General features: G+C 33.7%; 1 protein-coding gene across 1 annotated transcript; it reads right to left on the bottom strand.

The window, feature by feature from the left end:
- Nucleotides 1-24,442: 24,442 nt before the first annotated feature.
- Nucleotides 24,443-29,199, bottom strand: LOC125921532 (28S ribosomal protein S15, mitochondrial-like). The gene is given in 3 exon segments (XM_049629158.1): nt 24,443-24,619; nt 27,691-27,766; nt 28,486-29,199. Coding segments are annotated over 3 exon segments (915 nt in total). The 5' UTR covers nt 29,148-29,199.
- Between the last annotated feature and the right edge of the window lie 33,234 nt (nt 29,200-62,433).

The raw sequence follows: 62,433 nt of genomic DNA, 5'->3' as shown, positions 1-62,433 counted from the left end.
TATATATATATATACATATGTATATATATATATATAAAACATTGCTGCTATAAACATTGGGGTGCATATACCCATTTGAATCCATATTTTCATATCCTTTGGGAAAATACCTAATAGTGCAATTGCTAGGTCATAGAATAGTATTATTTTTAACTTTTTGAGGAACCTCCATACTGTTTTCCAGAGTGGCTGCACCAGTTTGCATTCCCACCAACAGTGCAAGAGGGGATCCCCTTTCTCTGCATCCTCGCCAACATCTGTTGTTCCTGTGTTGTTAATTTTAGTAATTCTAATAGGTGTGAGGTGGTACCTCATCATAGTTTTGATTTGTATTTCCATGATGATGATGAGCAATATTGAGTATCTTTGGATGAGTCTGTTAGCCATCTATATGCCTTCTTTAGAAAAATATCTATTCATTTCTTCTGCCCATTTCTTAACTTAATTATTTGTGTTTTGGGTGTTGAGTTTGATGAGCTCTTTATAAATTTTGTATACTAACTCTTTATTAGATGTGCCATTTGCAAATATCTTTTCCCATTCATAAGATTGCCTTTTAGTTTTGCTGATTATTTCCTTCGCTGTGCAGAAATTTTTATTTTGATGAAGTCCCAATAGTTCATTTCTGGTTTTGTTTCCCTTGCCTCCAGAGATGTGTCTAGGAAGAAGTTGCTATTATCCAGATCAAAGAGTTTGCTTCCTGTGTTCTATAGAATTTTGATGGTTTCCTGTTTCACATTTAGGTCTTTCATCCATTTTGAATTTCTGTTTGTGAATGGTGTAAGAAAGTGGCCCAGTTTGATTCTTCTGCATGTTGCTGTCCCAACCCTATTTATTGAAGACACTGTCTTTTTCCCATTTCATGAATGGTAAAATTAATCTAAAGGAAATAAGGTGATATTGCTCCTGAAACTATGATATTTGTGAAGTGACTTGTCCTCTCCGTACCACAAGATCCTTCTCTATGAATGAGGGAAATGAGTGAAGTAACAGGTTTACTCTCTTATGGATCAGGTTTACTGTCTTATGAATTACTACCAGCACTTATTATTTTTTTTTTCCAAATTTCATTTCCATTTAAATAGCATATGGCTTAAAGAATAAAATAGTTATAATTAACAAATTTCAAGAGAGTTTTCGTTTTATGACATTTTATGTTGTCTTAATTTCTATTTTGTTTGTGCAATTTAGTGTAATAAGTGGGGTTCTCCAGAGAAACAGAACCAATAGGAGATACATAGACATTGATACAGATTAGATGTAAATATATATTTTTTGTTTTTTGTTTTGTTTTGTTTTGTTTTGTTTTGGTAAGGAATTGGCTCACATGAATATGAAGGTTGAGAGATCCCAAGATCTGTAGTCAGGAATCCAGAGACACAGGACTGGTGATGGTTTGATTCCAGTCTAAATGCCAGCCACCTCAAGGCCCAAGAAAAACTAATGTTTTAGCTGGAGTCCTAAGGCAAAAAAAAAAAAAAAAAAAAATCTATGTGCCAGTACAACCAGTCAGGCAGAGGGAGTTCCCTCTTACTCAACCTTTTTATTGCATTCAGGTCTTTAACTGATTGGATGAAGCCCACCCATATTGCAAGGAGTGTCTGCTTTACCCATCTAGCAATTCAAATATTAATCACCTCCACAAACACCCTCATAGGTGCACCCAGAATAATATTTGACCAAATGTCTGGACACTGTATCCCAGTGAAGTTGATACTCTGAAATTAACTTTCACATATAGAAATATTTATGAATATGGTGTAAATGTAAAGAAAAATGTATGTCAAAGCAAGTAGATACATACTGAAGAGAAAAATATTGCTTGCAATGTTAATTTTTTATTGGTGGCATCAATTTAATTTTTAAGGTTTATTTATTTGTTTTTGAGAGAGAGAGAGAGTCAGAGGGAGAAAGAGGTTTAGAGAGGAGAGAGAATCCCAAGCAGGCTCTGTGGTGTCACCGCCATCTGATCACAGGGCTCAATCTCACGAACCATGAGATCATGACCTGAGCTGAAATCAAGAGTCCAAAAGTTGGCTGCTTAATAGACTGAGCCACCAGGGGTGCCTGGTGTTGTGTTCATTTTATGGCTGAGGAAAAACCTGTGAAGGTCTCACACTATTGGAAAGTTGCAGAGGTAGTGATTGATTGCAGATCTCTTTCTGATTCCTAATGTTATTCTCAGTATGGTGTAGTTCTGCAGCTGGTATTGTATTTAGATGGTTATTTGAAAAAATCATATACAATTACTCAAAACTCTAAAAAGAAAATATATCTAAGAAATCCTTACCAGAAGGGACAGACTTTAAGTTAGGCACATGGGAGCAGATTGCTTAAATTGAAAAAAAAAAATCAAAACAGACTGATTTTATAAAATAAAGTATAAACTTCAAGTGCTCTCTAGCACCATAATGGTGATCCCTAACTTCCCTGTGATCTTTATATTTATAAATCCTGTATTCATCACCAATACTGTTCACCAATGTTCAATTTCTCTTGCTTCTGGACACGTGGTTGGACTGCCCTTCTCAATTCCCTTGAAGTCAGAAAGACTTTCTAAAGTCCAGGAAACACATGAGACAGAGCAGGTCCTGTTCATTAGTATACCCAAAATGTTTACCTAACTCTCTGGATCAGCACTACTACTTGTTTGTTTCAAAGATTATCCATATCCATAGATTTTTATAGTCATTTTAGGCTGAATATCAATAACGACCTCAAAAGCAACATATAGATATAGGATGCCAATACCAATGATTATTTGTAGATTGTTCTTTATTTTTAAAATTTTTTAAATATTTATTTATTTTTGAGACAGAAAGAAAGAGCATGAGCAGGGGAGGGGCAGAAAGAGGGAGGGAGACACAGAATCCTAAGCAGGCTCCAGGCTCTGAGCTGTCAGCCAGAGCCCAAAGTGGGGCTCAAACTCAGAAACTGTGAGATCATGACCTGTGCCAAAATTGACTCTTAACGGACTGAGCCACCCAGGTGCCCCTTTGATCATTCTTATGGGAATATTCCTATATACTTCCATCAATATAGAATGACCAAGAACTGACTGCACGGCTAAATATCCTGTTGGATGAGTTTCGTTATCTGCAGTGAGTTCTAAAACTAGAAATAAATTTCACTTGAAAGAGCCACAGACAAAATAAGGTATGTTAGAAAGAGAATATACAGAGCTAGTAGATAAGATCTGATATAGGGAAAGTAAATAACATTCTAATGGATTAGGTTTGTGAATTTATCTTTAAGCTCAAGGATAATGTAGACGCTTCCCTCCCACCCACCCCACAATACCACATCTGCCTCTGTGTACAGCTAAAAAGTACTGCCTTCTCAGATAGGTTTCATTGTCACAAGCACCTAAATGAAAGGCTTTTCAGAACAGCCTGTTAGTGCCCTCTATTGATGTTTTCAGTTGTTCAGATCATTTCAGAAAAAGAAACCAAAATGATTTTTTAAATGTCTCTGAAAGAATTTTCTGCAGAGGAGATGGCAATAAATTTACTATTTTCATGATATACATTTTCAACCATTAAAATGTGTTTGATACATTACTATAACACCAGCTTTCCCTTCTTTGGCTGGATGCACATTAAAAAAAAAAACACAGGAAGTTAACATGATTGAAAAATGCAAACTCATTATGAAATTTCATAGATTAGTGCACAAACAATAGATTGTCTGAACAAATAGCGGGGGAAATTTCTAGTCAGTGTTTGCAGCCTGCAGCACAATCAGATGCTAACTAAATCTTTCACAGTGTTGCTTTGAAATTATTTTATGGTATGTAACAAAACCCTGGAAAAAAGGTATGCCTGTACACTTTACTCAGATCCCACATTGATCACTAGTAACCCTTAGTTTTAGTTTTTGTTTTTGTTTTTGTTTTCCTCAAGGGTTGCATGCTTCAAAAAAAATTTAAGTTTGAGGGCTGCCTGGGTGACTCAGTCAGTTAAACATCTGCCTTTGGCTCATGTCAAACATCTGGGTGGCTCATGTCATGATCTTGGATTCGTGAATTTGAGCCCTGCATCAGGCTCTGTGTTGACATGTCAGAGCCTGGAGCCTGCTTTGGATTCTGTGTATGTATGTGTGTGTCTCTCTCTATTTGCCCCTCCCCACTCATGCTCACTTTCTCTCTCTCTCTCCCTCTCTCAAAATAAATAAATATTAAAAATATTTAAATTTGAAATTTTTATTTCACTTATACCACATTTCACTGATTGTTTAATATATGTGGGCTGTCTCTGTAATCTAAAAACAACTGAATTACAGACTGCAAAATTTCTTATTTTACTTTATTTTATTTTTATTTTATTTTATAACCCTCCCCCCCCCCATTTTTTAACCTCTCTGCCTTTATCCCAGTTGGAAACTCGTAAGATTTTAAATAATAGTTTGGAGAAAATGCAGTTTAACTGTATTAAGAATTTTGGGTAGGAAATGAGCAATCTTCCTCATGATGTAATTAGGCAAATAGAGATGACAAATGGGAGTGAGGATGGAATGGATACATTTCTAATGTCTACTGAGTCATCATTTCCCTTTGGTCCATCTTTCTTACCCTTAAAGGGACTATACAGACACCAGAAATATTCATTTGAAATGAACCAAGACAAACACATGAACAAAATACACCAAGAGCCAAATACAAATCATCTGAAGAATTCTTTTTGTTGCTTATGAGGTTAAAAAACAAAACAAAACAAAACAGGGGCGCCTGGGCAGCGCAGTCGGTTAAGCGTCCGACTTCAGCCAGGTCACGATCTCACGGTCCGTGAGTTCGAGCCCCGCGTCAGGCTCTGGGCTGATGGCTCAGAGCCTGGAGCCTGTTTCCGATTCTGTGTCTCCCTCTCTCTCTGCCCCTCCCCTGTTCATGCTCTGTCTCTCTCTGTCCCAAAAATAAATAAACGTTGAAAAAAAAATTAAAAAAAAAAAAAACACAAAAAAAAAAAAAAACAAAAAAACACCATTTCTCTGATCATATTTGCTAATATAACCATCTAAAATTTTAATTTTAGCTTTTCTGGATGATTCCACAGGTACTCATAGATTCAGTCATTCTTAAGGACAAAATTCCCAAGGTTTACTCTCTACACTTTCTACAATTTCTGTTCCTCAGTGATTTTTTATTATAGTTGTTTTTTTTTTTTTTTTTTTTTTTTAATAATGAGTACTAGCTACTAATTTAACTCCAAACTCTATGCAAATTCTATAACTCTAGATGTTTTGGCCAAAGAAGCTTGCTCAACTTTTTTTTTTTTTAATCTTTATTTATTTTTGAGAGACAGAGAAAAAGACAGAGTGTGAGTGGAGGAGGGGCAAAGAGAGAGGGAGACAGAATCTGCAGCAGGTTCCAGGCTTTGAGTTGTCAGCACAGAGCCCAACACAGGCCTCAAACTCAGGAGCCGTGAGGTCATGACCTGAGCTGAAGTCGGACACTTAACCAACTGAGCCACCAAGGCACCCTGAAATTTGTTCAACTATTATATTTTATTTATAACCCTTCCCTGTGTCTTTGAAAAAACTAATTCTGGAATAGAAAAATACCTATGAGAGGAATATAAGTATTTATTTCTCTTTTACCACTTTGTACTAAGAATAAATCTGTTTGAATTAATTTTTTTTAACATTTATTTGAGAGACAGGCGAGACAGAGCCTGAGGGGAGGAGGCACAGGCACAAAATCTGAAGCAGGCTCCACGCTCCAGGACCCAGGAGTTGTGAGATCATGACTTGAGCCAAAGTCAGATGCTTAACCAACTGAGCCATCCAGGTGCCAACTCTGTTTGAATTTTAAAAGCTCTATTCTTATGTGCATCTGGATGGCTCAGTCCCTTAAGCATTCTTGGCTAGGAATGATCTCCCGGTTTGTGAGTTCCAGCCCCATATCAGCTCCATGCTGAAGTGCGAAGCCTCCTTGGGAACTCTCTCTCCCTCCCTCTCTCTCTCCCCATCACCCACTAGCTCGCTGTCTCTCTAGAAATAAATATGTAAACTTAAATAATAATAAAAACATAAAAGCTCTATTCTAATTATATCAAAAACTCAATAACATCTGACCTAGTGGGAAGATAGTCAATTTTAAGTGGATCACATGAATGGAAAGCAAAATGTTGTCTCTTACAAGGTTCTGATGTCTTTTTCAAATGTAGTTGTAGAGAAAAGAAATGGCCTCTGAAAACTCTTGAATATGCCGTTATGTAAATTTACCTCACCTTCACCATGGATGAATTACTAACCATGACTAAAAGAAACAAATCTACAAATGAGTACGAGTATTTGGAACATATTTAGTACAATGTTAGATGGAAGGGTGAGACGTTTAAGAAGTTTTATTAGAGTTCATTCAAGAAAAGTAATACATATGCACACACACACATACACATGCAGAGAAATCTTTTTCTAATCCATTTGCATTTTTCAGCTTCAGTATCCCACTTTCATAATTGTGAAGAAAAGAGGAAAGATGAGAAAATTATATATAAATTAAATCTTTGTTGTTGTATTCCATTTATGAATTCAAAAATGTCTTAAATTATCACTATAAATCAAAATCTATTATAGGTACAGGAATAAATGCTAACAAAGATAGAATAATCTATAAATGAAAAAAACTATATATTCTTATATAGTTGAAACTGCAAATAGAGTTGAAATTTCAAAAGGATCAGAAAAGAATAACATACTTTTGGATTGAAAAGAATTGTTGAATTTGAGATTTTTAGATAAAAATAAAATGAAGTCCTAATTTAAAAAATATCAAAATAAATTCTATAAGGATTCACATTTTGTTATACAAAATTGTGAAGTTACTCAGAAACTTTTGAATGATTACTTACATAACTCTGGAAAATGAAAGTTTTTTCAAGCATGATTCCATGTGTTAACACCATAAAAAAAAAACATTTTGGTATATTTGACTACATGAATTTTAAAATGTTGTAGACCAGAAAAAAGAAAATGAAGAGAAATACAATCTGAAATTATTTTTTTAAATATATATGATGTTTCATATGGAAAGAGCTTTTATGAGTAAATGAAATAAAATGAATACTCCAAGATAAAGTTGTACAAAATTATACAATAAATAATAGAAGAAAATGAATAATCTCATCAGTTATTGAACATTAAAAAAAGAAAAAAATAACAATGCTTAGCAGTCTTATCATTGGGAAAAAAAAGAATGTCTTACATTAGAAGAAATATAAAGAAATGGAATGTTCTAAACATACATTTTTGTTTAAAATATAATAAATACATATATTCTGGTTGGTGATATATTAACAAAAATGTAGTCTTTATCTTTCAATTCACAAAGTCCCCATTAGGCTTTCTCTAAGGGAATAGTAAAAGACTTATAAGAAATTATCCCAAATATTATTGCTTACATATTATTGTAAGATTGATTAATATGAAATACCTTAAATATTTACTATAAAGATTTAAAATATAAATCTATAAAATATAAATATATATTAATTAGATGCATACCAATAATCATATATTACAATACTAGCTAATCTGCAAAGATGTTTAGAAAAGTTAGTTACAGAGTACAACGTACACTTAATTACTGTGATTTCAACATATGTATGTGTGTTTGTGTATCCACAAATAATACACATGCATGGGAAATATTAGAAGGAAACTGATTGAAATATTAACAGTATTTATCTTTGGATGGCTAATGGATTTTAGATGATCCATTTAAACGTTTTCTTTTACTTTATTGGTTATTTCTAAATTTTCTGAAATGAATGTATTTTTGAAAAAAAAAATGTTCCTAAAAATATTTGGAATTCATCTTTTTTCACTCTTGCTATCCAACAATAGGTTTACCTTTAGTACCTTTCTAAGGTAATTCATTTTTCATCTGCTGACAAGAAGAATAATTCCAAACAGGAAAAAAATGGCCAAAAAAATGATATTTTACTTTTTTATTTCACTTTTATAAAGTGAGCTATAAGGCATATTAAGTTGAAAAGCACCAGGAACTTTACAATGTGATACTTTGGGCTGTGGAATTTAGAGGTTTATATACTACAACATAACATCAGTAGGACTTCTCAATATAACTTCTTGGAGCAGGACTTCTTTCTAAAGAAAACTGGGGTAAAAAAAAATTTTTATAAACCTTCTAAATAAGCAGTCACAACTGGGATGACACAAACGTACCTTAAGGAAGAGGTTGTTTTTCTTTTTCAGAGTTTGTTTGACAAAGTATTAAAATTCGTAAGATATCCCTTATGCTTTTGATAGGCCATCTTGTGGTAATGAAGCTACTTTGTATATGAATGTATATGTATACGTATATATATGTATATGTATATGAATGTATATGAATATAGGGCAACTGAAAAAATGTAGATTTTTTTTTTTGAATACATATACTTTGTATGGGAATCTAGAAGATGGTAAAAATGGGCTTATATAGTAAAAAGAGCAGTGGTCCAAGTATGGGCTACTTTCTTCTTGCCTATTCTTTCACCATTATTTTTTTCCTCTTATTTTAAATTCTTATTAGTGAATCTATTTACCCAAGGTTTTCTTTTTGAGCCAAATCATAAGTTACTAGCTAGCCTGTAAATAAACCAATTTTAGTTTATCAGCCAGGGCTTTCGGAGTTGAGTATAATTTAGTGCTAGAAGGTTGAATTTCCCACATAGAAGGAGTTTGGGGTGTAAATTCTCCCAGAAAGAAGTATAGAGAAAAGGACACTTGAAACATTTCTAACGTGATTTGTTGTATTATTTGTTTATTATGACAGTGCTTATAAATATCTTTCATTTTAGTATGAATCCACCACATTTAATACAGTAAATGAGAAATATATCTTCCCATTAATGGATTTCAGTCATTTCTTATAGGCTTAACCATATTTGACAATATTTTTTCATCTACAAAAATGGCAATTTCATATGACTCAGCCTACTACTAAGAACTAATGCAATCCTTTATTGCAGAGATTGTTCTATTGCTGCTGTTCTTTATTTTTTTCTGAGATAAAAGGAATTTTATAAAATGAGTTGATCTATTAAAAACTCTTTTTGGAAAAGAAAACAGTGAATAATTGATCCTTCTTAATACCCAATCTCCCTGCTATTTCTCCACTTTTAAGGAACTTATTCAGTTTCCAAATCTCTTAAATCATGTAAAATTATTTCTATTACTACCAGTAACTGAAAGTGGAACTGATTCATCTGTTTTGTTCTTTTTACCCTGATGTCAAAGGCTAAGACATATTCATAAAAATTGAGAGTAAGTAAACAATTTAAAAATATCAACATTTAAACATTTAATTTTTTTCCTTACTATCATATTCCCTCTAGACTCCTAATCAAAATAGATGTTGGTGTTCATCAAGTGGTGAATGGATAGATAAAGTATGCTATATCCATACAAAGGAATATTATTTGGTAGTAAAAATATATGAAGTACTGATACATTCTACAACATATTTAAACCTTATAAACCATTATGCCAGGTCAAAGAAGCCAGTCACAAAGGACCACATAGTGTGGAAATGCATTCATATGAATTGTCTAGAATATGCAAATCTAATATAGATAGAAGGTCAGTAATTGTTCATGGCTGGGGAGGATGGTAAACTAGAAAGTAATATGTTCTTCCAAAAGACTAATATGTAAAATATTCTAGGGTCAAGAACGATTAAAGAAAGACATTCATTTTTTAATATATTGTAATCCACTGAATGACAAATTGCTTCATTTCTAAGTTAAAGTTGCATGGGGATACACAGGAAAGACATTGTATGAATGGTTAAGAATTAGTGATTGGTAGATGGGATGGTCAACAAAGAGACACAAAGTTAAGTGATCTGGAGATTTCAATCCTTATGACAAAAAGGATAGTGGGTCTGTTTATCAACAGATGCAGATTTGGTGATGGTAGTGGTGTGTGTGTTTGTGTGTGTGAGAGAGAGAGAGAGAGAGAGGGTAGGGGGTACATAATGAGGACATAGTGAGACAGAATAACTTTTCAGAATATTTGTACTGGATATTTCAATGGGAAATGCAGGGTAGCATAGGAAAATGGAAAGCAAAACATAGAGAAATGGAAATAATTCACAAAAATGGGACAGTCTAAGTTTGGCTATTAGAAGAACAGCCAGGCACAAAGAAGACACAAAGAAGAAAAGCAAGCTGAGAATTCATTCCTTGGGAATTCTATTATTGACTATATATAAAAAAGGGGGGGGGGGAAGAGATGACCCAGTACATAATTTTGAGGGAACAGTAAAAACTGTAGAAGACATTTTACGAGAGTATAGCTTTGTGGATATCAAGTAGATAATGGAAGGAGGTTCAAGGACTGGAAGGGCCAGAGTTATGAGACCTAGCCATGGATCTTTATATACATAAGATCTAATAACTCAATGAATGAATCCTTACACATTGTATTTTCTTCTCTTTCTTGATGAGACCATCTGATAAAAATATACCCGTGCTTCTAGTCATTTTCTCAACTAAGAGAACTTTTGTTCTCTAATGAATTTAATGATGGTGACAGAAGGTGGTGCCAAAGTGTGGGAGGTATGGAATGGCACAAAGAATCCATGGGGAAACTATAAACAGCACAAGATAAGAAAAAGAACATTTGCCATTTGTCCCAGCTCTGCTGGGAACTAGATATGTGTCCATAAGCAAGCCCTTTAGCTGATCTCTACCTCCTTTTCCTTAGCCACAAAAACATGCCATTTGAACTTGTCTTGAAGGATTCAGCTGAAGACTTACAATCTTTTAATCTTAAACATAAGAGTTTCCAGACTAGAAAGACAAACTTTAAAATACTTCTGAGACCTAAAAATATAGAAGTTATTTAGTACCTCAAGACCAGGAGAATAAAATTTCATCTTCCTGTAAAATATATAAAATGACAAAGACAAGCCAATTGAGGCAATTTTTTTTTTCTCAAATTAACCTTTATAATAACTACACAGGGCAGAGGCCAGATAAATGTATTAATGGCATGGATGCATGTCAGTTTTCCTTGTAATTCACTTTTACAGTTTCTAAACTGTAGATAGTTTACCATGGAAAGTGTAAAATATTGGAAAACATGACTTGAATGTATGTATATTGAAGGTAAGTTATATTAAGAAACTGGTAGATAAATAAAGCCATGATGTACATTCTTAAGTACTACCATTAACATTTATATGAAAACACGTGTAAATTTTCTTCTACATATAGAAAATAGTTAGAAATTTTGCATTCAAAACAATATTTAGAAACAAATATATGGTTTTCAATATGAAATACTTGTTCATGACATAAAAAATTTTCATCAAATAATAACATATAAGTTTGAAAGGTTTTTCCTCACATTTATAAGCTTTATAAATGGCCACTTAGTTATATATGATGGTGACTTAACAAAACCTTATATAGGGGGAAAAATAGTTACAAACAGAGATGGAGGAAGGCAAACCATAAAAGACTATTAAATACAGAGAACAAACTGAGGGTTGATGGAGGGTGGGGGAGAGGGGAGGGCACTTGTTGGGATGAGCACTGGGTGTTGTATGGAAGCCAATTTGACAACAAATTATATTAAAAGAAACTTATATAATACTTGCATTATACTAAGAGCATAGATTGGAATTTAATTTTCTACAAACAAGAAGTTTATCTACACATAAAAGTGAATTTTTATGTAAGACATGTCAAGATGGTTTTTATTACTAGGTGGTGGTTTAATAACAGAGACTTAAGTGCTAACTAACCTGAAGTTTTATGTCAAGAGCAAAAATTTCTGAAATTCTCATTTATTTTTCAAATATTATCTCTCCTGAAAATAGACGGAAATTTCAGGAAAAAAAGTCACAAGTATATATGATATGGGGTACCTAATACCAGAAACAAAATATATACTGTATATATTCTATTATCTAAAAAGTTGTTCATTCCCTATTACCACTATCCCACTCCTGACACAAAACAAATTCAATGACAACACCACCAAAACCTCAATGGCAACCCTGGAGAGTAATATGGCAATAAGTTAACTCAAGATTAGAGGGGTAAGTCCTTGGGTGATCTCAAGATGCTTTCTTAAGGTACAGTATGCCCACTGCACAGTGGAACCTCTCTCTGCTAGGAAGAGGACAACATCACTTTCTGCTTCTATGATAAAAGCAATCTAATCAGTAAGCCGTATGCTTATTATTATTTAAGACTTAGAATTATTAGAGGTGTTCATTACCAAAGCCAACAATTCATGTGCTGATGGATGTCATTGTACTGTATAGGGTACAGAATGAAGCCTCTGCTGAACATAGGCAGTGGTCTCTATGCACTGGACAAAGAACTATGTAACAAAGACTTAAAGAGGCCAAAATGAACATTATACCAATGGGTCCCAGAAAACCTTCAGATTTCCATTTATCTATAGCCTGAAATGCTGCCTGTATCCAGTCTTATGGTCTTATAAAATTATGATGCTTTTCTATGATGAGTCACCTACAGTATGATTAGATTAATGTTCAGAAAATAACCTTTCCCTCTCTCACCTCTCATCTTTCCTTCTTCTCCATAGGGGAAGAATAGTATGCAGTCTTTCTGATAATATTTTGTCATGTGTCATGATTTGGTCAATGGAAAGGACAATCAATATATGCCAGCTATTAGCTCAAGCATTAGGATGTATCATGTATTTCATCTACCTGTGCTTTGTTTCCAGTCTTTGCAAAGAATAGATATCCCAAGTAACTTCCATCCATTAAGTATGGGCCCCAGAAAGAAACATTTGGAGGAGACTTACAGCCTTAAGCACAGCTATTCCAGGCAACCACATAATTGTTATCGTTTATGTTGTTGAGATTTTACCTGCATTTGTTGTTTTTGCTACATGGTAATAGTTAACCAAAGCACCCAGATGTATTAACCTTATTGTATTTTTTTGTTTGACCAAAGACTAAGGAATGTTGTGAGAAGCCAAAGAATACCATTAAGCTCTAGAACATCTTTTATAATGTACTACTGTAGACTGATGATTTCTGGTGCCAGGCTCAGGGCTTCTTGCTTATCTCGGTGCTCACTCTACAAACAACACCTCATTTTATGTTTCTGATATCATGATTGCTTCAGCAGAACTTTCTCAACCTAGGATTTAAATTTAGTAATGAGATTTCCCAGAGCCTGCCTAAAGAGAGGAAATTCCAGAAAGGAAATCACCATTCTTTCTGAACATGATGTGATATTTTGATTGAGAATTATTTCAGGGAAGAGAGTCAAATTTCCCCTAACAGCCAGAGCAGAGAATTTAATTTCCATGTAATAATCCAAGTTAGTGTTAACTCCAAAGTACCTCCTATACCTGACAGAGTCAAATGCACACCTATGGAACAGTCTTAAAAATTGGCCTATGAGGATTTTACTTAAGTCATGATACTCTCCTAATTAAAAGCTTTAAATGGTTTTCAATTGTGTTAAAAAAAAAATGTAAGCCCCTTTCCTGCACAAACGGGGCCCAACAACATCCGGCCCCTGCTAGCCTTTCCTATTCATCACTAACCATTTGTCCCATTTCTTGTTAATTATGCCTCAACCTAACTGGGTTTTTTTTTTTTTTTTTGTGTGTGTGTGTGTGTGTGTGTGTGTGTGTGTGTGTGTGTTTTGTTTTTTTTTTTACTTCTTAAATATTACCAACTTTTTCTCTTTCTGGGATGTTATTCTTATTGCTCTGTTTGCCTCCCTGGATCTTTCCCCAAATCTTCATATGATTAGCTCATTGTTATTCTTTAAACCCAGTATAAATATCATCTCTCCAGAGATGTCTCTCTTGCTTACACCAACCAATGAGACTATCTCCAACTGCTCCATCTTTTATCCTGTTTGTTCTCTCCTTGTGTATAAAGAGCCTGTAATTATTGTGTTCATTTTAAAATTTTCTTACTATCTGATTCTCCTATTAGAATATGATCTCTACAATTCCAGAAAAATTATCTGTTTGGGTTATTGGTTTACCAGTATTTAAGAACCAGTAGGTGGAAATTGTAAGGTGATATAGTTCAACTTAAGAAATTTCCTAATGAGGATTTCCCATGTCCATGGATTCCCTTTTGATAGATATGTTAAATCGTAGACTAGATGCTTATTCCCAAGGTATTAGTGATATATTGATGCATTAAAAATCATCCCAAAATTCAGTGATTGACAACAGGCATTTATTATGTCATGGTTTCTGTGGGCCAGACATTTTAGATCACCTTGCGTGGTTCCAACTCTGTCTCTCACTTACAGCCAAACTTTCAGCTGGGGCTATATCATTTCAAGATTGGAAAGAGCCTTAGCCTCTTAGGTGGCTCACACATGGCAGATTGTTTCTCCTATTCTGAGTGTTTTGGAGAGAGAGAGACAGAGAGATTGAGAGAGAGAGATTGAGATTTTTTTTTATATAACCTAACTCTAACTGACATTCCATTACTTTTGCCAAATTAGAAGCTAGTGTTAGGTTCATGGCACACTCAAGAAGATATTACATAGGAACATCAATACCAAGAGACTGGGATTGTCTTAGAATCCATCTACTATCATCAGAGCTATTGTAGAGTATTCTAGAATTGGTTAGCAGTTTATACTGGCTTAGTACTAAACTTTCACTGCCAGTACTTTTTATTAAATTTGTCATTGAAATACTTGGAACACCAAAAAGCTTTTTAATTATTTACAAGACACATTTCTAAAGTAATTCCTGTCCTAGTAGGGTTGTTTGCACCCCGAAAGCCTCTACAATTTGAATACGTCAGTTATATTCCTTCCTTCCTTCATTCATTCAACAAATACTTGTTGAATACTCAAAGCTGACTATCTGCCATGACAAGAAGATGTTAAGTAATGAAAATATACTGAAGAAGAAAAAAAGTGTTTGCATTCATAGAACTTAATAATAGTGGGAGAGTACCACATTAATCAAATGTTTAATTGCATTTAGACTTTCCTGGATAAATCCCTTAGAGCTCTTCCTTTCTCCTGTTACAACTGCATCTGCTGCTGCGGCTTCTTCACTAATTCCATAGATTCAGATACACCACGGGGGTTAAATTATGTCTTTAAAACTTATTGATAATGCATAGTGAAGTTACACCTAATCTTGGCTAGTTTATGAGTTAGTGTTTAATGATTTTCTTCAACATTTACATTATTAAGATGTTACATTGCTTCATAGTATGTGTTTACTGCACTGGTTAACCAACAACAAAACAAGCTATGATAGATACCACTTACTCCATATTGAGTTGTGACTAAAGGTTTTTTGATGGGCCAACAGTCTTAGCTCATGGATTAAAAGTATAGCAACATCAAATAGCTTTGAGGCTCATATAAAGCATCATCAAAATTCATGGTAAACATATCAGGAGAGACTGCAGATAATGTTTAAACTCATTGTCAAGACAGTATTGCCATCTTGCCTGAAATTGATAAGGTTCATCTAAGCAGATCAAGGGAAAGCTCTTTCCATTTCTTTTATTTATTTAGTTAGTTACATTTTTTTTTTACAAGCTTGCAACATAGGTGGGGGGAAAACCTTCAGACACAAAGAAGAATGAATCGCTGATAGTTATTCACCAGACATCCTACATATTCTGTTGACTTATAACTTTGTAAATTTCGGAGTATGTTATTTCTTACCATCATTGCTTTTGTTGTCTTTTCTCTTGGCCAATTTTCTGGGCGTATTCCCCACAGAATAGATGAAACTAGCCTGCTGGAACTTTTTCTATGATGTGTTTGACAGAAACTTTTGTCTTTCAAAGAAAAGTAAACAATCGCTGAGGGATTGAATCTCTTTCCAGCCTCTTTAGTATGCATATTATGGACTGAAGGAATGACCTAAGAGGTCTTTCAATTGCTTATATTTTTAATAAAAGGGGCCTTCATTTTTTAAAAAGTTTAATGACTTGGGATTTCATTTACACCAAATAATGAGAGCCTGTGCAAGACTGCAAATTGTACTTTGGGTGTTGTCACGCACTGCTGCACTTGATAGATAATTTATTCAGAGGCCTAGGAGAGAGCTTCGTAAAAATAAGTGGCTTTGAGGGTGCCAATAAACATTGATACCATGCACGTGCCAGCTGTGAAGTCATTAGTAGGTGAAACACCCTACTGTGCAAACTGCTTCAAACTGACTCGAGGAGGGAGGTATTTTAGCCAAAAGCAGAAATGAATTCATAAATGTGTCCTACTTTCAGTTCTCTGTCTCAGTTCTGTTTTAAAAATTTCATTTATTCCTTTTTTTGGTTGGTGTAGGTTGCTGGATATAGCCTTTGAAAAGGCAGAGTGCTCTATTTTTTCAGATTCTTAACAGATAATTTTAGTGCAGTCTATCACTGAACGATTAGCATTACAAATCTGCCTAACTAGGTAGTAAAGGAGATGACCAGTTGAGATTGTGCTTAGAACTTCTTGTTAAGAGTAGATGAGGTTATAGGAAAGCATGCTTACACACTGGTACTAGTTTATATTTTGAGAAACATATACATACATATTATTTCATTTCTGCTATAAGTAACTGTGAAGCAGAAAGAGAATTAACTTGTTCTATCTGCAAGGATAGAAATAAGAACTATGTATGCAGAGTAAAATAACTCAGATTTTGACTAACAGAATTTTCTAGAACTTTATCTGACCAAGGGGAGGTTAGTCGTTTTCCATAGCCAGTGAATTTTTCGTCCCTGAAATACTCCAATATATGCTGGATAGCCACTTGGTAGCAATGCTGTACTGAGAATGTAGGTTTCCAATAGCAAGGATATTCTGCCAGATGACTTTAGCATACTTTCTTCCAAAGATTGGTTTCTATCATATTTTTGCAAAGAAAATTTCCTCCAGGCTAATTTTAGCTCTATAGTATCAGGCAAAGTAAAATAAAACATTATGGCAGGGAAAAATGCAAAATAGAATTCTCTACCTTGTAATTGGGAATACTTAGTTTCCTTTCTTTATATTCTGTAACAAAATCTTCTGGGAGAAAAAAAAAAGTACTGAAAAAGCAGCTATGAATATGGGTCCTCTGGATTATTCTTGCAGCATAGAAGAGTGCCCATTCAACATGTTCTTTATTTTTACTTAATTATGATTCCTGTTACTTCTTTCATTGTCCATTTCTTTTCAGAAGTACCCAAATAAGCAAATGATAATTTTTAGATTTATGTTTGTGTAACCACACTATTATCAGCTAAATGCAACCAATTTCACAGTTAATACTATACTAATTAGCTTTTCATTATATTAAACATTTTAAAACATTTCTTAATACTGCAAGTGAGGCCAGGAAACATAGAGGAGTATTTGGGTCTTGCTCAGCGAGCTGTGAATACATCTCCTGAAAGTACACAGATAACTGAGAAATGAAGCCTGAAGTACTATATGTAAAAATGTCTGCAGATGAAATACTGTTTCTTTAAGTTGAAGGGCCAATATAATTATGATGGAGGTAAAGCATCCATTTAAAAATACAGTCCAAATTTACAGAAAATACACTTGGCATAATATAAAATATATTAGATTTATTACTAACATTCTGTTTTGATTTGACATTGCAGAAATTACTCTCCAAAATGAGACTTGGGGTGCCTTGGTGGCTCTGCTCGTTGAGCATCTAACTCTTGGTTTTGGCTCAGGTCATGATCTCATCATTCAAGGGTTCAAGCCCCGCATCTGGCTCTGTACTGAGAGCATGGATCCTGCTTGGGATTCTCTTTCTCTCCCTTTCTCTCTGCCCCTCCTCTGCACACTTTCCTTCCCTCTCTCTCCCTCTCTCTCTCTCTCTCTCTCTCTGAAAATAAATCAATAAACATTAAAAAAAGACAGTGAATCTTGAGCATTTTTCAGTTTTAGTATTTGTTAAAAAATAATGATAATTAGCATTTCAATTATGAAAATATAATTTATCATAAAAATATAAATATTGTGAATATATAATGATTCTAAATAAAATGAATTTTAGGAATGATATTTTTATAATATGTATTTGCTCTATTATAATCAGAGCAAAAATGATATCAAGTTAGGAACAAAGCTTGTGAAACTGGAGAGAAAGTTGTGGTAGGAAACATTAGACTAAAAATCAATGCTTTATATGACAGATAACTTCCAAGAGTTCAGAGTCTAAACACGTATGTGGTTTTAAAATCCCAAAGTAATCATTTCCATTTGAAATACTCTAAATTTAGTACTAGAATAGATAACTATTTTTATTAAGGTTGTGATAATCCTTTAGAAAGAATTCTAGATCTATGGTTTTAAAAGATCACAAGAAAACAAGGCCATTAAAACTATCTAAGGAATAGGACATTCAGATATTGCTTTTATTTCATGGAAAAATCAAAGTATTTATATCAAACATTGGACCTTGGAGAGAAACGGTGGCAATCCAGTTTCATTCTATATTTAGACAGGTGAATTAAAAGTAAATGATCTTTAGAGAAGCAATAGAGAATATTGTATCATCAAATATAATGCATAACTGAGCATTTCTATATCTCTAGTAACTGAAATTTTTAAAATATTTTACCTGATGAAAAAATGTCATTTGTTTAAAACAGAAATTAAGTAAAAAAAGGCAGAATTATTTGTAAGTAAATATTCCCCAAAAGTATAAAACATTTCTTAAACAATGTTATTATATATACAAATAGTTCTCTAAGTTTCTTCAGGGAAAAGTTTTTCACATAGCTAGACACAGACATATGTGTGCCTTACATACAATTTATTTTTAAGGGCTCTTTTGAATTATAAAGAATATCATCTATTGGTAGTTTGGATCAATTTTGAAATATTGGATTTTTGCATCTCAAAGAATGTGTGACTGCCAGTGTAAATGAAAAGTGTTTTTTAACTGTGCCTTGATTACATTGGAGAATATATTTCCCATAATCCCCTCTCTTACATAGTTCTGAGTTAGACTTGGCTGTGATAGCAACCTGTGAGGGAGTATAAATTTAGTGCTGTAGTCTAGTACAGTTTCTTGCCCAAGTTGTACCTATTTGCAATAATTTCCAAGGGTATTTGATACTTATAAAGACTCTGGTAGATGGACTCTGAAGTTACAGTCTATGCAGTTGAATCCAGACTCTACTACCTGTCTGTGGTAACCAGAATAATGACTTCCAAAAAAGTTCCCAGAGTTTGTGAATAAATTATATGGCAAAATGAACTTTGCAGATGTAATTCAGTTAAGGATCTTGAGAAAGGAAGGTTATCCTGGTTTCTTCAGGTAAGCCCGATATAATCAAATGGATCTTATAAGAAAAAGAGGGAGGCAGGAGTCAGAAAAGGTGTTGTGATGCAGGTTATGTCACAATGATGCTTGAAATTATCCAATGGCTTCTCATCATGCTAAAATAACCCCCCAGCCCTGTATCTTGATATAGTTGGGTTTAGTCTAACTCTCTTAGCCCTTTTAACACCATTCCATTGTGAAGAATCACACTGTAGATGCATTTGTTTTCTTTATGCTCCTGAACCTACTGCATTTATTCCTACTTAAGTTCTTTGTATTTCTCTTTCTTTATTGAATGGTCTTTTCTCATTTTCTAAAGGTATAGCTTCTTCTTTTTAGTCATTCATTTCTCAGCTTAAATATTCCTCTTTCATATATCTGAATATTTGCAATCTCACTTAAGTTCATTGGCTATCTGAGGGCTATGCTCTTTGCTGGCAATTTCCCCTTTATTTCTTGAGACAAACATTTTCTCCATTCCTGTGGCCTGAGGATCCTCAAATTCTGGCACTGTTACTGTTTTTTTTCCCCCTACCAACAAACAGCCCTTCCTTGTCTTCTCTGAGTTATGCTTTGTTTCTCCATGTGGAATATGTCCCGAGGGTTGAACATGTCTGGAAATGGCCTTTCCTTTACAGATAGGGCAGAGAAATATTATATTTTTTAAACCATAGTATGCACACTGTCTCTCTCAAAGATATTCTACTTTCTTGTGTCTCTTTTTTCTTTTTTTTTAATGTTTTTAAATGCGTATTTATTTTTGAGAGAGAGAGAGAGAGAGAGAGAGAGAGAGAGAGAGAATAGGGAGGGGCAGAGAGAGAGGGAGACACAGAATCCAAAACAGGCCCCAGGCTCTGAGCTGTCAGCACAGAGCCTGATGAGGGGCTTGAACCCTCGAGCTGTAAGATTTTGAACTGAGTTGACCTGAGCCAAAGTCGAGGCTTAACCAACTTAGTCACTCAGGCCTCCCTCTTGTTTCCCCTTTTTGGATATTGATCAGTATCTCATATTTTGTTTGTATATTAATTTAACTATCACCCTTACTCTGTCACAATAATGTAAGCTCCAGGAAGCAAAGATGTTGTCTTTATTCTTTACTGTGGTGTTATGTGTGCTTAATACAAGGCATAGCACATTAAATGTTTGTTAAATAAATGTATTTGTCGGTTTAGATGGTGATTAGACTTCTTATGAATCAAACTGCATCCGATTTTTATAGCCGAGAGAGGATGAGGAGGTTGTTTAGTCTGAAGACAAAACACACACACACACAAACAAACTTGCATAGAAAGGGTCCAACAGTTTTCCTCAGTAATTAATTCCCCAGCCAAGCTTTGTAGAACTTGTATACAATCCCTAGAGAAGAAGCTGCTTGAGGAAAACAAATACACTGTTGGGGGGGGGGGGGTCATTTGTAATCTATAAGTATGGAGGCAAAACAATGTGAATTTGGTGCACAGTTCCACATAAAATTAGGAATAGATGTTCTCCTTGGATATAAAGTTGAACAACTTTAATGGCTGCTCTGTTAGTAAAATCTGGAGAGATCACATTTTCAGTGAATGCCAGTATTGTCACTAATGAGCATTTATCGTGGCAAAATGATGCTCTGTATTTAAGGTCATGTTGTGAGGAGCATGGAAATACCGGTAAAAAGTGAGTAAGAGGGCCACGCAACATTGCATGTAAAAATAATGCTGAACAGTTAGCTGAAATGCACTGATGTGGCCATCTTTTTTAAATCTATATTTAACTCTGATTTCTGCTCTTGCTTTCAGTACATTTGAAAGAGAATAATGGTCTTCTTCTTTGATGCCATCACTCTAATTTTCAGATGATATTGTGTAGTGTGATAACATATTTCAATATCTAAGATCTTTGAATAGATAAAATAAAGTTAATTGTTGATTCTTATTAATTTTCTGTCACTGTAGGATGCTTTTATGCCTCTTCATGTAAATGATTGACTTGCATAATTGCTTGTATGTCCAAGTACTGCTTTTTGAGAGATGACATCAGTGAATTTAAAGATTTTATTTTAGATTGCCTTTCAAAATTATTTCAGATACCTTCTTATATATAATTATTCTGCTTAGGCGGAACAAAAGTGGGCCAAATTTATGCTAGAATTATGGTACTCTTTTTTTCTGACAATATATACTTAGCTATCAAGCATTTTTATGTCTGGCATCTAGTTTTCTAGCCTAATTTTCTGTTGGGGGATTAAATGCATTATTCTATTCACTTACCAATCTATCCTTCCACCAACCCACCCACTTATTAATTCAGCCATAATTTTTGGAGAATTATCTTTGTATCAGACACTGAGGTTTCCCATGGTGATACCAATTAGGAAAAACATATGGTCTCTTCTTTGGAGAGGTCAGAGGTAGTGAAGGTGTGAGACACAAATAAATAATTTGAAAACAGTCCTTTGGCCACTTCTCTTGTTTTTCTTAATGCTTGTAAAGCTTTATGCACAATAAGGTGCCCTTGATGTTGGACATTAATTGGACACTCTGGAAGACTAGGGGATATTAAATAATTAAAAGTAAATAAAACACAGTGTTTGGTTTGTGTTTGTTAAAAAGGGTATTAACATTTGGGATAAAAAATCTTGAAGTTTATTATCATGCTCACAACTCTTATAAAGGTTCATAAAATGTGCTCTACTCTCTAAGACCATTATAATGAGAGAGAAAGTTTAAAGGAGGGGAAGAAATTTGATAGCAAAATGTATATTAAAAAGAAAATGCAACTGAATATAGATGAACTCTATCAGTAACAAGAAAATGATAGTTTTCCAGCTTAATTTACTCTGGCAAACACTTGCAAGTATGCAATGGGAATATAATCTAAACACCTTATTAGAATATGTATCTCTTTGCTGCAGCTTGCTTTATCATACGAATAGATATATAATGCTTCCAGGAATAATTTGTGAGTAAATGTGTTTTGTTAGCTGTTACCAAGAAAACTGAAGGGAGAAATACATTTACCGAAGTACTCAGAATATGATTGCTTTAAAAAAATGCTCATATTTAGGAGACCCACATTGATAATTTACATTACTAATTTTCTATCAGCATCATATGTGATGAAAGCAAATTAAATAGCTTCTACAACACAAAAGATAGATAATATCTTTAGTCAAAATGTTTTTGTCAAATACATTATGTCCCATTAGAAAGTAGTTAATAACGAACTTAAGCAAATTGAGGAATTGTGTGATTATGATGCTTAGTCATGTACATAATATAGTTAAATTTATATTAGGGTCTTGATATCATTTAAGATGGAAAAGAAATTGGTGAAAACAATTCTACTTCATTACTCATTAGGACGATACATTCTAGTAAAATAATTCAAAGATAATTGCTTTTCTATAAAAGTTCTAGATTTTTGGACTTCCCAATGTTTTAAAAATACACTGTTTCTTTCACATAAATATTCATGTGAAATTCAATGACACAGAGATATTAATTCCCTTCTAGGATAGAAGCAGCCTTTAAGATTAACACGTTACATTTCTTTCGCTGTTTCTCTGCCATCCTCTTCTTGTCAGAGTGATCAGACATCTATCGATCTCTAGTTACTTTTGCACTGATGTAGAGTCACTGCTTTATGGACCACATTCTTTAACTCAGCTTTTTTCCAGTCAATTTACATGCATTTTATGTGTTAATAAATATCTGTCTTCAGCAATTACCTTCAGCAAGGTCCTCCAGTCAGTGACTGGAGGAAAAAAAAAAAAGAAATACTCTGTCCAGAATGTAGAGTTCACCACCTGGAAACATTTCAGTGTTCATGTTGATTTATAATTAGCATTATAAAACTTAGATTCTGCTTATTTGGAAAATGTCACATAATAACAATAATGTCATTTTGTAAATCAACTAAAGTAATTGAAACAGAGTTTCTCAAGCTAGAGCCCACAAACCGTTTGGAAACTTGTTTTTTTTTTTTTAATATTTATTTATTTATTTTGAGAGAGAGAGGGAGAGGGAAAGAGAGTGTGTGGAGAAGGGGCAGACAGAGAGGGAGGGAGGGAGGGAGAGAGAGAGAGAGAGAGAGAGAGAGATATTCCCAAGCAGGCTCCATACTGTCATTATAGAGCCCAACACGAAGCTCAATCCCACAAACCATGAGATCATGACCTTGAGCTGAAATCAAGAGTCAGACACTTAACCAACTGAGCCACCCAGATGCCCCTGGAAACTATGCTATTAATATTACTTGAAATGGTCTATGTTTTATAGGTTTATATGATAATGATTTATATATTTGACTTAGCTTACTAATTGTGTAACAGTAAATATATCTATATTATATATACTAGTTATATTTAGTTTCATGAATCTAGATATTTGCATTACACTGTTATAGGAATAAAATAATTCTAGGTGTTCAAGGTAATCTATGCATTTCAGATTTTGAATTAAAAATATGCTTCAAATACTCAAATGTTTCATTTATATCAAAAATCAATTATCATTTTTTAATGTATTTTTTACTGCTTGTTTATTTGCTTTGAGAGAGAAAGAGTGTGCAAGAGGGAGATGGGCAGAGAGAGAGGGAGAGAGCTTGATGCAGGGCTGGATTTCACTAAGCATAAGATCATGACCTGAGCTGCAACTAAGAATTAGACACTGAAAAAACTGACCTGCCCACGTGTCCCCCAATTATTTTTTTTATTTTCAAAATTTAACACCTTAATATGTATTAACAAGAATAGGCTATCTTAAAATCAAGCAGTCTTAGAAATTGGTTTCATAATCCCAATTTTTTTTAATACTTTGATTTTTTTTAGAGCAGCTTCAGGTTCATAGAAAAATTGAGAGGAAGTTACATATACACTTTATATAAACCCACATATATTCTGCCTCCGTGCATACATACCCTCCTCCCTTATTTAACATCACTCACTAGAGAAGTATACTTGTTAGAGTTGCTGAACCTATATTGACAAGTTAGGATCACTCAAAGTCCTTGGTTCACGTCACAGTTCAGTCTTGGTGGTGTACATTCTTTGGGTTTAGACAAACTTGCTCACAATTATTTTGAATCAGGAATTCAGATAAGTCTTGGCTGGATGAGTTGTGTTTAATTTATGTGTCATAACCATGAGTACCTAAAAGCAAAATGTCCACTTACATTATGGTTTCCTCCTTCGCATATCAAGTGCTTAGGTGGACATGGCTGGAAGGCTGGACTGAGCTGGACAACTTTCCTTGTCAATGGCATCTCCAGGTTTCTCCATATTGTCTCTTACATGGTAGATTAGGTCTCCAAGATCCCAGTGCTGAAGCTGCCAGGTCTTTAAAACACTAGCCTGAATTGACATGGGGTCTGTTTCACCAAACTATTGAACATAACAGTTAAAGGAAAATCACTTTTATTCATAGAAGTAGTGGCAAAGAATTCACGGCTCTCTTTATATTACTAAGAAATCTCTAAAGATTTTTATTTCAAGTTATAAAATTTGGTACACACTGTGTTGAATAAAATAAGATGAAATGTTTATAATATTTAAATATAGTTAAAAGAATTTATCATGTTCTAGGACTACAGATAACTTTATTATCCAGAAAAGTTAAACTCCTTTATTAATTTTTTTGTCTCTTTTATTTTAACTTAATAATGTCATTGGAAAGATTTATTTCATGGTGTTTATTAGAGAGTGCATTCACTTACCTATGGTTTTGTCATAGTCACTTATAAATGCTTATCAATAGTCACACAGACTGGCAGAGTATACAGGTAATTTGCATCATTATAGATATATGTAAAAAAAACCAAAACAACTATTAAAAATATCTCAGGAGCACCTGAGTGGCTTGGTCGTTGAGTCTCCGACTTTGATTTCAGCTCAGGTCATAATCCCAGGGTTGTGGGATCTAGCCCCACATTGTGCTTTGCTCTGAATGCGGAGCCTGTTTAGGGTTCTCTCTCTCTCTCTGCCCCCTCCCCTCTTCACATACATACTCTGTCTCTAAAAAAGAAAATAAATAAATAAAATCTCAGAATATGTTAAAGTCTTGGTGTCAAAACGACTATAGAATTATAAATTTTGAAGTTTAAAGGAAACTTAGAATTATTTTAGTAAAAGATAGATTGTCCCATTATCTTTAAATAATTTAGGCATTGTTTTATAAGTAAATAATAATACATTAAAATTTGGACTGCTATTTTCCAAAGACTTAGATATGAAATATGGTGCATTTTGTTAATCACCAATGACGATTAATTGATTATTGTAAAATTGTCAAAGTAATTCATGTATAGGAACAATTAATTGAGCAGTATTATGTACCAGGAACTCAAGTGTGTTCTTTTTTTTTTTTTTTTTTTTAATGTTTATTTATTTTTGAAAGAGATGGAGACAGAATGCAAGTGGGTTAGGGGCAGAGAGAGAGGGAGACACAGAATCCTAAACAGGCTCCAGGCTCGGAGCAGTCAGCCCAGACCCTGATGCAGGGCTTGAACTCACGAGCTGTGAGATAATGACCCGAGCTGAAGTCAGAGGCTCAACCGATTGAGACACCCAGGCTCCCCTCAAGTGTGTTTTCTACATACATTATCTTATTTAATCCTGTTACTCTAAAAGATATGTATCATTTTCTTCTTTATTAATAACATTTTGAAACCACTAAAATTAGTTTAAAGTTGCTGCTGGGAAACAATTCCTCTATTTAGACAAGGGACTATACAATTCTTAACCATGAAGAAAAATGAATTACATTTGTACTGGAGGGAAATGTAAAAAATGAAAACCTGATAGTGCTTTGCAACTATTTCTTTTTCTATTTTTCAATCTGGAGGGACCTTCTTAAAACAACAAATAACAATAAAAAAAAGGTAAAGGCTAAATCATAAAGGAAAATATGGGTAGAATCTGCTATCATATAATGAAAATCTTCCACACAACAGAGATCAGAACAAATGTAAACAAAACAAAACAAAACAATCAAAACAACTTTAAGGAAACCCAATAAATGCAAAGAACAGTAAAAAAAACAAAACCAAAAAGTCGAATATACAATCCTCACCTCCCCCCAGGCCTCCCCTCCCACCCCAAACAAATGTTAAAGCTTAGAGACATAGTGATCCTTAACAACAAGAACTTGAGACAGTTAAGCAGAGCAACAATATATTTTGAACCCAGGTTCAAATGACATCATATCCATTGTTCTTTCTAATTAAAACAGTGGTTCTCTAATATACAGCTCTTCTTTATGTCTAGTCCATCCATTTGAGTTAATAAGTATTGATTCAATAATGGTAAATGGCTGGGCATCTGGGTGGCTCAGCTGGCTAAGCCCTGGACTTCTGGTCAGATCATGACCTCATGGGTCATAGGTTGGAGCCCCAAATGGGGCTCTCTGCTCTCAGCACAGAGCCCCGCTTTGAATCCTCTGTCTCCCTCTCTGTCTACCTCTCACCTTCTCTCTCTCTCTTTAAAAAATAGATACACATTTAAAAAAAATACTGATAAATGGCTACATTTTGAAAGTCTTTTATTATTCAATTACTTTTCTTTCCTAAAGTTTACATTTTCTTTCTTTTTTTTTTCTCCTAGTAAAGGAAAATGAACTGAGAGAGGAGGGGGAGAAAGAAAGGGACAATAAAGATAAATATAATGACGACAACAATGATGATGATAACAATGCAAAACAGTAACAACTTTAAGATTAAGATTACTCACCCAGTCTTGGGGCGGCTGGGTGGCTGGGTTGGTTAAGCAACTGACTTGAGTTCAGGTCATGATCTCACAGTTCGTGGGTTCATGGGTTCCAGCCCTGCATCAGGTTCTGTGCTGACAGCTCAGAACCTGGAGCCTGCTTTGGAGTCTGTGTCTCTCTCTCTCTCTTTCTGCCCCTCCCCCACTTGCACTCTGTCTCTCTCAAAAATAATTAAAACATAAAAAAGACTAAAAAAAAAAAAGATTACTCACCCAGTCTTAACATTTGATCTTTTCAGGGATTATTATGAACGTATATATGTGTGTGATGCTGTTACATACTGCTTAACAATCTCTTTTTTTACTTTGACAGTTTATCATAAATGCGTTTACACATTTTAATTGTTTTCTATACCTATCTTTATCTATTAATCATGAAGAAATGCCTCTGCCTACCCTTTCCTTTGTTTCTTTTGTCTTATTGAATTGGAAATGTTATTTATATATGAAACCTTTATCATGTTATCTGTCATATCTTTTTCAATTACCTTTACTTAGTTTGTGATTTTCATTTTTAATTTTATTTTATGGTATTTAAAATTTTGTGAACAAAAAGTTTCAATTTTTGTAAAGTATATCAACTTTTTCCTTTATGATATATACCTTTGGTACCATATCTCCAGCTATTCAATGTGTAATAAAGGTGCTGGTTCTGAAATGAAATTGGATGCACACGAATGCATTAAACGTACAGATTTAGTGCTTCTAGTCACATGTAAACTCAGGGAGCCATTCTTAATTGCACCTATTCTGGTTTGTGCATTGATCCTGAATTGGCAGTGATAAACTTGCAATTTGACCTTTCTTTTATTTTCCCTCCCCTTCCTTCCTTCCACAAATATTTATTGATTACTTTCTGCATAAACATTTATAACATCAGATGATAAATGGGACATATACCCTAACTTTAATGCACATAAAATATTAAGTTGGTATTACATCATCACTCTTCCTGTTGATGTCAGAGAGCGATGGCAGTGAATGGCAGTTTTAAACTCTATGCTTCTGCTGTATATATTGAATTCCAGGTGACTATTCTGGAACAAATTATAGGTGACATTGGCTTTTTTTTTTTTCAGTCTATCCCGGCCCCTGATTGGGTATTTGACTCTTGACCAGGCTTTCAACCTCTGTGTATCTATAGACTTGGAAAATAAGGGGATTCTTTATATCTTAGGTCACTATAACCAAAGCTTATAATGTTGAAACTAGTATGAGGGACCCATGTAGGGCCAGGATATACATTATCAGACTAAAATAGAATTTTACCTCTTTTATGTTTCCTAGTAATCACTCAGTCCTCATTATACTACATATTTTTTCCCTCATCATATCATCTTATTAGAAGTCCTCACAATTCAAATTTATCTAAAAAAATTATCTAAATTATCTAAAAAAATTATCTAAAATTAAATTATATGTATATGTGTGTGTGTCTATATATGTGTATATATATATATATATATATATATATATATATGCCGCACATATGTACCTCCTGGAAAACCCGAATGCACAGCGCCTTCTTGGTCGCCCAGCGGTGGTGGGCTTTCCGGTGGTATGGAGGAGGGAAGGTGTACTCAATCCCCAGCTCCTTGCAGATCTTCTCAAAGACACTATAGTTGGTCTTACGGAGGTTTTTGAGCATATTGTTCCTCTGGTCGATGCTCATCAGCAGATAGCACTTATGGGTTTTGTCCTTTCGGTGTTTCTGCCTGTGTTCTTCATAATTGCGAATCTTGACGGTCAAAGCAACAATTCGAGCCTCCAGGGATCTGGTGTCCTCAGGGTTTGCCACAATCTTCTTCATCAACTGCTCTTGCTTGACTTTTGGCTTCTCCTTCTGGCTGGCCATTTCCAAAGACAAGAGTCTTCTTACAACATCGTCAAACTTCTCAATTCCGGGAATGTTCTGGTAGTCTTTGAGCAGCGTGGAAGGGGGCGGGTCATCTTCTTGGCTGCGCTGGACTGGTTTCTGGATGGCATATCCGCGAACGGCTGGAAGGATAACACCTCCAGGAGGGGAGGGAAGGCCCCACTGGCGGAAGGGAGGCCTGGCTCACGCTCCGCCCGGCAGCCCTCGGACTGGAGCCTGGGCCACTGCCTGGGTCGGAATCGACCTCAGCGCCCTCCACGCTGTTCTCAGCATGCCGACTTGTGACCCCGCGGGGCCGGCGCCACGGCCGCCGCCGTCCCTTTTGCGGCACCTATCTATCTATCTATCTATAGATAGATAGATAGATATCACCTATAGATATATATATATGTGTGTGTGTGTGTATATATATATAGATAGATATATAGATATATAGATATATAGATATATCCTGAAAATACCAGAACTTACTTTGACAATAGTGTTAGTCCAGTACCTAATTTCCAGATGTGGAGAGTAAAGTTTTACCAGTGTATTTGGTCCTGGTTTTTAGGTGCTTTTTTATTTATGGTGCTGTCATTTTCTGCTATTGAAAACTTGTTACTTACAACCTCTGACTCATCCACTGTTCTTTTTCCTCCTCATTCGTCCTCAGGTTTAGGGATCCCAAGGTTGAACTCTTCTTAATTTACACTCTCATGTACAGCATGTATTCCCAAACCTCGAAATCAGTGACAATATATCCGGTTGTTGAAGGTTTTCTACGTCAACCACATTGGGCCAGATCTAACTCATCTCTATAGACCTCTAAACTTGGAAATGTGTCTAAAGTCAGTATAAATAACCTTCTTTCTTGATATGCCCTGTTTTGGAATTTTTTGACTCTTTTTTGCTCATACTACCAGTTGGCATCACCTCAGTTCATCTGAGTTTGCAGTAGTATAATTAAAGCTTAAAAAAGAAATGATTTTAATCATTCCTCTGCGACAGCTCCCTGCCCCCTAGGAAACTGTGCTCATCTCCTTCTCACTGAACAGTTCTGCATCGAATGGTTTGTAATTGCTAACTTCACAAGAAGTCCTGGTAGCCCTTTCATCAGAAATGCTATGACAATTGCTAGGCTCACCTTTGCAAGATTAAAAGTTGCTTTTCAGAGAACCAAAGAAGAAAATTCTAGGGAAAGTTTGTCTACATAATCAAAGGCACATTTGGAAATAATCTTTTTTTTTTTTCATTTTTTAAGTTTGTTTATTTTGAGAGAGAGAGAGAGAGGGCACATATGTATGTGCAAACAGGGGAGGAACAGAGAGAGAGGATGAGAGAATCCCAAGCAGGCTCCACACTGTCAGCACAGAGCTCGATGCAGGGCTCAAACTCACAAAGCACCTGAGCCGAAATCAAGAGTCAGAGGCTTAACCAACTGAGCCACCCAGGTGAACAGGAAATATCTTTTGAAAAGAAAAAAAAAAAACAAAAACCAACCAGCTATATATAGAAGGTGAAATTGTTTCATAATATTTCATAGGATCTTAAAAACCCACATATGCAATTTGCTTCTTCATACACACTGATTTTTTTAATGAATTAGAAAGTGTAAATTAAACAAAATTTTTCTTCCATTTGAATAAATTTTACTCTCCATTAGGACAAAATTTTATATTTGATACACCTAATTAAAATTTGTGATTAAATTGTTCTTCGTGTTTTTTTTTTTAATTAACATTTATTTATTTTTGAGAGACAGAGAGAGACAGAGCATGAGTAGGGGAGGGGCAGAGAAAGAGGGAGACACAGAATCTGAAGCAGGCTCCAGGCTCCAAGCTGTCAGCACAGAGCCCTATGAGGGGCTCAAACTCAGAAACCACAAGTTCATGACCTGGGCCGAAGTGGGACGCTTAACTGACTGAGCCACCCAGGTGCCCCTTAAATTGTTCTTTGTAAATCATACATATACGAACTGAAAAATCTACATGAAACTGGAAGTTGATACATCACACCTGAGTATTTTAAATTTTATACTCTATCATAACGTAACTGACGTTTTCCTTGTTCAAATTTATTCTTACCCGTGATCACTGCCTCCATCAACCCCAGTTACCCTCAGTTTTATATCGGTGGAGCACCTCAGGCATAACTGTAAAACTGAAATTTTTATGTGAATTATTAGGCTGTGATTTCCAAGCGCTAAATGCAACTTTCTATACTCTGTGTGGTCATACTCGCGCTGGAATCTACAAATGACATTTCTCCTTTGTCAGCTGGTTTCTTAAAGGGTCTGCCAGTCGAGAACAGGAAGGAAAATCAGAAGGCTGAAAAAGTAAAAGGGGGATTGCTTCCTCCTTCCTTCTGTCTCTGTCTCTCCTGTCATTGCGCCAGCAAAAACCTTCTCCTTGACAGCAATACTTTGCCCCATGTCTAACAGAGCGGGCCTCCTGCACTCCCCGGAGGCAACATCAGAGGCAAAGCAGTGCTGCCACCTACAGGCCTACGTTCCAGCTTGAGAGCCCCTTCCTGCTCCATAGGCAGCCACACAGCACCCGACCTTAGAAATCTGATTCCCAGCCTACAGCTAGGCTTCTCCAGTCTTCCAGATCCAGATAACACTACCCGACAACCTTTGTTCTCTTGGACCCATGGGAAATGGCTGCTTTTTGCAGTTATTACTTCTGTAAATTCAGTCTTCCCTTTTGGTCTTTTTCACTTCTACATGTCCTGCTTAATAAATTCCTATAATTATATTTTCTTAATTGAAATAACTATAGTAGTTTATTCTCTCTCACTGAATCCTGATCAATAAAATCTTTTAACTGTTTTTAACTGTAAATCTCATTAATATCTATATTCCCTGTCAGAGTGAGAGGTAAACCTTGGTAACCTTGTGTTGCAAAGAGTGGCTAAGTCATGTAGTTAGCCATAAATTAGTCCTAAGATTCTTTTCTTTTCTTTCCTTCTTTCTTTCTTTTCTTTTTTCTCTTTTCTTTTCTTGAGAAGAAGAGAGAGAGAGAGCAGGGGAGAGAGAGAGCAGGAGAGAGAGAGAGAGAGAGAGAGAGAGAGAGAGAGAGAGAGAGGGAATCCTAAGCAGGCTCCACACTCAGTGCAGAGCCCAACACGGGGCTTGATCTCAAAACCCTCGGATCATGACCTAAGCTGAAATCAAGAGCTGCAGACTCAATTGACTGAGTCACCAGGTGCCCTAAAACTGGAATAATTTTTTTAAGTTTATTTATTTTGAGAGAGACAGAGACAGCATGAGTGGAGGAGGCGCAGAGAGAGAGAGAAAGAGAGTGAATCCCAGGCAGGCTCAACTCTGCCAGTACAGAGTCCAACGCAGAGTTCAAACACTCGAACCTGAGCCCAAACCAAGAGTTCGATGCTTAAATAACTGAGCCACCCAGGCGCCCCTAAAACTAGAATAATTTCATTAAAGTTCATTTTATCAATTAAAAAATTGTTTTTTTCCTCTACTTTAAGACAACTAAAGACAATAACCCTGTTACATTTTAAAAGGTTCAATTCAACCAATAATTTTAATCGGGCCTGGCATTTTCCTGATTATACTAATGTAGACTTCATGCAAACTACAGATTGGATTAGAAAGAGGTCAACGATTCATATCAAGTTTTCTTTTATTCTATAACAAGAGAAGATTGAGTGTGAATTATGAAGTTTCATGATAATCACCTGATAATTTTAAAGCACTAAGCCCTGCCTTAACCACTTCAAAAAAATATAATTCTTGCCTGCATTGTTCACTATGACAGATAATAAAGATGAAAAATACATGAAGAATAGATACTTCCACTGAGAAGTTTAAAATATAGTCAGAAAGGCAAAAATAAAAACATATAACTGTGTTAAAGATGGAAATATTATACTAATAATAATGACTGTTACTGAGAATTTAATAAAATTAAGATAATAGATACGGAGTGGTAAAAGATACAGCAAAATAACTGAAATAGCACACGTGGTAAAATATCTAGTGTGTTATTTTTAGCCTATAAAAATTCCCAAGGAAGGATTGCACAGAGATGTTATAGGTGATAAAGAAGAAAAACATGAAAACTAACTGAGGGAAGAATTGTGATATGTCAGGGCTGTGAACAGTGTGAATTGACAGGAAAGAGTTTATTAAAATAAAGAGTGAACCAAGGCTAATGGAACGCAAATTTGAAAGTTTATTAGTCATATAACATCTCAAATTGAGATAGTTCCCAAAGATGAGAAACATCTGGGGTGGATTTTGGTACATTGAAATCAAAAAGTTTAAAATTAATATACCATATAGAAATAAGATCTCTAGAAAAATATACAAATTTATGAGAACATGGTCTACTAATGAGAATTTTTTCCTTAGTTTTTCTGACAAAATGTGAAGTAGGAAAACACAGATTATGGATATTAATTGTCAATATAGGCATATTAGTTGATAAAATTATTTTCTATTATAAATCTTTTTTCTTCTAGGCAATACATGTAAACATGTAAGCAGTTGACATGATTTAATGAGAAAATATCAGGGGCTCCTGGGTGGCTCAGTCAGTTAAGTGTCCAACTTTGGCTCAGGTCATGATCTGGTGGTCCATGAGTTCTGGCCCCTGTGTTGGGCTCTGTGCTGACAGCTTGGAGCCTGGAGACTGCTTTGGATTCTGGGTCCTTCCTTCCCTCTCTCTGCCCCTTCCCTACTGGTGCTCTGTCTTGCTCTGTCTCTCAAAACTAAATAAATGTTAAAAAAAAAAAAACAAAAATATAAAATTCCAATATCCGATAATATATTTAAATTTTTAAATTTACACTCTCCATAATAGAACATATAGGATTTATGAGACTTATGAGCACAGATATAGGCACAAATATGTATATGTATGTTATACACATTTATACGACATACACATTTATATGTAAGATTGTATATACATATATCTGGAGTTTATATATAAAGATTTTACATATATATGCACACACACGCACATGAAATTACATTTAGGATAACATTAAAATAAAAAGAGATGATAAATAAATGACAGGCTAGGAAAAAGAAACACCAGGCAATCCTGGTTAACAGTTTGTGTAAATAAACACAAAGCTTGTTTCAAATATTCCTAGCTACCAACATGTAAAAATCATCTAATTATTTATCACAAAAAGAATTGTATATTAATTAAATACACCTATAAAATGTGGCTTTGAAATACCTACTTTTGTGTAAAATTTTAATACAATTTAATACAATACCTAATTTTAATACAATTAAAATTTTATTTTTTATTCATTAAAATCTTTTGCAAAATATAGAAGAAGAAAATGCAAAATCAGAGTGATTTGGGTGGAGGAGAAAATTATTCTTTTTAAAATTATTCTTATTAATAATTTTTATATTAATTCTAAGCACATTTTTAAAATATCAAACTAAGTTTTAAGAATGCAGGGGGAACTGGTACATTATTTTACAGGCATGTACATTTCCGATGCCTTGAGTTGATACAGTAATAATAGATGAAAGTCCAGAGAAATAAAGGGAATGCATGTCATGTATATAATTTTAATATAAATTGTTTCAGTCAATCTTAGGGGTGTTAGAACAGTATAGAATTGTAAACAGGTGATTGAAAGCAAAAGTGTATGCTTTATCCACTAGCCACATAGTTGACCAAGTTATCATTTTTGTATATAAAGTTTCAAATGCTGTTCAAAATGAAAATGAATATACAGTGGTTACATAAAAGGAAGTATAAAATCTTAAAAACTTAAAATTTAACAAATAAAACACCCTCCAACACAAATCATACATGTCCACTTATATAAAGTTCTGAAAACAAACAAAATGAAGTGTAGTATTAAAAAATATAAGTATTGAATGCTAATTAACATAAGAGAAATAATGATATTCATAAAGCCAGGACAGTGACTTTCTTTAGGGTGGTGATAAGGGATTGTCCCTTAGAAAAGTATCGAGAGTCCTTTGGGACCTTGGGAAGATGCCATTTCTGGACATAGGTGATAGATAATACTTGCGTATGAATCGTTTTTGCATTGCATTTATATTATTTAGTAGAGAAACGTTTTAATTTCATTTCCTGCACAAAAGTGGAATACAAACACTTCAAAACAAAGCCAAGCCTTTTTGTACACAAGGCTTTATGATCTATTTAAGTTTTGGAACATATACTCACCTGAAACTCCAGAATCTGCTTCAGAAAGTATGGAGGTGGAGTACATTGAGAAAATTTCAGTAGCATTTGATGCCAATGCTTAGGTAAAACTTCTAAAACTAATTTTAATATCATGTTAATGAAAACTTTTTTTTACACAACTAGATCTATGCTTTGAAACGTATATATTAACTTCATGACATATGTTAACAATAATCAAGTGGGAAGTTGCAGAATGTCAGAAGAGCAGTGACATATACTTCGATAATACTACTATTGAGTTCTTCTACTTGGTACTGTTTGACCAAAACAAGCAAACAAACAAACAAAAAATGTGTTTCCTGAAGGCAACTATAAAATACAACCCTAAAACATATCACAATAGAAGAGGGTTTTTTTTTTTTTCTTGTTCTTCCCTTTCATGCAAGAAAGGAGGAAATAAGACTCCAGGTTACCTAAATTCTGAGACTGTCTTTGGGCATAGGCCTATATACTTCTTGTTATTTAACAGTGAATATTCTTTTCTTAAGAATCCACGTGACCCACTTAATTTATCAAGATGTTGCAGGAAAAAAAAATTCTGAAAAAGCAGTTAAAGCTTTGGCTTTACATATCTGCACAAGGTGTTCTGGCCCGTAAGTGTTACAATCTGAAAAATCATAATAAAAAAATCCAATAAATGTTGTAAAGAGTTTAAAATTGTTCTAATAGGCTTTTCAATTAGGTGAAACTGAGCATAGCAATTGTCAATTAGAAAGGACCTGCACCCAGAATGGCCTATTCCTCACAGAATTATTGGAGACTCAACCATGCAGTTTAATGAGGGAAGGAAGCACAGTGATTTGAGTGGATATGGTTTATTTGCAACTCTTCATTATGTATGAGTGCAAGTATACACACATACTGTATTTCAGGGCCTTAGGAAAATATTAACATTAACTTGATTTTAGATCTCTCAACGTCTAAAATTTTGTTAAAAGCATAACATTTATTTGTGAGAAAAAAGAAATAGTCGTGGAAATGATTTAGTTTCTTTCATGAAATGTGAATGCTGTTTATGCCAAGTTGCTCTAGAAAATGAAATATTGTTTATTTGTTATTTACGTATTCCTCAAATCAGGGCTAATTTATCTCTTTATAATACTGAAATGTGGTGTTTTCTTTAGAAAACTCCTTTATAATTTTTTTTTTAAATCCTGTTTCTACTCTTATTTTTATTACAGGAAAAATAAATTATTTAATAACAAATCATACCCTTAGCAGGTCATTGTCTTAACCACTTGAATTTTGAATTCACTTATACTTCTTGTGATTATAGGTTTTGTATTTTTTTGATATCCTGTATTTTTTAATAAAATCATTATATACATACTTTTGTTACTCTCATTCAGCACTATTTTTTTTTATACTTCCAGCCATTTAAAGTTTATATTTCTTTATAAATGCCCTCACTGGACACATTTTGAAATTATCATTAGGTCTTGCATATATTGTCGAACATACTGCCAACCACACTTAAAGTTGTCAGCATTCATTAGTTATTGTTATTTGGAAGAGTTTCTCATAAATTAGTCCTGAAATAAGTACTCTTCACATTCAATTGCACTATATGAACATGTGTTAAGTTCCATTGGCTCTGTAATCATCATCAAGTGAAGGAAGCTTCTGAATAAATAACTCCAGGAATTATAAGAGTATGATGGCTTTATAGGCTTCCTTGAAATTGAAGTCCAAATAAAGTCTGGGTGAGCTTTATGTTACTTTAATTGAACTCTGCACTGCAGGGTGAATGTTAAGCAAAGGGGAACCCTATGCTTCTCTTCTGACAACTTTGCCTTAATGTTGTCATTATATAGAATTTGTAGGTCCCTAGTGAAGAAAGGTGAAAGTAATTAAAAGGTAATTGTAACATTTACTTTAATCACTGGATTTAGTAGTCATATGCCATCCTGATATTGATATTGTTTGTACAAGTTATACACATTTACAATATATAGGGCTCAATTAAGGAAACAAAAGACTGAGTACTTCTGGTAGAGAGAGATTTAATACAGCATAAGGAATTAGAAGCCAATGCAACAGTTGGAAGGGCTGCGGAAGAAATATCAGGAAGCCATTTTTAGATTTGTAAACCCAAACATTGCCAGAATGATCTGCAACAGAAAACCTACAGGTAATTTTCAGAGAGCTCAATTGTTGAAAGCCACCACCAATGATCTTAGCTACCTGCTGAAAATGAATTTAATAAATTATCCTTCTCTTCCAACTTCCAAATTGTGTGCAATTTTCTGATTGGCAGCACCTGACCAGGAAGCCTAGAATTAAAGGATTTCTGTGAAATATAGTTCAAGGTTCTCCCCTATAATAAGGAGAAAAAATGTATAAAGGGCAACAAGTACAAAATAGAAAACATGGATCAGATTTAAAATATTGTGAATTTAGAATGATTATTATTTCCTGAAGGTACATTTGCATTGTATCTTAAAGCTGATTAATTGGGATTACTGCCTAATTCAGCTGAAAACATAAATATATGCTTACACATGTAACAGGGACACTTCTACCACAACATTTTAAAACAAGATAAAAATAATGTGAGTGACACTATTACATAATTGACATATATTGGAGTGTATTTCAATTATTTTGTGGCTGAATATAAGTCATTGCCATAATGTTGCTAGAAGAATACTATTGGCATTGGATTTTACTGTGATATGGGATAGATGGATGTATCCTATTCATTTTCTTGTGGAATTACAAGATGTGAGTTATTTTTTTTTTGTTACCAGTAAACAAAAAATGTGATTTGAATTTAGTCAGTTTTAATATTTTTTTGTAACTCTGAACCAATCTTTTCATTTCAAGATGGTGAATTAAGTGTATACTTCAGTCTTCCCTTTTCATATCACATCCTAGAAATTATTAAATCAAAGGAATAAAAAAAAAGAAATGGATACATTAGAAATGGAAAGGAGAAAACTTTAAGAGCCAGAAATTGTGAATAATCCTTGAAAGACTGAAAAGTGACCATTTCTGATAGAAGACTTAGGACAGGAACAACATTTTAGTTTCCTGCCACATAATGTAGGTTCAATACCAAGGGAGCTCTGAGTGTGGAGGTGATGAAACACAGAAATCAGGATGGGTGGCAAAAAAAAAAAAAAAAAAAAAAAAGAAGAAGATGAAAACCCAATAAGTTACTTTCTTAGTTTGGTTACTGTTGTGGGAGGCATTAACAAAAAGGAAAGAGGTCTGTCACCAAGCAGAAACAATAAGACAAAGAGCTTGGTTGAAACAGACAGAATGAAGCTGCAGGTGACTGGTAACACATTTCTTTTTATGACATCTATGTTGAGTGATTTCTTCTTAGCAAGGTGATTGAAATTCTGGACTTGTGGACGTGGATATTTGCTTTTTACCCCCTGGGTTTGTCAGTGAATTCCATACCTAAAGGCAGACAACAGTCTAACAATTGATCTTAAAAGTTCAAAAGCAAGAGGCATAAACTCAGAGAAAAGTTAATATTATGAAAAAGAGAACAAGCTCAAAAATTGAAGAATATATAATAGAAATACAGCTAATAGAGCAGTCAGAAGACATCAAAATAAATGTAATTATTATTTAGAAAGAGATAAAGGTAGATATTGTACTTATCACAGAAGAATCGATGCATATAAAATGAAGGATATATATATTCATATATGTATATGAAACTAGATATCATAGACATCATAAATTTATAAAATGTAGAACATCACTCATTAGCACAATAGATACAGCTGAAGTAGAAATGAAAGGTGAAAAAATTGACTCAAAGCAATACTAAATGGAAAAAAAAAAACAAAAACATTTTAAAGAGGGATTAATAGGGGCACAAACGACATCAGTCAGTTGTGCATCTGCCTTCAGTTTAGGTCATGATCTCGCGGTTCACGAGTTCCAGTCTCACATCAGGCTCTGTGCTGACAGCTCAGAGCCTGAAGCCTACTTTGGATTCTGTATCTTCCTCTCTCTCTGCCTCTCCCCTACACTCTCTCTCTCTCTCTCTCTCTCTCTCTCTCTCTCTCAAAAATAAACATTAAAAAAATTTTAAAAAATAAAGAGGGATTAGTAGACAAATATTAGGCATCTTTAAGGATGTCCAATAATTAGTTTCCCTCTTCTCTGTCTTGGAATTTAAAACAAATGAGAAATAAAACAAAAAGTAAGGCTGATGATGGTCATATGTTCATCTTTTTCATTGGTAATAACTGGGTTTGGTATGGAAATCAATGTGCAGATTTATCGTTATGGCTTCGAGAACATTGGAATCGGGCAGCTTATCTACCCAGACACAGGGGACACTAACCCATGTAGGCCATCTCCTGTAAATACAGTTTTATTGATAGTTTATGGTACACTAAGAGTATCAAAGAATATGTTTCTGCAAGCAAATTAGATACAAGTAGAAAGAGAAGAGATTACCAGGTCTTTTTCTAAACTTAACAAATCTGGTAAAGAAGGAGAAATATAGAAGAGTCCAGGGAGAGAAGTATAGAAGGTGTCCAGGCACATTCCAAAAATTTAGTTCCTTCAACATGAAAATACATATCAAAGTTTTGGAAGAACATCTTCCCCAATCAACATTGACTAGACATTTAAGAATAACAATCTTATAGGACTTCGAGAAGAAACAATATAGAGGATAGATGAAAAGTAATATTTGAATAAGTAATAGCCAAGTATATTCTAGACCTGCCCCCCAGAAAACAATAGGAAAGATAAATGTAAGTATATACACCCACTGCGTGTGTGTGTGTGTGTATATATATATATATACATATATATATATATGTGTATATATATATATGTATATATATATATATATAATATGCACAGACACACACATGCACACACATAAACACGCACGTACACCCATGGAGAATTATAGTTCAATTTCAGATCATCAGGAAAAAAAAATGTTAAAAGTTACCAGGGAAATTCATATGGAAGATTACCTACACACATATGACAACAGACTTTATTATCAATTAATAAGACAAGATAAGAATGGAAGAGCATATTCAAAGTTGAAGGGAGGTTACTTTGAACATAGACTACTAAACTAAAAAGAAAAAAAGCTACCATTGCAACATGAAGTCAAAATAATGATTTTTTTGTAGAAACTGGCATATTAAAAAGTATGACCTACGATCCCTGTTTGAAAGACTTATTAGTGAATATTCTCTAGCAAAAAGAAAAAAATACCTAAAAAAACTATTGGCCACCTTCCCAAATATGGTATTGGAATGGGTAACTCCTTCGAATTTCATTTATAGTCTTCTTAAATGTTATAGAAATCTTGAACCAGAAGCATTCAGAGCATTCTTACTATCTTGGAGACGGTATTTTCCAGAAATATGGCTTGCCTTATAAAGTTAAATTTAAATGGGATATTTTGTTAAGTGTTAGTGTCATATGCTCTCTCATAAATATGATTGTACTGATTCTATATCATTGTATTTAGATTAATGGTTTTTTGTTAGTGCTTAATATTAAAATAGTGTGCAAGAAAATATATTGAGAAATAGAAATTCATATTCTAAATAAGATATTTCTTAGTATCTGGCTAAATAAGCCATGAATGGGTAGCAGGAGAAGAGCAATGATACAGAAATATTATTTTTTCTTATTATGGAACTTATCAGTTAAATACTCACATGGCCAATCATATTTCACCAATATTGCATAGGGGTCCAATGCCACACAATGGTTAAGGCATTGTTTTAGTGGTAGTTATATCTGAGTTCTAGTCAGATTTATAATTTCCTGGAATTTGACCTTGGACAAGTAACCCAACCTTACTGAGTTCAATGCTTTCTTCTCAGAAAGATATTTCCTGAACATCTATTCAAATACTCACCCCTCAATCTTATCCCAGTTTAACATTATTCTTCTATTCTGCTTTATTTTTCTCTTTGGTAATTATTACAACCAGACATTTTAGTACATACTCGTTTCTTTGTTTATTGTTTGTTTCACCCACTAGGATGTAAAGTCCATGGGGACAAGGACTTTGTCTTATTCATTTCTGTGTCCCAGGACAAATCAGTAGCTGAAGCACAGAAATCACTCACTAATTGTTTAGTAAAGGAATGTACTCATGCATGAATTAATAAATGTACTAAAAAGGGTTAAAACAAATCATTTTTCCCTGTTCTTAAAAAAAATGGGGAAGTTTGAAAATACATCTGCAGCAAAACACAATGATTGATAATTTCTTATATGTAGAACTTGAAGAAAATTCCTCCATTCAAAAATAAAATAACACATTACACTTTTGAATTGGTCTTGTTACATGTTTTAGTTCATATGAACTCTTCACACAGGATATGGGCTAGAAAGTGATTATATTGTGCTTTTTACTTTGTAGAAACCGATTCTCAGGTAAAATAGGGGTATGTGTGCATGTGTGTGAGTATGTGTGTATGTATGTATGTTTTGAGATATACAGAAACATAGGTAAAGATATAGATATTCAGGAGGAGTTGATCCCAAAGATAAATGCCAGGACTTTTGCATCTTATCCCTCCTTCTTGAAGTTGTCTTTAAAATAAAATTTTCATTTTCTTTCAGCATTGCTTAATTGTAAAAACAGAAACATGAGATAGTTTTTCCAGGCAGCAGCTGAAGTCATGGCAGGAGGGGCATTATCTTAATTATACCACAGGTCTGACTGGTACAGACTAGTGGTGGTCAGAGTGAATGAGCATTTGGTGCCATTTTCCCAGGCCATCTGTATACTAATGAGTGTGGTTATGCCAGGCCCAGGCTAATGGCAATCAGAGTTCTGCAAGTAATAACACTTTAAGCTGATCTTTTGGGTAGAGTTATTTACAGAATATGCAAATCAAAAAGTCCTTAATTAGCATTCTCAAATTCTCCTTTCTCCTCTCTATGTAATCCTTTAGCGTCATTGTTCCCTCTTGAATATTCACTTGCAATTCTTCCAATATTTTTTTTTTCCAGAACAGCTCTCGGAAGTAAATTATATTTAGGGTTCTTAATCACAGAAGGATTTTATTTTTGTGTGATTGCAGGGATGACACCAACAGGGCAGACTCTCAAAAGCAGCGACTTTGAAACAGCTATGCCACAGCAGGACATAGGGTGAATACATTTGATAATGAAAGATTTTGTAATTTACAAATCATTTGTTAAATTGACTATCGCTAAGAGGTTTTCTACTGCTGTTCTTCACTCCTTCTCTTCGTTTTATTATTTTAGCAATTAACTTTATTTTGTTAAATTTACAGGAAAGAAAATCAGTGTGCAAGTTTCTCATGTTTCTATTCTCAGGAGGGTGGGGGGATAGATTTTGAAATATTTGGTTTGTGTACAGCAACAATAGAAATTTGTCCTGGCTACACTTCTTAAAGGCACAGTCCAGAAATCTAAAAATTATGATAAAATGATAATTTTATTAGAATAAATTTATGACCTGCGTTCAGTCTCATATTAAATAGAGACAAAAAAAAGAATAGTTGAGTGGGAGAGATTATAAGAAGTAATATTGAACCTATGGTCATTTAAATTGGGCTATTGAATATAGCCCCGTAATAATTAAAATCATTTTATGTAAAGTGGATTATTTAAAATTTGAATTTATATTTCAAAGTTCAATTAATTTTTACTGGAATGAATATGATACTATTCTTTAATATCATCTATAGCTATGAAGCTGCATTTTTGTAGTAAGCTAAGAAAACTTTTTTTTCAAACCATAAAGAAGACTTTTAGCAAAGAACTTTGATTGAAACAAAAATACTGACCTATTCTAGAAGCAAAATTGTTTACAGGTAAAATTATTTGTAAATCTTTGCAAATGATGTCTTCTCTCTTTGCAGTTTTAGTCATCATGTGTAATCAAGCCATTATTTAATATAATTAGCTTTCCAGAAAGGCAACAACCTATTTATTAATGTCGTAATGAACTAAATGAAAGAAAGAAAGAAAGAAAGAAAGAAAGAAAGAAAGAAAGAAAGAAAGAAGGAAAGAAAGAAAGAAAGGAAAGAAGGAGGGGGGAAAGAAAGAAGGGAGGAGGGAAAGAAAGAAGAAAGGAAGAAAAACTGATTCCTTCTATAACTTGCCCCTAATAGACATTCATGCCCTCCTCACAGTTTTTCTGGTATTGTTTTTATCAGCCACCTGAGTCTGATGCATTTCTTATTTGTTGTTTTCCATTGGTAACTATTTTAACTTTACTCCATGGATCACAGTGTCAAAAGGTGCTTTGGAGTAAATTTTGTTTTTAAAGCAATGTGTTATTTTGCAAAGTGAGCAATAACTGTGTTCTGATTTTTAAGCAACTTAATTTTCTTATACTGGATAATCTGTAGATACTCTTCATGTCACACAGACTTGAGGGACATATTTTAAACTATTCTTTGCTGCTTCTGTATACTACAGAAATTACATTCCTCTTTTTCAAATCTTTCATTGTCCATATTCCCTGTCTGCTATTTGTTTTATGAAAATAATAAAATAAAACTTATTTTTAATATTTGGGGGATGTTAGTATAATTTTGCAAGTTTATTTTAGAATTTGTGGCTTATAAAAATTAAATTTCAAGCAATGATGGATATACTTATATTAAAAAAGTCATACTATTCTATGCAAAGATATCCTATCCTATTCTATACCAAGATTTATACACACCATGACCTTGATTGTCTAGGTACTATTTTATTTGGAAATATTCTCAGTCTAACATTATTTCCTTCAACATGGTCCACACTAAGGAAATCATTACTAAACTATCAGACTTCATTCTATTTGATTGAATATGTTGGTCGATATTAATAGTATCTCATACAATTGTAAAGAATCACCAAGAGCAAACATTTCTTAGTTTTCATAATTGTTTTTAATTTGACAAATTTGTGACGTGTATAAGAAAATTTGAATCTCTCATCCAGTAGATTACCTGTAGAATCTGCAGTGAGTGTTGCTGATTTTGAAAACAAAGCAGAAACTAGTGACCACAAATGTAGCATAAACTTGTCATCAGATAACACTAAGGGAAGCCAGTTTCATAAATGAAAGGAATATAGCCAACAGCATTGCCTGACACAAAACGGGTTCCAGATGCTCTTTAGAGATTTGTTTTCCAAACTCTTCTTGACTAAAAACTACGTTGTTAACCTCTATATCCACAGGTTTTATCAGAGTGCCTCAAAGAGGACATATGTGACAAATAGTTAATGTATGCAAGTTGTTGACAGTATTAGAAAAATCCATTCAAATCATCACTTCTCCCCTGACTCTGTGTAATAGTATTTTGTTTGATTTATTTACAGAATAAATCATTTTCCGTACTTTTGTTTAGATTCACAGTTGATTCTGCTTGTTTAGTACATTCATTTGCAGATTCTCGGGGGCATCTTTGCAGCTCTATAGAATTCATAAGTAATATTTAGTTTATTATAATTCCAGGTTACAGTTAAGGTATTTTATATTGAGTCACTTTATTTACAATTTTGAAGTCAAAATGTTTTTATTTGCACAAAGAAAAACCGAGGAATGGTGACAGAGACTTTAATATCTTATGAAGTAAAACTTCCAAATTCCCATAATGATATGCTAAAATAAAATTAAATAGATTTCTTAGAGACTTACAGATACAGAAGTAAAATTATAGTGACATATACTGTTGAATTGCATATTATGAGAGATGCTAGCATTTCACTAAATAAATGTGAAGTCATAGATTTTGACAATTAAAAATATTTATGCTACCTGGAATGAGTCAGTTACACATTCAAATTCTATCTGAGTTTATACATGGGGAGAAATTATACACATAAAAAGTATAATTAGTGCTGCAAGATCCATTACATTTGATAATGTGATTTTTTTTCTTTAGTTTTTATGAAAAAATATATATTAGCTCCCAGTAGTTCCAAACTTGAAAACTGATTTAGGCATTCATGTTAAATGAATATATGAACGAATGCATTTCAATATGCTATACACACAGAACTTAATTTTGGGCCAAAATGTGTTTCAAAGACTACCAATATCAGAAACACTTTTGATTCTTCTCAAAAGGTAAATACCTGGAAATTTTCCCAGAAATAATGAACAAAATTTCTATAAGAGGACCTAGGAGTTTGCATTTTAAATGTCTCCCTAAATATTCTTTTTGTACATTAAAATTTGAAAATTAGTGCCCTAGGTTATTTTTTGTTGTTGTTCTTTATATTCTTTCAATTTTGTATGTATATGTACTTAGGAATAGTTGTATTTGATTTACATAGGAGCAGTTTAAATGATGATTGCATTTATTCATCAGAAATAATTAGAACAGTTGGTATGTATTAGGTGTCTAACTGAGCTGGATGCTCTATATATACATTATTTTAAAGACCCTTAGAAGTTTTGGGGGAGTTGTTTATTTATTTGGAGAGAGAGAAAACACAAGTGCAGGAAGGGGAGAGAGAGAGGGAGAGAAAGAATCCCAAGCAGGCTCTGCACTGTCAGCATAAAGCCCCATACAGGTCTCAGGCTCACAAACCTTGAGATGAGGACCTGAGCAGAAATCAAGAGTCAGACACTTATCTGACTGAACCATCCAGGTGTCCCTAAATGCTCTAGAAATTTTAAAGAGGTTAAAGGGATTAAGAAACAAAGCCTAGAAATGGATAGAAGTACAGTGGTGACCCCAGATCAAAACCATATCTATTAATGTCAATGGTTTTTCTCAAATCCTTAATAGGAAATGAAATTTTTAAATGTTCTTTCCCAATATCCATGACAGGCTATACCTGTTTCTCAAATTCAATCTTTTTCAGAATTTTGGTAAGGATAGAATTTCTTCAATATAACCCCCATACCTTCTTGTCTTAATATTACTTACAATTTTACTACAGAAAACACTAGAGCAGCAGTTTGCATCTTTCAATAAATTAGATGCCAAGATGATAGGAAACAAACATAGGGAGATTCGTTTTTGAAAAATAAATGGGAGTGCATAAAAAGGGGGTCAGGGAAGACCTTCAGACAGTGATGTATGAAGGAAATAGAGGAAAAATGAAGGAAGAAAAAAAAAACAAGGAGAAAATGTTGAGAATAACCTCAATTTGTAGGGCAGCTTCATGGAATGTCTTTCCAGGTCCATGGGGACGCCATAAAAAAGATTTCTAGTTAGATGACTCCTATATTCAGCAGATATAAACCTAGTTCTATTAACCCCACTGTGCTTATTCATTGCCTGGGACATCCATGTAAGCCTATGGCCTTAGCATGAACACTATAATGGATCCAAAGTTGCAACGGATCATTGGAGACTATTATGCCAACTTACATAGCTCACAGCAGGTTCTCTTGATGACGAAGATGCATGGTCCACTTCCAAGACCTCCACAAATAACATTCCAGAAAATTCCTTACTACACAATGCTTTGACATGCCCAAGGGTATGGGTGAAATGCCATTGCCTTTGCATTTCCAGGACATCCTAAATATGAGGGATAGAGTTCACAAATATATATTTATTGTCAAATACATATTTATAGAAAAAGGATTTGAAATAGAAATAATATTTTCATTACTTAAGGCTGACTTGATTTTAAACACCAGGATGGATAATTAAAATTAAAGGAAATAATCATAACATGTGACAAAGTATTGATTTTAAAAAGGGAATCTAAAAGTATATCTTATAAAGGAGATGGCTCAATTTATTGAATTTATTTTATTGACTTTATTAAGTGAATTTATTCAATTCTATTATGCATTTGGAACTGGAGGATAGATTTTAAAAGATCCTTGATTATCGGGATTATTGATATATTCTTCTAACAGGAATAAGAGAATAAATCAGGTCTTCTAAAGAAGAATCATCACTATTTGAAAGGATACAGATCTTACCAGTGTTATTACTCTATCTGATGTCTGCCATGTGAATTAAGTTTTGAATTATTGTAAAGGTGAAGCAATGTTCATGTTATGAATAACACTATTGACATGGATAAAACAGTATAATTGCATAATTTAAATTTTTCATGAATGGGCATGAACCATGATCCATAGCTTAAACTATTGCTGATTTCTTCCTTTGTACCTGATCATTTTATGTTTGACATGTTCAAAAAATATTATTTGTGACACATGAATAGCTCTTAGCAGTAGGTAACCAAAATGAGGTTATAAGGTTTCTCCAGTGCAATAAAACTCAGTGGAGAAATAACCAAAAAGCAGGAATGAAACCATTTTTCTGTTACTCTGGGCATAATAACAAATTAAAAGTTTAAAGCACCAGTAACTTCCAAATTCTCTTAGTATAATACCATATGCTCATATCTCAAAATATAATCTGCAATTTAATTGTGCATGTAAGAAAATCTACACATACATATTATTGTCAAAAAATTGATTTGCCTTCATTGAAGTCCACAGGGTTGTAGGTAATGTTATAAACTCTACATATAAAAATAATTGTTAAGTAGGTTTTAAAAATATCCAACTGAGGTAATTTAGGGAAAAAAAAATTTGTGGAGAAGTGAAAAATGAAACAACATAAATCTAAAAAATACAAGTTTATAAAAATGTGAATTGTCACTTAGCATGCTGTGGCACATGGAAATAAGCAGCAAGCCTTATCATAAGCTTTGCTGTTAGGTGTCTCCAGAACTAAGGCACATTTTAACTCAAAATAATAATAAATCATATTTTTGTAGAAGAATGGATAGGGATGACATTCTATAAATCTTCTTCCTTTCTATTTTAAACTTCAATAAGTTAGAACTATGGTCTTTACTGGAATACGTTTTTTTAACACATATATTATATATATATATATATTTATATATATTTATATTTAAACAAGTACTATACTAATAAGATCTAATGCTTTTTTAGCAATGGCAGTTTTATGTATATATATTTAATATACATATACACACATATATTTATATATGTGTATATATATATTTAAACAAGTATGCTATACTAAGATCTGAACACCTACGTATTTCATATTTATTTTTACATCTACACATACAATACAAATACTGCATTTTTGATACCTTAAAATATAATGAAGATAATTTCCAGAATTCCAAGAAGGGAAAAAAAGAGAGAAAATCAGTACATTTGGTATTTATATTTGTTTGGTAATGCCTACCTAATTGATGGTAACTCTATAAGAACATCTCTATCAAGTTTCTCTTTATACTCCTGGCAGAGGGGAAATATATTAATCAGGGTTCTCCAGAGAAACAGAATCAATATAAGAATTATATATATATATATATATATATATATATATATATATATATAAATATATATATTTCTTTTTTTTCTCTTGAGAGAGGAGGGGGGAGGAAAGGATGGAGGAAGGGGAGAGGGAGGGAGGGAGGGAGGGAGAGAGAGAGAGAGAGAGAGAAAGAGAATGAATGAAGGTAAGTTATTAGCTTATTCCATTATGGAGCCTCGCAATTTGCCCTCTGCAAGCTGGAGACTCAGTAATGCTGCAGTGTAGTTCAAAAGCCTGAGAGCCAGAGAACTGATGGTGTAGATTCCAGGCAGATTCTGAAGGTTGAGAACCCGAAGTGCTGAGAATAGAAAAAGATGAATGTTTCAGCTCAACCAGTCAGTAGAGAGAGATTGAATCCTCCCTTCTGGTACTTTTTTGTTCTATTTAGGTGCTCAAAGGACTGGATGAAGCCCACCCACACTGGAGAAGACAATCTGTTTTCACTCAGTTTCTTAATTCAAATGCTAATCTCTTTCACAGACACACCCTGAAAAAAATGTTTAACAAGGTATCTGGGCATCCTTGACCCATTCAAATTGACACAGAAATTATCTCTGGAAGACGGAGACAAAGTCATGTGGAGGATTTTTTTTTTCTTAAGCACTTATGAAAATGACTCATATAAAACAGAGGTGATAGCTAAAAACCATACAAATAGTTAACTGGCCATGAATGGTTTATATTCTACATCTATACAAACAGAGGATTGCATATACACCTACTTCTGCTTCCTCTAACTTAAAAAAAAAAAAGGAAGATAAGCAATGTAAGCCCAAAAAGATAAATAAAATGAGCAATTATTATAGCAAATCAAAGATGTTAATAAAACGTTGGAAGAATGCACCAAACTGATATCTACTTTAGCAGGGAATAGAAAGGTGAAAGCTAATTGCTTATAGAACACTTGGATGGTTCAGTCAGCTGAGCATCTGACTTTGGTTCAAGGCACGATCCCACAGTTCAAGAGTTCAAGCCACACATTGGGCTTGTTGCTGTCAGCAGAGAGCTAGCTTTGGATCTTCTATCCTCCTCCCTCTCTCTGCCCCTGCCCTGCTTGTACTCTCTTTCTCTCAAAAATAATTAAACATTAAAAAAATTAAAAAAAAAACTAATTGCTTGCATCTAAGGATGCAATAAAAAGCAAGCTTATTTACACAGAAAATAATAGAATGTCTCAGCAAATAAAACTCCTAATTACTTCTGAAGGGAGGGGTTACAAAAACAAAAAGAATGGGTGGAAGTTTATTTAAACATCAGTTAGAATGCCAAATTTTCACGTTTTCCCCATGCAGGCTGCTCCTTTTTATCACACTGGTGAGATAGAGAAAATACCTTCTCTGACCTAACTTAAGCAGACTTCATATATGGTAAGAGCAGAGAGGAGGGTGGGGTCATGTAAAAGCAATTGATCAAAAGTCAAAATGCAGTAGTGGTATTCTTCCAACCTTCATGTCCTATATTGGATTTCTAGGCACTGACAATAAAGGTTGTCCTCATAGCCAGGGGCATATCCTCACACTCTTAGTTGATTGTTAAACTTTATTGATAAGCACAGAGATGCACTAAATAGCCTTAGTAAGAGAGATCTGTTTGGTAGTATTTTAACACTGTTGAATAATATTTCAAACTGTCGAGGAGGTAATTTTTGAGGAAGTCCCTTCCTTCTGTGCATTGATTTATACAGCTATTAATTTAAACAACACTTGTCTGTCACCTATCATTGCAGACATAATTATTTCTGTCTTTAAAGTTGGAACCTAATAATTATAATGCACTATAATGAAGAATCAAGTGGATTTTGTGTAATATGCATTTGGAGCACACATCTTCTCAGATAGTCAGGGACTGTAAAATCTTGGAATTTTACTAGTGAATACAGACTCTGCCCTCAAGCCAGATAGTAGGAGGATATAATGTTAAAAAAACAAAAAACAAAAACACAAGAATCATTAAATGAGATGAAAGGTGAGTTGACTTCTTCAACCAATGTAGATAAAACTTGACATTTTATGGCCATGGAATCAAGGCCTTTCAGGTTTATTCTCACATGGACAGTCTCATTAATTATTAATAAGAACTAATTTTTGTTAAGGAATAGAGTCACAGCTGCATTGGGGAAACAAAAGTATGAAGCCCCAGAAGCAATTAGAAATTGAGTTCAGACAAACAGCTTTTAATAAGAAATGGGATAGCCTAGACAGGATGCTAATCTGAATCCAACTTCTGAGCTACAGCTAGACATGTGGGAAAGGGGGGGTCATGAAACCAGTGCAAGTGTCTCGATTTGTTCTATGACAGGCTGGCACCAGGACTGGAGAAGTGACAGTATGCAGCCAGTATTACCTAGCTAATAGTGCTGCACTCAAATGACTGCTGTTTGCGATTAGCTCTCACAGTTCCTCGTGGCATCAGAAGATATTGAACATCTATGTGTCTTTAAGAATATTGTCACAGAGGTAACGTGATAAGCAATGTTTTGCAGGGATTTGTGGTCTGAACACAAATGGAAAAAATAGATTGTTTTCTCCCCCATGTGTAAATTCTCCTTGTCATTCTCTTTTCTTTCAAAATACACTTTTTCTTTTCCTTTAGAGCACTCTGTTATTTGTTAATTTGTTTATTGTCTTCCCACTTGAATGTAAACTCCACATAAGCAGGGATTTTTTGTTTTATTCATATCTCTACAGGCAGTATCTGGAACAGGAGCCAATAAATATGTGTAAAATGAAATAAATAAATATCTGTTGAGTAAGTTGAGGAGAGAAATACATCCAATAGGGAGTATTGTTATTGTGTTTTGTTTACCATTGCTTAAGCAAAGCTTTTCAGAGACCCAGAAACATTATAGGTAATGTTTTCATTAATGGAGAGTTGTTTGGAAATTTAATGTGTTTGAACATTTTCCTTAAGACCTAGAAAAGGTTATTGTATTAGTGAAAGATTATGATAATCTGGGTTCAAACAGTAGAGCCCTGGAGCCTAACAGGAAAACTGTGTGACAGACCAGAGAGGAAGTGATTTTCCTCCTCAGCTTCCCAGTCTCAGGACACAGCAGCTTTGATATTCAAAGTGTTTAGAGGTTATGTTTTCCAACAGAGTAATCATTTACAGTTGGCCTGGTCAGAAAAAAACACTGGTGGGAGACATGAGCAGTAAACCAGGGTGGAAGTTTTTTGGTCTACTTCCTCCCAGTGACAGATGAAACACCCCCAGTCACTCCCAAACATACATTCAGGGCAACATTTTCCATGGGAGGCCAGGAGAAGCTATGTTCCCACAGTTATAAAGTATCAGGCAACAATAGTTGTAACTGCTGGAACCTAGGGGATACTGGAGTTACCTATAAAATAGGCTCTGATTAAGTTCAGGGGACTCCGACTCTTGTTTTTTGCTCAGGTCATGTTCTCATGATTCTTGGGATTGAGCCCCACATAAGACTCTGTGCCGACAGCATGGGCTTCTTGGGATTCTCCCTCCCTCTCTCTGCCCTCCCCTGCTCCCATGTGTGTACCTGTGCACTCTCTCTCAAAATAAATAAATACCATTAAACAAAAAGGCATGACAACTTACAATTCATAAATAAATCAGTTGGAGATATATGAAAGACATTCAAGTAGAAATATTTTGTCTGTGTAGCAAAAGAAAGTATTCAAGCATTCCCAGTATTTACCACAGATGACTACCTAATGTTTCATGTTGCTATCAAGCCCCAAATAGTCCATACTAAACACGTTTGTTTTGTTTCTATCCCATTTTGAGTGCTTATTCCATGTCCGAAGGTTTACATAAAATATATCATTGGATGACAAAGTAATTCATAAGTTTACAAAAATGTAAACGGAGGCTTAGAAACGTTTGTTTGTTTGTTTTTAATGTTCGTAGTCACAACTAGTAAGCATTAGAGCTAGTATTCTGAAGCAGGCAGTCTGACTCCTGACCCCAGCTGTCAACAATATCACTATATGGCCGAAGATGTCAATTTTGTCTATAACATTTACCAAGTTATAGCTCCCCATGCTTGGGATCTACAGTTGGCTCTCTGAGGACAGCTAGTTAACTTCAGGACATTGAGAATGCACAATTGGGCAGGGGGAGTAAGTGAGGAGATAAGGCCACAGCCCTATGCTGTTGCTCTGAAAAGGCTGGTAACAATTACTCAAAAGAGCCTTTGTGTTCATTTATCATTTAAATAATAGCTAGAAGGGCTTGAGAGGGAAAACTAAAGAAGTTTAAATGCTAATAGTATTTGGAAGTAATGACACAAGAGATTGTGAAATAGATATATATAGTAAGCAAAATGACTTACTGTTTCCTTTATGAAACTAATATAATTTAAACATTGCATATTGACTTTTTAAGAAAATATATGAGATAATGGAGACTTCAATAGTACTCTACTTCTAAGTCCTACTACCATAGAAAGTAATTTACTATAGGCTGTTACATTAAGACACTATTTCCTTCCTAAAGGATACTTATTTTATGATAATAAAATTATTTGTTAGAAATGAAAAAAAAAAACAATTATTTTTTCTGCTCTTTTTGGTTAATGTTTAAGAAACAAAGTTTATATAACTAACAATAAAAAGTTGTATGACAAATTTAAACAGCAACTTAGCAAGGGAAAAGAAGCTAAATTATTATTTTACAACATAAACTGTTAGTGTGACCACATCAAATATTATCAAGAAGTTAAGGGGCGCCTGGGTGGCTCAGTCGGTTAAGCGTCCAACTTCGGCTCAGGTCATGATCTCACGGTCTGTGAGTTCGAGCCCCGCATTGGGCTCTGTGCTGACCGCTCAGAGCCTGCAGCCTGTTTCAGATTCTGTGTCTCCCTCTCTCTCTGACCCTACCCCGTTCATGCTCTGTCTCTCTCTGTCTCAAAAATAAATAAACGTTAAAAAAAAAAAAAAGTTAAATAAAGAATATTACCCTCTGAAAACACACACACACACACACACACACACACACACTTACCTTTTATCTTTCTCAGAGAACCATTTGAGAAATTATAAAATCTATATCAAAGACAAAAATTTAGTTCTACAGGTATAATGGGACATCATTCAACTATGCTTTTTTTTCTTAAAAGATATTTTTAAACCATGATGAGGTTGTCTTTGGATTGTCAGTATTTTGAATTTCTGAACCATATTATCTTTCTGTCAGTAGTTTACCATTATCTCTGTGGCTGTACCATTAAATTCTCTCCACTGCTACTCAAATATCTTTTTTAAATAATTCTTGTTTGAAATATTTTAACACAGAGTCCATAATTCTCATACGGATTGTTGTTCCCTGCATCAAACCAGGGTTTGGGGTCTACTGTATCTCAAAATATAAGTGTGTCAAAATAAATGGACAGGGAATTCTGAAGACATCTTTCTTAAGATATACAAAAAAAGAAGTAAGATCAAGAAACAGTTTCTTCTTGGTTTAGAGAAATATCTTTTAGAAAATATGTCAAAAATCAATAAATTTTTAAAGAGACATCTGTTAGTTTTAATTATTAGAATGGCAAATCATTTTAGATCAGTAAGGGGAGAAGGATGTTTCTTTTTAACTTGTACATAAATAAAACATTGAAGAAGGAGCACCTGGGTGGATCAGTTGGTTGAGCGTCTCTTGATTTCAGCTTAGGTCATGATTTCAGGGTCATGGGATAGAATCCATGTCAATGGACTCTATCTCCCTCTGCCCCTTACCCCAGGTCTTTCTCTCTCAAATAAAAAAAAAGAAAAGAAAAATACAACATTGAAGAAGATTCACATTATTTAATCTCGTGGATTAGTACTATGACAACAAATATATTATCTTTTGTTGTTTTGAATTTCTGGCACCACCCAGGTGCCCCTCCCCTCACATTTCTTAATACCGTGTCCTGTTTGGGAAAATGTATTAATTCCATAAATGAAATATTTATAGAATTGATAAATTGCATAATTACAAGTTACACTGTATATTACATATTACATATATATAAACATTATATTTCATGGTACAAGGATGAATTTTTTGTTTTCAGTATTTTCAGAGATAGCAGGAAAATAGTCTAAAATAATCTACAAATCGACAGCAGAGGGCACCCATTTCCTGCTATGAAGCAAAGCTGAATCAATTCTCTATGCACATTTTTCCATAAGCATGTATTGCTTTGTCAGTTTATTTAGAAAAGAAAAAATGAAATAAAATATGCTTCTTCCTCCAAAACATCAACTGAACTGAGAAATATTTGAAGTGGGATCAACTATGATTAAATTAAAATTAAACTCATAAAAAAGTGAACAGTTTTTCAAGAAAACACATGTACAAAAGATACATGTGCAAAATCTGTCTTCTTTTCTATCATCTAGCTAGCTATCATCTTTCTGTCATGTATGTTATCAATCACCTTTTCTCAAAATGCATGTCGATATACCTATAACTTATGTTTTTCATAATTACTATCATTTCCTGTGTATAATTATTGATAACAGTCTTTGAAATTATGTAGCATAACTGAATAAACATGACTTGCTCTAATTTTCCTAATTTCACTTATTTATTGTACATATGAGTGTGTGTTTGTGTGTGTGTAAGAGAGAGAGAGAGAGGAAGAAGGAGAGAATTTTGCAGTTGTAAACCATTTTTGATGGTTTGATATTATTGGACTTTTCTTAATATATTTAAGAGAAAGGAATGGAGCCTTTAATGCACATAATGACTTTTTAGCAAATCGATAGAATTAAGATTTTGAATTTAATGTGGAATTAGATAAAGATGTGTGCATTTATTTCAAATTTAAATAAATGCCTTCAATTTACATTATATATATATATTTTTTTCAAGTGTTCTGCCAAGAACTTGGCCCTAGTTTATTTATGTGCATCAGCATTTTTAAAAATTTTAATTCCGGTATAGTTAACTTACAGTGTTATATTAGTCGCAGATATACAATATAGTCTCAGATATACAATTCTATGCATTTCTCAGTGTTCATCATGGTAAGTGTACTCTTAATTCCCTTCACCTATTTCCCATACCCCCACCCACCTCTCTTCTGGTAAACACCAATTTGTTCTCTGTAGTTAAGAGTCTTGTTTTTTGGGTTGTCTCTTTTTCTCTTTGTTCATTTGTTTTATTTCTTAAATTCTACATATGAATGAAATCATATGGTATACATTATATTTTATTTGTATTTACCTAATAAAGAACAGGGGTGAATATGATTGATCTGATAACCATAAGGCTTATATCATGTGAATCACTTTAGTCTTAGGGTTCGGGAATTTGTTCTGTTAGCTTTTTGTAATAGAACTGTGTGTTTTCATTGGTGAGCATAGAAAATATTATTTTAATAAATATTTAATAAAAAGATGTTTTATCTATTCGCTAGGCTTCAGGGTAATACATGTTCATCAGAAGAAAATAAATAAGATTATTTAATGTTTTTTGTTTACAACAGGTCACATGAAAGAATACATGAATGTATAAATTTGACCTTCACATGTTGCCAGCTTTAGCAGCAATGAGTAAGTAATTTTCTAATACTCAACTCTGTATTTCATGCTCATTTTTATTTTTTATTTTTATGTTTTAAAATTTTTTATATTTATTTATTTTTGAGAGACAGAGCACAAGTGGGGAGGGGCAGAGAGAGAAGGAGACAGAATCCGAAGCAGGCTCCAGGCTCCAAGCTGTCAGCACAGAGCCTGACGTGGGGCTTGAACCCACAAACTGTGATATCATGACCTGGGCTGAAGTTGGATGCTCAACCAGTTGAGCCACTCAGGCGCCCCTGTGCTCATTTTTAAATAAAGGAATAAATTCACTTTTAGTGATAATCATACATAACCTGTAATTGAAAATATAAATGTTTTAAAAACTAAAATGTAAAGTTTAAAAATATGTTCATTAAGAGTAAATGTTATAAGTACTATATTTAATCTTGAATGTGATGATTTCTAAGGAATTCAATAAATACAAAGATCTCTATATAGCAACAAAGAGGAATTTTAATTGAAAATTTCTTTAAGATATAATTTTTAATTTTGAAATTGGCTTTAGTTTTATGAGAGAAATACAGAAGGAAAATATACACCAATTCAAGTAGAAATCAATAGTTAATATTTGGTTAATATTGTATACCAAAATTCTTTTACACATTTTCATTAATTTTTGTAGTTTGAGTATTTTAATTTCTCAAGTTAGTATTTAATAAAATCTGTTAGTTATCAATAATGTGTATCTTCCAGTTTTCAGTTATGATTATAACAATTATTTACATAATAATAGCACTCATGGGTTTTTTTTTGCTTAAAATTAAAATACTGATGATTAAGTAACTTTGGACAGTTTTTTTTCTAAGTGACTATTTTATTTAATGTTTATTTAGTTTTTGAGAGAGAGGAGTGAGAGTGTGAGCAGGGGAGGGGCAGAGAGAGACGGAGACACAGAATCTGAAGCAGGCTCTAGGCTCTGAGCTGTCAGTACAGAGCCCCAGCACTATGGGGGGCTTGAACTCACAAGCCCTGAGATCATGACCTGAGCTGAAGTTGGGTGCTTAACCGACTGAGCCACCCAGGAACCCCACTTTGGACAATTTTCAAACTGAATTTTTGTCACAAACATCTAAATCATACAGATTTAATTATATTGTTAATTTGTTCTGTCTATATGCAAAACAGTTGCTGAAAAATCAGAACACTTATGGAAATATTGCTTTAGAAGGAAGAAAAAGCTGTAGTATTTATATTATTCAAACAGGGGTAGAAATGGGTTAATGAAATCAGAGGAAATAATTTGTATTATTGATTGAAATATTTGGTTATTTTAAGGAGGTTGGTGGCAGCACTCAAGGCATAACCATGTGTTTTCTCACTGCTGTTTTCAGAGGCAGATATTATTCTCTGAATAGTGAACAAGAAGTTACATCCTGAATAAAAATTGATAATGCCACTCTAGTCCCTCTGCTCATAAGACGTTTTTTATATTAAACCTAATAAACTAAAAAATTATTTCACACATGTATTATTATTTCTCATAAATAAACAATGGAGGAAACCACCATGGACCAAGTTTTCTGAAAATTCAGTTTTGAACTTTAGAATATGATATGAAAAATTATTTTCTGCACATTAGGTTTGAGACATACACTTATTCATAGTTTTAGGTAGAACATGAGCTTAATGTTAGTAAGCAAAAAAGACACAAGCACAATATTTTCTTCAAATGTTTTAAATTTGGGATTTCCTAATTGACACATCTTACCTGTATATATTTCACTACATTTTCTGTACAGTTCTGTTTCTCAATACCTTTAATTGTCATTTCCTATCCACATATTTTCAAAACTATTGTTTTAAACATATTCAAATTCCTTAAGCAGTGGCATAGATTTAGCAATAAAAATGTGTTTAGTGGTCATAGTAATGTTGTTTAAGTAATGGTATTATTTTTCTTGTTCATAGATATTATCTTTTTCCTTACCTGGTTTTTTGTTTTATTTTGCCCTCTATTTAAAGGAAAGTTGATTTTAATCCTAGAGGTTTGGGCAATGGGTTTCAATGCAAAATGACAGTTTATTCAAATTGTCAGCATTCTTACCAATCAATGCAGATGGCTACATGATCGATCTAGTTATTGCAATCAGTATAGATTTTATACAAAGCATCAGCTGTGCCACAATCTATTTGGCCCCAGAAACTACATCTTTTTTCTAGGTCCTACCTTTTAAAAAGGGAGGTGTTAGATTGAATACAAATTCGCAAAAAGTCATTTAATCAATCAAGCAGAAGGCGGTGAATGACAAGTTAACCTGTGGTGACAGAAACAAGCCAACTGCTCTTGATGGTAGTAAAAGTAGGACAAAACGTCAGAAAGTTTAATAAAAATCATTGTGTTTTAGAATAAAATAACTCAGTTAATTAGGGAAAATTAGTAATGTTTAAATGAAGAACTAACGATGCAAGATGTTTGAAAAACGGGTGTCTATTGTTAGTGCCATGTTTAGCTCAATGCCTTATCACCTTCTTTCTCTTCCAGTTTTTTTCTGTTTCTGATAAGAGCTCAGTCAGAATGAAAACCTCAGTCACATTCAGTTTATTCTTCTGCCTCTACCATTTAATTAATTAGTCATCAGATATTCTATCATTCTCTTCACCATCCTTCTCTACAAGACATTGTACCAGGCACTTTTCATGTAACAGCTCCCTTTATTCTCTGAAGTCTATGAGGTAAGTCCTATTACTAGTTCTTGGTCTCAGATGACAAAAATGAAATTTAAAAGTCACATGGAGACTGAATGAAAAGCAAGGTTTTGAATGCTGACCTATCTGCCTCCAAGGTAATGGTTTGAACCATTATGCAATACTGTACTCAGGGGTGGGGGCAGTTCTGTCAAAACTGTTTCATTTTCATCGATCAGCGCTTCTCCATTCTTTCTTCATCACTAACTTCATCCATTGTGTGTCTTGTTTTGAAATTGTTTCTCAATCTCTAGTTTCTCTTAAACTGTAATCCATCCTATTAAATACTGTCAAAATAGTATTTCTATGTTATGTCTCTGTTCACAAAACTTTAAGAATTGTCCTTCTATATGGAGTGAAATGCACATTTGTCTCAGGAACCACCTTTAATCAGGTCCATCCTGACTCCACACCATATACCCTGAGACTCTACTCAAATAAAACTGAAATATTTACCTTTCTCCAAATTTGACATTTTTTCTCCCCACTTTTATTGATTTGCTTAAACCATCCTTTCTTTTTGGAAGATCTCTCTCCTTTTCAACTTTGGTTTATACGTATACTCTCAACCTTTTAAGTCTCAATTCAAATGCTTTTTCATCCATGAAACATGCCAAAAACCTCCCAGAGGTATAGGAGTTTCATGTTTATATATGTCATGCATATATTCTTACATATATAGCTATACTTTATATATATATATATATATATATATATATATATATATATATATATATATTTATTCCATATTTTATCTCTCCTATCAAATAACTATCTTTTCTAGTGCTTCTCATCATTATACTCATCATAGATACATGCTTCTTATCACATATGAATAATTATGTAACTGTGCTAAAAACAAATTCCTTTCATAAAACAATAATTCACATTCTAAGTACCGGTAATTGATCCTATTTAGAATATAATTTTTCCACAGGTAGATGTTATTTTCTCATTTTTGTATTTCTAGCATAACATAGCTGAACAATGAATGCACAGTTTCATTCAATGATATATAATGATGATTCAGTCACAGATGAACCATGAATGAAAAATATTGCACAACTTATGTGTTTTATGCTGCTATATTATAATCTCTTTGACTTAAGACAAAGAGTCATGACTTACGCAACTCTTTGGTATCCACAGCACCTAATAAAATATTAAAATAACACCTTATACTTTAGTAATTTTTACATGCTTAGAATTAATTATCACTAATAAAATTAGAACTACTGATAGATACACAAAAATTAAATAAAACTTTCTTAAAAATACCAGTTTTCTATTATTAGAAAATAAATATTATTGGGGTGCCTGGTGGCCCAGTAAGCTAAATGTCTAACTCTTGGTCTTGGCTCCAACTCTTGGTTTTGGCTCAGGTCATGTTCTCACGATTTGTGTGTTTGAGCCCCTCATTGGGCTCTGCACTGATAGCCTTGAGCCTGCTTGGGATTCTCTGTCTCCCTTTCTCTCTCTCTCTCCCTCAAAACAAATAAATAAGCTTAAAGAAAGAAAATAGGGGTGGCTGTGTGGCTCAGTCACTTAAGCATCCAACTTCATCTCAGGTCATGATCTTATAGTCCACGAGTTCGAGCCCAACATCAGACTCTGTGCTTACAGCTCAGACCTAGAGCCTGCTTCTGATTCTGTGTCTCTTTCTCTCTCTGTCCCTCCCCTGTTTGTGCTCTGTCTTTCTCTCTCTCTCAAAAATAAGTAAACATCAAAAAAATTAAGAAAAAAAGAAATACAATTACAGTGATAATTTAGAGTTGATATCTTAAGGAAATACTTTCTCTTATAAGAAACTTAAATATATTTACATTTTTCTGAGCTGGATTTAAGTTATAACAAATAATTTATAATGTTTTAAAATGAATTTTTCATCAGAATAATATAAAACACTAGAGAAAGAAGAGGAAAGGTGGCTCTCTAATCTGGCATTTGAAATAAAACAACTAAAAATCCACATCATTTATATTTCAAACCAGATTTTACATGATACAAAGTTTTCTATTTAGACAAATGCCTGTTGAAAAAAGTTTAAAGCCATTTGATTTGGCTGTTATGATTATTAAATAAGTACCAAAATAGTGACAATTGTTAATAACCCTCTATTGCAAGCCAATTTGAAAACTTATTTATTCTCTTAAGTCATGATGTTTTAGATAGTTTGGTCATAATAATTTCATATATTATCATTATGAAAGTTAATATTTTCTCTGTAATTTTATACATATTATAAACTTGGAAAATAATTGGGCACTGTCAGTATCTCACTTCATTTTGGTGCTGTGTGAAATAGACTTTCACAGGAATAATGCAATAATTTGAATAAGTGGACTGTGACATTTGAATTAAAAAAGAGTACATATTAAAATATCAGATCACCAATCAGCACTGTCTAGTCCAAATAGAATCCTCCTTGAAAGTATCTGAAAGGTTTCATAATAATAAGAAGAAAGATAATTTGACTTTTAGTTGATTGCCAAGACCATCTGTCAAAATGTCATTAGTATTTCTTGAGCAGCAAAAACACACAATGGTACATTTTGAGTTTTTAATTAAGTCAAATGTACCTGCAATTTAAACTTGAATTATTCTTAAATTAGATGTGTAACTTTCTTCTATTATAATAGGAATAAGTTAAAAAGTCTGGGTTTTAATTTAATTTAATTCAATTTAATTTAATTTTTTAAAGTTTATTCATGTATTTTGAGAGAGAGCAAGAGCAGCATGAGTGGGGGTGAGGCAGAGAGAGAGGGCGAGAGAGAATCTCAATCAGGCTCCATGCTGTCGACTCACACAGCCCGACCTGGGGCTCCATCTCATATACTGTGAGATCATGACCTGAGCTGAAATCAAGAGTTAGATGCTTAACTGACTGAGCCACCCAGGTGGCCCCTAATTTTATATTTTAATTTAAATTTAATTTAAATTTTAAATGTATAATTTAAAATACTCATATTTTAAACAATGTCTTAAACTCATTCAAGATATCAAACATACAGCTAAATATCAACTGTGACTTCTTTTAATGCTAATACCTACCCATGTTTAAAATAATACACATTTACTCTTATTTTTAATTGAGTTAAGCCTGGAGGTATGTATCTATAGTAAAATGAAATAATGCTGAGATCCCAGAAACTACTTGTGGACATAATATAAAATGATACTTTTTGGTTAATACGTGCCAAACTCAGAGCCATGTGCCTTGCATATGATATCATATTTTAAAAACAACTTAATTAAGTAAATGTGACTATTGTACAGATGTGGATTTTTAACAGAGATTAACTGCTTTTATTTTATAACACTTATAAGTGAGAGAAATGGTACATGAAACCAAGAATGTCTGTCTAAACACCAGACTATACAATGTGTTACACTCTTATTATCAAACAACCTATTATAAAACAGTTGCTTAATAAATGCTTAGTATGTTTGTACTTATCTAAACCAGGAGTCATCCACCTCTAGACTGTGGGCCAAATTCTGTCTTGTAAACAACGTTTCATTCAAACACATCTTTGCCCATTTATTAACATATTGTCTATGGTTGCTTTCCTAGTATAGTGGCAGAGTTGAGTAGTTAACACAAAGCATAAAATAGTTACTTTACAGAAAATGTTTGCATTTTCTAATCCCCAGAATCTGTTAATATTACTTATATGGCAAAAATACATTGAAGATATGATTCAGTTAAGAATATTGAGATGGGGAAATTATCTTGGATTATTCAGGTAGATTCTTGATGTAATCACAGGGTTCCTTATAAGATAGAAGCACAAGATCAGAGTGGAGGGGTACCTGGTTGGCTCAGTTAAGAATCCTGACTCTTTCTTTTGACTCCGATCATGATCTCAAGGTTCATGGG

Source organism: Panthera uncia, chromosome C2, assembly GCF_023721935.1.
Source record: "Panthera uncia isolate 11264 chromosome C2, Puncia_PCG_1.0, whole genome shotgun sequence".
In the NCBI taxonomy this organism is placed as follows: Eukaryota; Metazoa; Chordata; class Mammalia; order Carnivora; family Felidae; genus Panthera; species Panthera uncia.
This window is presented reverse-complemented; position numbering and strand designations above follow the sequence as displayed.